This window comes from Canis lupus, chromosome 2 (genome assembly GCF_048164855.1).
Source record: "Canis lupus baileyi chromosome 2, mCanLup2.hap1, whole genome shotgun sequence".
In the NCBI taxonomy this organism is placed as follows: Eukaryota; Metazoa; Chordata; class Mammalia; order Carnivora; family Canidae; genus Canis; species Canis lupus.
The window spans coordinates 56,485,702-56,557,790 of NC_132839.1; the positions used below are offsets into that span (position 1 = coordinate 56,485,702).

Genomic DNA, 72,089 nt, shown 5'->3' on the forward strand with positions numbered 1-72,089 from the left:
GTAGCTTAGATGTCTTATTAAGATACATGTGTGTCAGAAGATAGGAAATTAGAACCACAAGATTTCAGGGGCATATTTAACAGTTTTGGTGAGTTCATGGGTCTAAAACATGTTGGGATATCCCTTCCAAAGGGATTGACACAGTACTCTATCTTAGACTGCCTACCATTATAAAAGAGACAAAATGCTTGATTTACCTCTTGGAGGTCACATTTGCTACAATGTATTCCAGCTCAGCCTCTAACAAGAAAAGGTTCTGTAGCAGGTCTGAGAACTGCCTCTTCAGTCCCAGTTACAGACATGCGGTAGAGTAGCCATGCATACTTTTTCCTTGCTTGATATATGCATATACATCTGCATGTATATTATTCTTTCCTTCCCATTTCTCCTTGTTATTTTATATAAGGCTTTCTGTTAGTCTTCAGGTTCCAAACAGTTCACAACATGGATTCCAACTGAATTAGAAGAGAAATTAGCCTCATTCAGAGATGTGTGTGGGGATGGTTAGAATTTTGTGTCTCATTTTTTTGGGAAAAGGCTGAGGGCTTTGATGTACAGGAAATGGTCACCTCTTGTTAGGTGGAAGCATGGAGCTGTTATTTTTGTCTTGCTCCCCTGTCTTCTGGCTTTGTCCTTTTGGAGATGCTTGCCTATGTACCAACACTGTTCTTCATCTTTAGAGCTGAGAAACTTCTTCAGGATAGGTCTCAGTTTTGATATTACTGTCTTTCCCCTCAGCAACATTTCCATGGCCTGACTTTGATGATAATTCTTTCTTCATTTCAGGAATGTTTTCATCTGTCCTAATTTTGGACAATTTTTTTGCATTCCATTTGTTTATTCTTTATTTAGGGACATCATTTATCTGTGTGTGTCTTCCATATTGTTCATTTTACCTCTAATTGCTTTCATTTGTTTGCCTTTTTCCTTTCTGTGGGATTTGTGTGTGTGTGTGTGTGTGTGTGCACAATTCATTATCTTCCTTGAATTTTATTCTTATTTATGAATTAGTTCTATAGAGACCCTTTTTGGTCCTCAGTTTCTTTCCTTGGCTCTGAAATCTTCCTATTATTCTTCTTAGTCTATTGAATTATGTTTGCATGTTTAACCTTTTCTTTCAGACATTGCATGGTCTCCAACTGTGAGGGCACAACACATTTATTCCTGGTATTTCCTTGTTTCCCTAGAGTACTTCTGTCGCCTATTAGGATTTTTCACTTGTTTAAAGATCTGGAATCATTTCTTGAAGGAGTGGCAGTCCATCCTTTGTGAATGGCCCTATCCATGATTACACTTGTTCATCCTCATAAAGAAGTTACCTAGGTACTTGTACTAGTTGGGGTTCTCCAAAGAAACAGAACTAAACAGCATATGTGTATGTGTATATCTGAGGGGGTAGGATGGCAGGCTGGAGACTCAGGGAAGAGCTGCAGTTTGATGCCAAGGCAGTCTACTAGCAGAATACTCTCTTTCTTAGAAGTCAGTCTTTGCTCTATGAAGGCCTTCAACTGATTGGATGGGGCCCACTCACATTCTGGATGGTAATCTGCCTTACTGAAAGGCAATCAGTTTATTTTCATTTATTTATTTTTAAAAGATTTTATTTATTTATTCATGAGAGACAAACAGAGAGAGGCAGAGACATAGGGAGAGGGAGCAGCAGGCTCCCTGTGAGGAGCCTGATGTGGGACTTGATCCCAGGACCCCGGTATCACAACCTGAGCCAAAGGCAGACATTCAACCACTAAGCCATGTAGGTGCCCAAAAGGCGATCAATTTAAATTTAACCTCACCTCTTTCTCACACCAGACAGAAAAATAAACTCAAAGTGGATTGAAGGCTTAAACCGGAGACTTAAACCTCAAAACTCCTAAAAGAAAACAGAAATCTTTTTTTTTAAAGATTTTATTTATTTATTCATGAGAGACACACACAGAGAGGCAGAGACACAGGCAGAGGGAGAAGCAGGCTCCATGCAAGGAGCCCAATGTGGTATCACGCCCTGAGCCAAAGGCAGACGCTCAACCGCTGAGACACCCAGGCATCCTGAGAAAACATAAATCTAAAAAGAAGGCAGAAATTTCTTGGACATCAGTCTTAGCAACATATTTGTGGATATGTCTCCTTAGGCAAGGGAAACAAAAGCAAAAATAAACTACTGGAACTACACTAAAATAAAAAGCTTTTACACAGCACTGGAAATTATCAACAAAACAAAAAGGCAACCTACTGAATGAGAGAATATTTGCAAATGACATGACTGATAAAGGGATTAATATCTAAAATAGATAAAGAACTTATAAAATCAAACATCAAAAAACAACTAATCTGGGCAGCCTGGGTGGCTCAGTGGTTTAGCGCTGGCTTCAGCCCAGTCTGTGATCCTGGAGACCCAGGATCGAGTCCCACGTCAGGCTCCCTGCATGGAGCCTGCTTCTCCCTCTGTCTGTGTCTCTGCTTCTCTCTCTCTCTCTGTGTCTTCTATGAATAAATAAATAAAATCTTTTTAAAAAACCTAATCTGATTGAAATGGGCAGAGGAGGGCCTGAATAAACATTTTTCTAAAGAAGACATCCAGATGGCCAAAAGACACATGAAAAGATGCTTAACATTACTACTCAACAGAGAAATGCAAATCAAAACCACAATGAGAAATCACCTCATATCTGTCAGAATGCCAGGAATTAAAAAGACAAGAAATAAGAAGTGTTGGTGAGGATGTGGAGAAAAAGGAACCCTCTTACACTCTTGGTAGGAATGCAAACTGGTGCAGCCACTCTGGAAAACAGTACAGAGGTTTCTCAAAAAAATAAAAGTAGAAATACCATATCATTCAGTAATTATACTACCAGACATTTACACAAGGAAAATGAAAACACTAATTCAAAAAGATATATGCACCTCTAAGTTTATTATTTGTAATAGCCAAGATATGGAAGCAGCCTAAGTGTCCATTGGTAGATGAATGGATAAAGTAGATGTGGTATGTATGTGTGTATTATATATATATATATATATGTAATATATGTACAATGGAATATTACTCAGCTATAAAAATGAATAAGATCTTGCCATTTGTGACAAATAAATAGACCTAAAGGGTATTATGCTGTGAAAAAAGCCAGAATGAGAAAGATAAATACCATAAAATTTCATTTACAGGTGGAACCTAAAAACAAAACAAACAGAAACAGACTCATAAATACAGAGAACAAACTAGTGTCGCCAGAGGGTAGGGGGTTGGGGAGATGGGTGAAACAGATGAAGGGAATTAACAGGTACAAACTTCCTGGCATAAAATAAGTCACAGAGATGAAAAGGATAGGAAAGGGTATATAGACAATAATACTGTAATAATGTCATCTGGTGACATATGGTGACTATACTTATCTTGGTGGGCATGGTATATATAGAACTATTGAATCAAAGTGCTGTGCACCTGAAGCTCACATAACATATGTCAACTAAAACAATAAACATTTTTTTAAAATGTTAATCTCATCCAGAAAAACCTTCACAGAAGCATCCAGAATAATGGTTGACCAAATATCTGAACACTGTGACCCAGCCAAGTTGACACATAAAATTAACCATCATAGTACTCTGCCAGTATTTTCTGAATGGGTGGTGCTGAGAAAAAATGGGTAACCAGAAATGGGAAATTACCTTCAGACATATAAAATGGATTTCACCAGCCAACTGTACTTTCGAGAAGCACAGAGCTTCTGAGGTGAACATCTATACTCTTCAATACAGGCTGACCCAGTAGGTGGCATTTTATTCATTCAAGAGGATGGCAACAACAATTACTGGTGATGAGTCAGTAACTGTACCCACAGCTTTGGGAAGACCAGAATTTCTTCCAAGCTATCAGAGAAAGAAGGTAACTAGCATTAGCTAGTGATGAAAATAAAGCACCCTTATAGAACACCTGGACCACAGCAGATGTCCTATTTATCACCTTTGTTTATCTTCTCTTCCCTAAGTTCACTTTGGTTGAGGGTTCTCTCCTTTTGGGCCCCAGTTCTGTTCATTTCTCCTGCATTAAACTCCCCTCTATGATTTAGGCCCTCCTGAATTGCTGTAGCATTTGGTATCCATACCAGGCATTTTATTACTGCCTGTTATTTATCCTATATATCCATCCTTCCCCTGATGCACAAGAGTACAAGTTTCTTGAGGACCATGTTTTATCTCTGGAGTCCAGCACACAGGGTGGGCAGTTAATGAGCTATTAACATCTGTTAAGAATGACACTATACTTTTTCTTTTCTTTTCTTTTCTTTTCTTTTTTTTTTTTTTGACACTATACTTTTTCTTAACACTGTATTTAGATGTTGCTGTAAAAGTATAATATCTTTAAGTTTTCAGGGCTAATTGTTGACTTGAGTAAAGGCAATCTACTCTTATCTAAATCCCAATGGAGGGCAGCCCTGGTGGCTCAGCGGTTTAGCGCCGCCTATAGCCCAGGGCCTGATCCTGGAAACCCAGGATCGAATCCCATGTCAGGCTCCCTGCATGGAGCCTGCTTCTCCCTCTGCCTGTGTCTCTGCCTCTCTCCTCTCTCTCCTCCCTGTGTATTCTCATGAATAAATAAATTAAGTATTTTTAAAAAATAAATCCCAATGGAAATAAACAAGTGAATAAAAACAATAGAAATTGTCTCATCCTTTTCTATGGAAGAGACAGAAAATTAATTTCTGGAAGTCACAGATGTCACAGAAGCATCACAGAAACATCTACCTTTGGCTTAGGTCATGATCCTAGGGTCCTGGGATTGAGCTCCCTGGGGTCCTGGGATAGGGCTCCCTGCTCAGTGGGGAGCCTCCTTCTCTCTCTCCCTCTGCAACTCTCCCTGCTTGTGTGCATGTGCTCTCTCTGCCAAATAAATAAATATAATCTTTTAAAAACAAGAATATCAAGAATTAATCTGTAATTCCCTTTCCAAGAGAATAGCCTGGACTTGGGCATTCTTGAATCTGAGAATATGCCCTAGGTTTTCGTCTTTTCTTTTAATATTTACTTATTTTAGAGAGAGAGGTAGAGAGAGAGAGAGAGAGCGCGCACATGTGAGTGACCTGCATGAATAGAGGGGAGAGGCAGAAGAGAGAATCTTCAAGGAGATTGGGTGCAGAGCCCAACCTGGAGCTCAGTCTCATGACCCATGAGATTGTGACCTGAGCTGAAACCAAGAGTCAGATGCTCAACGGACTGAGCCATCCAGCCTCCCCTCTTTTCTTTTCTTTATATATTTTTAATGTAGAAGGAAATGTGGGCTAAAAGACACATTCACAACATTCAACCTAGTAGCTGCTTGCCTATAAATATCGGTACCACTTACAAGTCTTGGTTCATGATGCAGAGTCTCTAATAGACACAGAGAAAATAGAGATGTTGGCCCACAGCTCTGGCCTCCTCCCTGTTCCCTTTGAAGTCTTGATCACAGAACTGTAGCAAGGTCTTGACCATAAGATATGAAAGAAGAATGCAGCAGCACCTGAGTCATGCATGTGATGATCTAAGAACATGGTGGGTAAATACAGGCACAGATGGAACTCTCAGCATCCAAGTCTAAATAAATACATCTGCATATACAGATAAGCAATATTTTATGACTTGAAAGGAGGCTAACAAAATGCTCATGAGCCAGAAAAGCACATGTTTGCAGTAGACACTTTGTTGTTCTGGGTTCTCAAAGTGCAAGAGAATTTCCAGGTATCCCTGCATGATGGTGGGTACCTAAATTTGTATCTCTCCACATTTCCTCCAAAATACTGTACAGAACAATAAGAACAAATAAAATCACTATTAACCCACACATTTAGTATACTAGAAGACAAACAATATTATAAATTCAAATTCATTTAACATATTTAATTGTAGCTCTAAGACTAAAACAAAGGGGAGGGAAGGGGTGGAAGAAAAATATACAAATGGACAGGAAACTAAATTTATGGATTATTGTACAAGTGATTATTGTACAAGGGAGGAGTCAGTGAATGTTTTTCATAACTAACAAACCAAATGAATAAAAAATATAGGACAAACATCATTATAAAAGGTTTAACTATAAAGGTAACTAAATAAATATTCTTTGACCTGGCAAACCTTCCTAAATATCAAAACAAAATTTAAAAATTAGAAGAAAATACATCAAATAGAGAAATATAATAAATACACATATGTCGTAATTATAAACTAATAAGACAGTACTGAGGCCAAACATACAAACTATATCAATAAATGTTAATGGACTTAACTTATCTAATAAAAGAATTTTCAAGTTGGCTTCAACTCAAAATGTATTGAAGATCTAAAGAGACATATCGAAAACAAAGTTTTTCAGAAAAGCTTTTTTAAAAAGGCAAATCAGGTAAATGCAAATGAGAAGAAAGCTAGAGTTGTGATCCTGATATCAGATAAAATAGTGTTCAATGGATACATTCCTAGAATCATACAATCTTCCAAAGCAACCAGGAAGAAATAGAAAATCTGAATAGACCAATTTACTAGCAAAGAAATTGAATTGGTAATCAAAAAACTGCCAAAAAATAGAAATCCAAGATCAGATGCATTCATAAATGATGAGTACCAGACACTCAAAGAAGGGTTAATACCTGTTATTTTCAAAATATTCCAAAAAATAGAAGAGGAAGGAAAGCTTCCAAATTTATTCTATGAGGCCAGCATTACCCTATTACCAAAATCAGGCAAAGATACCACAAAAAAAAAAAAAAAAAAAAAAAAAAAAAAACAACTGCAGGCCAATATTCCTGATGGACATATATGCAAAAATCCTCAACAAAATACTAGCAAAATGCATACAGCAATACATTAAAAAGATCATTTACCATGATTAGGTGGCATTTATTCCTGGGATGCAAGGAATGATTCAATACTTGCAAATCAATCATTGTCATATACCACATCAGCAAAATGAAGAATAAAAATCATATGATCATCTCAACAGATGCGGAAAGAGCATGTGACAAGATTCAAATCCATTCATGATAAGAACTCTCAACAAAATGGGGTTAAAGGAAACATCCTTCAACATAATAAAGGCCATATATAAAAAACCCACAGTTAACATTATCCTCAATGGTGAAAAACAGAGCTTTCCCTCTAACGTCAGGAATAAAACAAGGATATCCACTTTTACCACTTTGATTCAATAGAGTACTAGAAGTCCTAGCCATGGCAGTCAGTCAGAAAAGAAAAAGAAAAAAGAGGCATCCAAATTGGTAAATAAGAAGTTTAAACTGTCCCTATTTGCTAATGACATGATATTATACATAGGAAATCCTAAAGATTCCACTGAAAAACTGCTGGATAATAAATAAATTCAGTAAAGTGGCAGGATACAAAACTAATACCCAGAAATCAGTAGCATTTCTATATACTAACAGTGAAGTCACAGAAAGAGAAAAAACAAACAAACCACGGCACCATTTACAACTGTACCAATAATAATAATATACCTAGGAATAAACCTAACTTAAAGAAGTACAAGACATGTACTCTGAAAACTACAAGACATTGATGAAAGAAATTGAAGAAGATACAAACAATTGGAAAGATATACTATGCTCATGGATTGAAAGAATTAATATTGTCAAAATGTCCATTCTACTCAAAGCAATCTACAGATTCAATGCAATCCCTATCAAAATACAAAACACCAACAGCATTTTTCACAAAGGTAGGACAAACAATACTAACATTTTTGTGGAACCACAGAAGACCCCAAACAGCCAAAGCAATCTTGATAAAGAAGAACAAAGCCAGGGGTATCACAATTTCAGGTTTCAAAATACCCTACAAATCTGTAATAATCAAAACAGTATGGTGCTGGTACAAAAATAGACACACAGATCAATAGAACAGAATAGAGACCCACACATATATGGTCAATTAATCTATGGCAAAGGAGGCAAAAATATACATAGAGGAAAAGACAGTCCTTTCAATAAATAGTGTTGGGAAAACCAGACAGCCACATGCAAAAGAATGAAATTAAACTCATACACAACATACAATTAATGGGCTAAATACTTAAATTAAAGGCCTGAAACTATTAAACTCCTAGAACAAAGCACAGGATAAAACGTCCTTAACGTCGGTTTTGGCAAGGATTTTTTTGGAATAGATGTCAAAAGCACAGGAAACAAAAGCAAAAATGAATAAGCAGGGTTACATCAAACTTAATAGATTCTGTACCTCAAAAGAAACAATCAACAAAATTAAAAGGCCACCTATGTGAGAAAATATTTGCAACCTATCTATTTGATAAGGGGTTAATATCCAAGAAATATAAGGAACTCCCAATTCAATGGCAACAAATAAATAAAAGACCTGATTAAAAAATGGGCCTGAACAGACATTTTTTTCAAAGAAGACATACAAATGGCTGGTGGGAATATGAAAAGATGCTCAATATTATTCATCATCAGGACAATGCAAATCAAAACCACAGTGAGACGGCACCTCACATCTGTTAGGATGGTTATTATCAACGACTCCCAAGACAATAAGGATTGGTGAGGATGTGGAGAAAGGGGAACCCTCGTGTACAGTTGATGGGAATGCAAACTGGTGCAGCCACTATGGAAAATAGTATGGAGGTTCCTCAAAAAGTTAAGAATAGAATTACCATGGGATCCAGCCATCTTTCTTCTGGGTATAGATCTGGGGGGAAATAGAATCACTATCTCAGAGAGGCATCTTAACTCCCATGTTCATTGCAACATCATTCACAGTAGCCAAGACATGGAAACAAGAGTCCATGGATGGATGGATGAATGGCTAAAGATGTGGTGTACCTACACACGATGGAATATCACTCAGCCTCAAAAAAGCAGTAAATCTTGCCATTTGCAACAACAGGATGAACCTGAAGGACAAAGTGAAATAAGCCACACACAGAAAGCAAATGCTTTATGAGCTCACTTATCTGGGGAATCTAAAAAAACAAAAAAGAAAAAAAGTGGAATTCACAGTAACAAAGAATGGTGGTTACCAGAGGGTTGGAGTTGGAGAAAGGGGAGACTTTGAACAAAGAGTAGAGACTTCCAGTTTTCAGGTATAAATTCTGGGATTCTGATGTGAAGCATGGTGACTGTAGTTAGTAATAATGTATGATACATTTGAAATTCACTAAGAGGGTAGATATCAAGCGTTCTTACCACATACACACAAAAAAGTAATATGGAAGGTCATGGATATGTTAATTAGTTTGGTTGTGGAAATCATTTAACAGGATATACGCACATCAAAACATTACAGTGTACACCTTAAATAAACTTTTATTTGCCAAAAAGTAAACATATTAAAAAACCATAGAGATAAAGGTATAAATACCTATAAATACCTTTATAGCATCTAAATCAAACTTCACAGGCTCTGGTCTTTAGTGTCTACCATTTCATTAGGCTTACATTTTATTTTTTATTTTTATTTATTTAATTAATTAATTTATATATTTTTAATATTTTTTAAATATTTTATTTATTTATTCATGAGAGACACAGAGAGAGGCAGAGACACAGGCAGAGGGAGAAGCAGGCTCCTTGTAGGGAGCCTGACACGGGACTCCATCCCGGGACTCCAGGATCATACCCTGGGCTGAAGGCGGCGTTAAACCGCTGAGCCATCCAGGGATCCCACATTTTATTTTTTAAAGATTTATTTATTTGAAGGAGAAAGAGAGAGAGCAGGGGGAGGGTCAAAGGGGGGGAGAGAGAGAGAGAGAGAGAGAGAGAGAGAGAGAGAGAGAGAGAATCCCAAGAGGACTCTCAGCTGAGCAGGGAGCCCAACATGGGGCTCGATCCCCGGACCCTGAGATCATGATCTGAGCTGAAATCAAGAGTCAGACACTCAACTGACTGAGCCACCCAGGCACCCCAGGCTTACATTTTAAAGGTAAAACTTTGGAAAATGTACAATGGAGCAGGCCAAGGAGGCTCGAGGCACCAAACATTACTGACCAATTTCAGTGACCTAACTTGTTTTCATTGACATAAAATGAACATAATTTCATTTTAGAGGATAATTAAGATAACTCTGAAATCTGATGAGGTATAGAACTTGTTGCCACAAAGCTGGTTTCAGAGGGAGTTGTGATCACACAGATGCAGTACTTCCTTTGGGCTGGGTGTGTTCAGGGTGAAGAAAGAGGTGGCCCTCAGCCTGACAGGTGGGGCAGGTCATGCAGGATGCAGTGACCTGACCCTGGCACACATCTCGCACACCTATGCAGGGCAGCTGGAGTCACAGGAAGCCCTGGAGGGAGTTCAGAGATCAGCTGCTGCATGATTTTCAAAAAAGAAAGTCTTTTTAGCAGAACACAAAACAAAATACTAAACCCTAATGTCTAAAACCAGATAGAAGTGAGATGGGCTCAGGTCCCCTGTGAGGCTTCTGTGAGGTTCCCCAGGACACCCTAAAGCACAGCCTAAAACCATCATCTTACAGATGGAGAAAGAGAGGTGGAGGTGTTTAAGGCCCGCACAGCTGGGGATGTGCAGCGGTGCAAGAGGAGCCAGGAGCCTGGGGCCCCACGTGTCCCTCCCACCACATCACTCCATGTGCAGGCTGGTTGCAAGGGGGTCACAGGGGTCCTGATCTCAGCTTCTGTTCCACATGCACCAAGCTGAGGAGCGTCAGGGGGCCTGTGTGAATCCCACCTTAACCAGCGTCCTAGGCCGAGGCACTCAACTCCTTCTCTTTTCAGCTAGCCTTTCAGCTGGAGGACATGGATGGGTCACCAGGGGAATTTCCAAACACACTTGCCTGGTCCTGCAGGACTCAGAGTAGCTCAGCGGCAAGCGCAATGACCAGAAAGTTCCAGCAGAGGGCACTGTTCCCCAACAATACGAAATGGGACTCACCTGTCAAGGAAGATGCGAGAGCCAGAAGCTTCTTTTAAAAATGTCTTTTTCCCTCCTTCGATATTCTCAGCTCTCTGCAAGGAACATATAGGAAGTATAACATTCAGACTCATTCAAACTTACCCATAACACGGATGCCTAGGGTGCAGCTTTAAAAGCATCAAGTGACCAATAGACATTTGGTTCTTTATATAGTTTACCTGTAGCCACGTTTTTTTTTTATTTTTTATTTTTTATTTTTCTGTAGCCACTTTAAAAATTTCTTGGAAGGGGCACCTGGGTGGCTCCATGGTGAAACATCTGCCTCTGGCTCAGGTCGTGATCCCAGGGTCCTGGGATCAAGTTACATGTGGGGGGACTTGCTTCTCCCTCTGCCTGTGTCTCTGCCTCTCTTTCTGTGTCTCTTATGAATAAATAAATAAAGCTTTAAAAAAATTCTTAGAAAGTCTGCTTTTTATGACTAGACAAAGCATACCTCCCAAAAAAGGATCTCTGGATGAGGAAAGGAGGGTGACAGAGACTGGGCTATCTGCTTGGGACTTCACATCTGGTGTTCAGAGAGATGCTTCTCTTGCAGCCTCATCATTGCCAGCAAGGGAGGAAAACGGTATCATTTCCCCAGATGAGGAAATCCTGGTTCAAGGCTGTTGCTTCCCCTGCCTACTGAGCCTCAGGCTCCTCTGTACATGCTCCAGGATCTGAGAGGAGAGGCTGTTGCCCAAGTTAGGAATCAAGTCTACTCTCCCCATGAGTGGGATGAGTGGCAGGACCCCTCCCTTTTAGGAATGTTCTAGACCAGTGATTCTCAACTGGGGGCTGCTCGGCCACCCACTCCACTGGGGTGAGGTATTTGGCAATGTATGAAGACATAATTAGCTGCCACAATTTTGGGGGTGCTACTGGAATCTAGTGGGTGGGGGTCAGAGAAGCAGCTGAATAACCTACCACGCACAGGGCAGCCCCCACCCTCAAGAAAGAATTATCTGGCTTAAAACAATAGTGCCAAATTTGAGAAACCTTAGTCTAGATTCTAGATCTGGGATTCTCAGAGTGTGGTTCCCAGACCAAGTGCATTGGCATCACCTGGGAATTTGCGACAGGAATCCTGCATCAGGCCTACAAAATCAGAAGCTCCAAGATCAGCCCGCGCTTTTTTTTTTTTTAATTTTTATTTATTTATGATAGTCACACACAGAGAGAGAGAAAGAGAGGCAGAGACATAGGCAGAGGGAGAAGCAGGCTCCATGTACCGGGAGCCCGACGTGGGATTCGATCCCGGGTCTCCAGGATCGCGCCCCGGGCCAAAGGCAGGCGCTAAACCGCTGTGCCACTCAGGGATCCCAGCCCGCGCTTTTATGAGCCTTTCAGATGACCTAATGCATGCTCAGATTTGAGAACCACTTATTTGCAGGCTATACTGCTTATGATAAGTAGTGTAACACTGTTCTTCTAAGATATCAGTGTGCTTACAATCACCGTAGGAATGGTGGAAAAGCAGATTCTGATTTAGTAGTTCTTAGAATTTGCATTTCTTACAAGTTTTAGCAGCTGCTGCTGCTGCAAGAGGCCACATTTTGAGAAGAATCTAAGATGCTGGTCACAAAACTTGCCAGATCATAAGATAGACCTGAAGTGCCTGCTGAAACTTGAGATTCCCAGGCTTCCCCTGCCCTGAGGCCCACTAAGGACATTTCCAGAGGAGGGGTCTGGGAATCTGAATTTTAAGAGTGTCCCCATAAGATTCTCATGATCAAGCAGGTCTCAAAATATTGACTTCAGAGGGCAAGTTCAGGAGCTATTAATGTCATCTGTGAGTCCCCATTGTCTTTTTTTTTTAATTTTTATTTATTTATGATAGTCACACAGAGAGAGAGAGAGGCAGAGACACAGGCAGAGGGAGAAGCAGGCTCCATGCACCGGGAGCCCGACGTGGGATTCGATCCCAGGTCTCCAGGATCACGCCCTGGGCCAAAGGCAGGCGCCAAACCGCTGCGCCACCCAGGGATCCCTCCATTGTCTATAGCAGAAATTCTCCACCTGGGCTGTGAGAAATCCCTGGGGAGCTTCAAAACTCTCCGTGCGCAGGCCACAGAGCAGAGGGATTATATCAGACCCTCTAAGGGTAGGAGTAGGAAGCAGTACTTTATTTTTTTTTTAAAGATTTTATTTATTTATTCACAAGAGACGCAGAGACAGAGAGACAGAGACATAGGCAGAGGGAGAAGCAGGCTCCATGCAGGAAGCCCGACGTGGGACTCGATCCCGGGTCTCCAGGATCACACCCCGGGCTGAAGGCAGGTGCTCAGCCACTGAGCCACCCAGGTGTTCCCAGGAAGCAGTACTTTAAAAAGATGCCTGTGGGGGTGCCTGGGTAGTTCAGTCGGTTTGGTGCCTTTGGCTCAAGTCATGGTCTCAGGGTCCTGGGATGAGCCCCACTCAAGCTCCCTGCTCAGTGGGGAGCCTGCTTCTCTCTCTTCCTCTTCTGTTCCCCCTGCTTTGCTCTCTGGCTCTCTGTTAAATAAATCAATAAAATCTTAAAAAAAAAAAAGATTTCTAGGGACCCCCAACATGCAACTGTGCTTTAGAATCAGTGACCTTAGGAAAGTCTGGCATCAAACATAGAGTTACTGTATGACCCGGCAATTCCACTCTTAGATATATACCTGCGTGAATAGAAAACACATGTCCAAACCAAACCCGTACACCAATGTCCACAGCAGCATTATTCATTATGGCCCTAAAGTGGAGACAACCTGCATGACCATCAACTGATGAGAAGAGAGACAAATTAAAGTGGATGTGGTATCTCCACACCGTGGATTATTATGGAGCCCTAAGAAGGAGTGGTGTATGCTACATGGTGGATAAACCTTGAGAACATCATGGTGAGTGAAAGAAGCCAGATACAAAAGACCACCTAGTGTACCATTCCATTTACATGACATGTCCACTAAAAGCAAATCCACAGAGGCAGAAAGTGGATTAGTTAGCAGACTAACAGGGAGTGATGTTACCGGGGATGGGGTTTTATTTTGGGGTGATCAAAACATTCTGAACCGGGCAGAGGTGCACAGCATAGTGAGTGTACAAAATGCCACTGAACTGCATGCTTTTTTTTTTTTTTTTTTAAAGATTTTATTTAGGGGATCCCTGGGTGGCGCAGCGGTTTGGTGCCTGCCTTTGGCCCCGGGCGCGATCCTGGAGACCCGGGATCGAATCCCACGTCGGGCTCCCGGTGCATGGAGCCTGCTTCTCCCTCTGCCTATGTCTCTGCCTCTCTCTCTCTCTCTGTGACTATCATAAATAAATAAAAATTTAAAAAAAATAAAGATTTTATTTATTTGTTCATAGACACAGAGAGAGAGAGGCAGACACAGGCAGAGGGAGAAGCAGGCTCCACAGGGAGCCCGATGAGGGACTCGATCCAGGGTCTCCAGGAGCACACCCCAGGCTGCAGGCGGCGCCAAAATGCTGTGCCACCAGGGCTGCCCTAAACTGTATGCTTTAAATGAACTTTATGCTGTATGAATTTTATCTCAATAAAAAAAGGAAAGAAAGACATAGAATCAGTGACATATGAACTTTCCCAGGAGAGGTGGATTTTGAGAAATCAGACAAAATCTGGGCGGAAGTCAATTAGCTGTTTGGAGGAAACCACCCTGTGCTAGACCAAAAGGCCATAGATGTGCCCCCTCCGTGGTCTTTGACTCTCTGCTGGGTGGGGGAGTAAATGGTTTGAGAGCTTAGTTGGGGGAGGAGGTATTGTCAGATCCCTGTGATTAGGGCGAAACCGCCAGGTTTAAGCTGTCAGCTGAAGTTGTGTTGATTTGAAAGTATGTGCCCAGAACCCGAGAGGCTTGTGTCTCTCTTCTGTTCAAAGGTTGAGGGAGAAAGTGGTGGCCAAGGTCAGTCTTCTTAAAAGGGGGGGTGGTGAAGGAGAAAGTTCAGGTTATTTAATTTGAATATAAACATAAAGATGACCCCACAAGGCTGAAGGTTTAGGGACGTGCTGGCAATTGACAGTTACATTACATTTCTGTAGCTGCAGGCCTGGAAGGGAGGTCCAGAGTGCTCAACCTAGGAGGGGGAGAGGTGTGGGGGGGGGGCGGGTCACGACCCTGTGCCCTCAGGCCTGGCTGGCGGAGGCGGGGATGCTATCCAGAGAAATCAGAGATAGAGACCTCTCCTCTTAAGCTTAATTAAGCTTCTATAATGTATTTTTATTTACTTTTTTTTTTTTAACTTATTTTGGTTTCATATCTGTCCCACAGGAGAAGGCACCATGTCTAGTGCATGCTGAGGAGTGCCTGGTGCATCCAATCTGTTGGTTGACAGCTGGAGGCCCCTTGGTGAAGGGTGAATGCTGAGAGTAGATCTGCCAAGTGAAGGCTGGGGGTGAGCAAGCCCTGATAACACATGGCTGCCCGTAAGGACTTGCTGTACTCCCCACCCAGGAGGAAGGACAGAGAAGTCATGGAGGGCTTCCTGGAAGCAACGGCACCTGACCTGAGTCTCAACAGGATGGAGGGTTAGGGCTCAGAGAGTGGAGAGGTGATTCCTGGAGAGAAGGCGACAGATGCGGGGCCTTGGGAACCGGGCCGATGGTGTTCCCCAACGGCAGGTGTCAGCCTGGCTGAGGTGGGAAAGCGGGGGTCCCATCCTCACAGGGGCAGCGGGGAGCACCTGGAGGAGCAGGGACAGTCTGTCCTGTGCTGTGGTGGAGCTCCCCAGGGCTGCTATAGGGAGGGTGGTTGGAGAGATTGGTAACAGCAGGAGGCTGTTCCCTCCTTGGGGAAGGAGGATTCAGAAGCAGAGCACCTGCCTTGTTGGATGGGCTCTGACAACCAGCATGAAAAGGGGAACATCTTCTGGTATGCAGATCTGTCGTGGAATTTGGTGGCTGGTGGCTGCTGCTGGGAGTGAGATCAAGGAAAAGTCAGGGTAGTGGTGGTGATGATGATGACAAGGTGATGGTGATGCTTACAGCTAGTGTTTGTTGACTGCTTACGGCTCGTGCCAGGCACTGGGCTGCACACTTTTCATGCACGGTGTCCTTTGAGCCTCATCAGGATCCACCAAGGTAGAGACTATTTCTATCCTCATCATATGGATGAGAAAACGGAGACCCTGAGAAGCTGTTATGTGGACAAATCCACCCGGTTGGTGTGTAGAGCAGCCAAGGAAGGTTGGACTTGAAGAGCCATGCTCTTGACCATACCTAGTACTGCCCCTGGGGTTTCAGTTTGGGTCGCCCAGGTGATGGCATCCCTCCCTCAATCCACGAAGCCAAGGAAATGAAAGGAGGAAAATGTTTGCTGGAGAGATGACAAATCGAGTTTAGCACAGTGGAGCTGGAAAGGAGTGCTATGGATAATTCTGTGACATCCAGTGGGCATCTGCTAGTCAAGAGGGCAGCTCTAGAGGTGTAGACTCAGGAGGCATCAGCCTGGATAGTTGAAGCCTAGAAATGGGGATGAATGAGACATCCTAAAGAGCATGAGTGTGAGGAGAGAAAAAGCCAGGGGGGACCAGTGTCCACCACAGAGCCACATGTATCCTTTGGAGAAGGCCTGTCTGGGGGGTCACTGGAAGCTTGGTGAGGGTGGAACCCTCATTAGGTAAGGGAAGAAATGCAGTGATTTAGGGGAGAGGTAAAACCCACTGTTTGAAGGTCTTCAGCTACGCAAAGAAAAGGGAAGAAGAGTCACCAGGAGGAACCAGGGGTCTGGAGAGCTATTTTTTCTTTTAATCATTAAGATGAGAGAGGCTTGCAGGAGTCATAGGCTAGAGAGATGGAAGTGGTAGAGAGGATGAGTTTGACAAAGATGGGAGAGGGGAGAAGTGATGGGATGCCATCCCTTGAGGCAGCTGTGGGGTGGAGGGTGAGTGAGGGTATTGGCCTGCAGAAAGAACTGGAACACTACTTTGAGTCCAGAAAAAAATACAGGTTTGAATCCACCTTGAATAAAACCCAGGGACTTCAGAATGGTAGGATTTGGCCAAGGGCTCCAGGGACCATGTCCCAAACCCACTGTTGCGTTGGCACAGAGGCCATGCTTCCAGCAGGCTGCTCACAGCCACATGGGGTGTGGCAAGGGTCTGATTCCTAGGGAACCCATCCTGGGGGATGAAGGGCTGCTCCGATGGCCGGCTTGGGCCAGAGACTCCACAAGGTCCTGGCTGAACCCTCCACAGACTATGTGGCAGTCCTGGACTCCCTCACCCAACCAACCTTCTATCCTTCTGTCTTCCCTCGGGGCTCCGACCTGCCCTGTGTCTGGCTCCCCCAGCTCCCTACCTGTTTCCGATAGCATTTTCCATCTTAATAAAACCCTTGCACATTTAGTCCTTCTGGCATCCACTTCCTGGAGGACCCAGACGAACGTAGCTGCCCAGAGGCACAAGTGGATGAAATCCGAAAGTCTGAGTGATGAGACTCCCGATACCTCAGGGAGAAGTGTGGAGCCTAAGGAGACCATGGTGGGTGTGAGTGTGACAGCCCAGGGGTACAGGTGTCCATATAGACAAATGACAGGGTGGTGGCCAAGGGGGGAAGACACTGAATTCTCTGAGAGCAGGAGGTGAGTCGGCTACTGTAGCTACGGCGAGTTGTGTGGTGGGATCATGCCAAGTGGAGGTTCGGAGGAGCTGCCACACGGAGACAGCCCACAGAGGTCGTGATGAAAGGCGAGCAGGAAAGAGGATGGAGAAGTCACAGGGGTGGGAGGATGTTTTAGGACCTTGTTGACCTTGAGAGAGTCTCTGGATTTTATCCTAACAGCTAACGGCAGCTGCTGCAGGGTACTGAGCTGGGGCACCACGTGATGTCGTTTACATCTTAGAAGGACCACTCTTGCTGTTCTAGGAGGTGAGCATGACACGATGGACCAGTTAGGAGGCCACCTGGTCTAGAGCAGGTGCTGGTGGATGAGCACGCCCCCCGTCTGGTGGCCTCTTCCTCTCAATCCACCATGAGGCAGGGACATGGACCTCCTCTGGCCGGGGCGCTGGAGGGTAGAGGGGATCTTTTTTTCTTTTTAAAATTAAATTAAAAATTTTAAATCCACTTTAATTAACATGTACTGTATTAGTTTCAGAGGTAGAATTCAGTGATTCATCGGTTGCAGATAACACTCAGTGCTCCTTCCATTACCTGCCTTTTTTTTTTTTTTTTTTTTAAGATTTTATTTATTCATGAGGCACAGAGAGAGGCAAAGACACAGGCAGAGGGAGAAGCAGGCTCCCTGCTGGGGGCCTGATGCAGGACTTGGTCCTGGGATGACCCTGGGATCATGACCTCGCCAAAGGCAGATGCTCAGCCACTGAGCCACCCAGGCATCCCATGTGCCCTCCTTAATGCCCATCCCCCAGGCACCCCATCCTCTTGGCACCCCATCTCCCCACTGCCCTCCCTTCCGGCAATCCTCAGTTTGTTTACTAGAATTAAGTTCTCTTCTGGTTTGTCTCCCTATTTTCCTCTTATTTTATTTTTCCTTTGCGGGGATCATGCTTTTTATCTGTCCATTGGAAGGGCAGATAAAAGAGGTGAGGAAATTAAAAGATTATGAAAAATGACTTAAAAAAAAAAACCTGCATGTTTAACAAAGAAGCGGAAATCGCTCACTGCATTTGACTTCCAGCACTGCCTGAAAGACTTATCTCTGACCTTATAGTTTTTAAACAATCACTTTATTTTGTATTTTTCTTAATAATGAATTGATACCCAGCACCTGCTCCCCGTGAAGTAGCCACTCCACTTATTATAAGCTGCATTCCCCGGGGCACCCCGGTGGCTCAGAGGTTGAGTGTCTGCCTTCGCTCAGGTCATGATCCTGGAGTCCAGGGGCGAGTCCCACATCAGGCTCCCTCCTTCTCCCTCTGCCCATGTCTCTGCTTCTATCCCTGTGTCTCTCTCATAAATAAATAAATAAAATCTTAAAAAAAAAAAGGGACTCCTGGGTGGCTCAGCGGTTTAGGGTTTACTTTCAGCCCAGGGCATGGTCCTGGAGACCGGGATCGAGAACCACGTGGGGCTCCCTGCATGGAGCCTGCTTCTCCCTCTGCCTGTGTCTCTGCCTCTCTCTCTCTGTGTCTCTCATGAATACATAAAAAATCTTTTTTTTTTTTTATAAATTTTTATTTATTTATGATAGTCACACAGAGAGAGAGAGGCAGAGACACAGGCAGAGGGAGAAGCAGGCTCCATGCACCGGGAGCCTGACGTGGGATTCGATCCTGGGTCTTCAGGATCGTGCCCTGGGCCAAAGGCAGGCGCCAAACCGCTGCGCCACCCAGGGATCCCTTTTTTTTTTTTTTTTATAAATTTTTATTTATTTATGATAGTCACACAGAGAGAGAGAGGCAGAGACACAGGCAGAGGGAGAAGCAGGCATTAAAAATCTTAAAAAAAAGCCGCACTCCCTGTTTTGATGAGGCCATAGTTACGGCCATTCTTCCCTGCCCACCTGGCCTCCCGGGTTTTCAGCTCTGTAAAATCTGTAACATGTGTGTGCACCTGCGTGCACGAGTGAGCGCGTACATTGTGTTTGTGAAAGACTGCAGTGTGCGTGCACCATGAACTCCATGTAACAAAACCAGTCTTACAAATGTTTGCCTTTTTAAACAAAAACGTGTGGCATACATTTTTATTAAGTCATAGAAAACTCATTTGTATACAAATTGTGCTACTTTGGGGGAAACTGGAATAATAAACAGCTGAGTAACAAAACAGTGGAAAGATACATCTCACTTTAAGCAGAGACCAAGGGTTGTCACATTTATTTTTTAAAAAATGTTGAAACAATCCACAACAGGTTGTCAGCATTTGCGGAGGATAATCTCTCTCATATAACCTCCGATTCTCTTTGAGGGTGTTTTTCATTACTTTAACTGTAAGTTTAAAAGAAGGTGAACCTGAAGTCTTAATACAAAGCCAATTTCTCTCTCCCTGCCACAGGCTTTCCGAGTACCATAAATGCCAAATTTCAAGAGATGGTCTCTTTTTACAGGACCGATGAAACTTCCTTTCTACAAACAGCAAATGTGTACAATGGTGTGGGGTACATTTCAGAATAAGTTAAATATTAAGACGTACAGTATAGCAGTAACGCCCTATTATTCTTCTATCGTGTAACTTGGAAAGTTTATCCTAACCTTACACGTGTATAAAAGGATGAGGACTGAGGGACCCAGTGATTCTGAAGATACCCAACGGTCAGAGCCACATTCTCTAGATGCTTCAGCCGAGTATTTACAAATGTCCTGCCACGATCACGCCTGCACTCCAACCACAGGGGACTGAAATGACCAGACTCTGAGGTTCACTGAATGGACACAGACAGCGTTCTGAAGTTCAGGCTGACCCTTGATCTGCTCTCCAGCAGAGACCCAGAGGTCATACTGTGACACATCTGCACTCACCCCAACTACTCATGTAACAAACACAAATTAAATATTATCAAAACTATTTTAAATTAAATTGAAGACTGCTATGTTTAAGTGCATGAAATCTCTCCCGCTACCCAGCGGGAACAGACAGCATTGGTAACATCCTGGTTCCTATGTGCTGGAAGCCCACCTGCTTCTTCTGGGAACTCCTAGAGGTCCACCAGACCTCTGAAGGGGGAAAAAAAAAATAAAAGCAATTCTCCACTCCACAGAGGCAAAACAGTCTCAAAAAGTCACTTTCCCAAACCCGAGTCTGGATTTCAGACTCATTAAAAGCAGGAATTGAAAAATGTGATATTTGGGACTGGCTCCTCACCCGTGCTGGCAGTCTGCTTCTCCAGGGCGCTCCCCTGACCCTTCACACTGCAGGCCTACGTCAAGCTGCCCCAAGGTCCTGGGCCCCATCGTCCATCTGCAGCCCCGGAACAATTCCAGGGAATGTGTAAACAAATGTGGGAAAAACCGTGTTTCTGTGAGTTTTTGTTATGTCAGGGGAAAAAACCCCTTAGACTAAGAAAAATAATAGGAAGGACTGCCCCAAAGTTGACTTCCAACAAGGCTTGTCTTCTGCTCAACCTTGCCACACGAGACTATCAAGTTAACCCAAAGATGTTTTGCCTGGCTTGCCTCAAGGGTGCTAATGAACAAAATTAGAGACCTTTCTTTGGACTATTCCTGAACTGTGGTGAACACTTATCCTAGTGTGCTTGGGCCACCATCATATTACTGTAGATGACTGGGAGAGGAGGCCAGGCTTTTGTGCAGGTTGGGATTCTGGCTGTGTCTGTTTCGACTGCGAACGGATGAGAACATGGTGTTGCAGCCCGGAACTTTGCATTTGTGAAGCTGGCGGAGATGCACAGTTTTGTAGTGAGCCCTGAAGGTCCCTTTATTACTGTACGTCTTTTGGCAGAGGTGACACGTTATGGGTAATCCAGAAGGCAAGCTGGCAAGGCTCTGGTCAGCCTTCTCCATGAGGACACAGATGGGGTACTCATCTTCCCCGGGGACAAAGCTCTGCCCATCACAGTTCCCATCACTGTCCTCCATGAGCACGGTGCCCTCCTCACTCGCCCCATCTGAGTCCCAAGAGGAGTGGCTGCTGCTCTCTGACTTCACACTTGAGGTAGTGCTCAGATCCAAGATGGTGCCCTCACTTGGCGGACCAGAGTTGTAGTTCTCCAGGCCGGCGCTGTGGACCTGGGCGATTGGGTAAACCAGACTGCCCATCCGACTCGTTCCCTTGAAGATGACAGATGTCTGGGAGGCTTGCTGAGTGAAAGCCACATCCGGGTAGGTCTCCTTTGCCACATCTTTCAGAAGGTAAGCTGCACGGAAATGGTCTTCGGTGCTCTCCAGTGCTTCTTGGGTCAACACTTTTTGGTGGAGGTTTAGGTTTGAACTGTGTCTACAAGAGTGAAAAGATGGTTAGCAATGGGTTGGGCAGTTGTAAAAACAGTCATCATTCAACGGGGAGACGCTAGGGAGATACCAGAAAAATCTTGTGGCGTGGAAGAAGCGACCCTAGAGAGAGTGGGATGGAATGCATGTCGGTGGACACTGATCCAGTGCTGTTCAGTCCCTGTCAAAAGGTAGCACTGGTCAGGAAAGCCTATAGTCTAGAAGACGGGAATATGTATTCTTAATTTCTACCATGTGACAGACATATAATTTCCCATACCTCATCTACAGAGAATGGCCAGCTTACTTCAGTTAGCTCAATTCCCCTGGGATACTGGAACCAGGGGATCTCACAGAGAAATGGTCACAATAAGGAATTAAGCAAAGGACTTTTTACAATGAAACCAAGAATTATATTCCAGTGTGGCAGTAGGAGAGCTACCCCTATGTGTCTAGTGAGCACCTGACGCATGGATATGTCATAGACAGAAATGATAATATTGGGATCCCTGGGTGGCGCAGCGGTTTGGCGCCTGCCTTTGGCCCAGGGCGCGATCCTGGAGACCCGGGATCGAATCCCACATCGGGCTCCTGGTGCGTGGAGCCTGCTTCTCCCTCTGCCTGTGTCTCTGCCTCTCTCTCTTTCTCTCTGTGTGACTATCATAAATAAATAAAAATTTAAAAAAAAAAAAAAAAAAAAAAAAAAGAAATGATAATATTTTGGATACGCTGAATGGAACAAAATACATAATTAATCCTTACTTCACCTGTGTCTCTTTATATTTTAACGTGGCTACTGGGAAATTTAGTTTTCTATATGGCTTGTGTCATGGTTTACAGCATTTGCTCTCACATCACCACAGAAGTGCTATAGGTGAGAAAATCTGACTGGCTACAAATTGTGTGTGAGAGAGAGAGCGAGCGAGAGAGAGCGAGTGAGAATTTAGGTTCAGTTCATATTTGCAACGTTTCACTAGAAACCAGACGGGAGTTTTGCAAATGCAGCACTGAACACACCACCAATCTTCTACCCAATGATTACTCCTCAAGGGCAGATAATGAGTATCCATTATGACATATGCTTCTTGCTCACACAATATCATTTGGATGTAACTTGTAAATCAATTTCGGCCTTGCTCAGAGATCCCCTGCCGACTTCTGACCGGCAAAAATAGCCCTTCCTATAGGAGTACAAGCTTAAAGACAATATAAGAAAATGATTCCCAACAGCGAAGAAACCTCTCGCTATCGGTACAGATGAGATGCATGCTAGGACCACATGGGGGGGTGGTTGGTGGTGGGTGGTGGGGAATGGACCTCCACCAAAATAACTAGAATTGAGTGTTCTCTTCGCAACCTCAAAGACACAGTAGGAGGTAGGGCGGGTGGAAATTTAATCTTATTTCATAAAACGTCTAACATTTGCTATTCGACGTGTCTCTTCTAGGCCTTACATTCTTTTTCTGGACATAATCAGAACTGTTCTCCCAGATCACCCACTCTGCAAACAACTCTTATCAACAGCAGCTCTGCCCTGTGATTATGTCAGCGTTCTGGGTGGAAGCGGCAGGTATATGTCGGCAGAAAACCAGACACTAGATTGACACGCAGGTCCCAGCACATAAGAGTGGTTGAAAAAAAAAAAAAAGTCAGACAGACAGGTTTCCTGGAACCTTGCAAAGGAAAGTCCCTGTTGCAACAAAGCAAAGCTCTGGGCCCGGGTATACCATGAACACTGACAGCGAGCCCTTGGCGTCCTCCAGCCTTCTCCTTAAGCCTTGGAGGGTTAGGTGCATTTCCTGGGTGCCACATCCCCTAAAACCAGGGACGACCACAGCTGCAAAACCCTCTGGACCACATCCCAGGCTTCCTGTGTCCAGGACTGCTAATGCCGTGCCTGTTGCCCGTGTTTGTGTGTGTGTGTGTGAGCCCTGAGTCTTCCATCCCTAACCCCACACCCTCTTGCTCCCCTGTTTCTGCCTCGTTAAGACCAGTGGTTCTCAAAGTGTGGTTTGGCCACCCCTCAAGGTCCCTGAGACGCTTTCAGGGGTGCCCTGAAGTCAAAGCTCATCTCATAACGATACTAAGACATTATTTGCCTTTTTCACCATCATTCCTTCATGAGCATACCGTGGTTTTCCAGAGGCTACGTGACATGTGGTATTGGAACAGGTCGAATGCAGAAGCCCATGTGAGAAGCCAGCTGTTTTCTGCTAAGCCAGACGTTACAGGGATTTGCAAAAAATGTAAAACAAAGCCACTCTTCTCACTGACTTTTTGTTTTGGAACACGGAGTTATTTTTCATTAAATGTTCCGTATGTTAACATATAATAGGTTTATTATTTTATTTTATTTTATTTATTTTTTAGGTTTATTATTTTAAATGATGAGATGAATACTAATCTTTTTTCCCAGTTTTGATTCCTAATGCGGTAAACATCAATACTTATAAACCCAAACAGACAAAAGTTCTTGAGGGTCCTGGGGTTTTAAGAATTTGTAAAGGGGTTCTGAGACCAAAATGTCTGAGAGCTGCTGGTTTAGTCATGCCCCTTCCTCCAGGAAGCCCTCCCTAACTTCTCAAAGAGTCTAGTCAGGGGCTGCCAGTATGTGCCCACAGCAACCTGTCAGAGTCTCTCTCATTACAGCAGCCACTACATTCAGTCTCTGCTCTTTACTGCTCTGTCTCCCCCACTGGCCTTTGCGAGCAGGGTCTACAGCAACTAACAGAAAGTTCTTAAGTATTTTTTGGCTAACTAAGCATCCAGGGTGCTATCCCAGCCCCTTTCTGAGTGGTCCTAGTGACTGCTGTTGAGAGTCCAGAGGGGAGGATAGCTATCCCAACAACACAGTTCTTATCGCTGACCCAGAGACAGGATGGTGGCCCCCAGTCTGTCGACAAAGCTCTTTTAAAAATGGTGCCATATTAATCCGATTCTAGTTAAAAATGCATTCCAAGTTCCAGACCACCAGAATTTGTAGTTTAGATTCAGAATTCAAGATGCTTTCCTGTAGTGGGGGGAGGAGGCTGGTGTCCACAATATATTATGTCCAGAATATAGGAAAATATTAATTACGTGAAAAAATAAATAGAAAATGAAGGTATAATATGTTAAATTCAATACGCCTTCTAATTTAGTGCAACATTGTAGGCCACAACACTATCTTAACTGTCAAGGATAATGTGCTTGATAGGACTATCTCTTTTTCAACATCACAGCTTGTCCATGAACAAACCCTCCTTTTGGAAGGATGAAGGAGAAGGATGAGTTTGCAAATCAGGGGATCCTGGTGGTTTGGTTCAATATGCCAGCAACAGAAGCTGGAGTTTTAACCAATATCACTCATGCTCTATCCTCTTTGCTCAATGCGAATATGTTCTTATGAGCCCTATGCAGAAATGTGTATGGCAGTCTGTTCATCTCCACCTTCTTAATGAATTTCATCTTAGAGGTTGGACTAAGGTCATGGGGATGCTGAATTGTTTCAAGTCAAGCTTGTTTGAGCAAATGGAACATTTTACTATTCCGTGAACCAGTGCATTTCGTCAGAAAGCTAGTCCTTCCATTAAGCCTTCTGGGGTCACCTCTGAGTTATGTGTGTGCTTCCGTTCACAGGCTGGGGTTGTGACTAAGTTCATGAAGAGAGGCACAAGCAAGACAGTAATGCCAATGTTGTGTCCCCAGAGTGATGAGATACACTGTCTGCCTGGGCACTGGGCAAACAGGTTGACGCTGTGTGAGGCTCACCAACAGCTGGCACCCAAACAGTTCTCATCTTTCAACCAACATCACAAACCCTTGAAGCAACATGCTAATAATAAGTGCCTTTGCTCTTATATCTTAATTATTAAAAATTCCCCAACCACGCAGTCATTCTTCCTTTTGAGTATAGCTGGTTAACCAGACATAAGAGAAAAGGTTTCATTTGATGGGCTTCGTATCACAAAATGAAATGTTAGGCAAGTGTTGGGAAGCTATGGTGATGATTTAACCTCTCCTTCACGTGAGCCTAGTTCACAATTCCTTATTCCAAACCATCTGTGCCAGATGTGTTTCTGAATTCAGAGTGTCTCAGACTTTAGGAAGGCAAATAATGCATAAACTGTAATATTTTGTTCCTGTCCTTGTAATAAATCCATTAGTAGTTCTGCAATGAATATATAATAAAAAACTCACACAAAGGGAGATTTAAGAAAAAAGACAACCCATAGCTTCATGTAATTTTGGGTCGGGTTTTGTGGCCAAATGAGTTTATATTTGGAATGGAAAATTTGAATATTCTACAGAACGGTGTTTCTCAAACCATGGATGGCAAGGGCAAGATCACCTGGGAACTCAGAAATGCAAACTCTCAGGCCTCTTCCCAAACCTGATGAAGCAGAAATACTCTGGGCCGGGCTCAGAAGTATGTGTTTTAACAAACTCCAGGTGACGCAGATGCATATTAAAGTTTAAGCATCCCTGCTTTAGAAGCAATGCTTGCCAATAGATGTCTTACCTGTCTCTGCTCCTGCGAGAAGGGAAGGTGGCTTTACAGCCCTCCACCGTGCACACGTGCGTTTCTTTGGCATGCATGTTCTTGTGGTGCATTTTCACACCGCAAGCGTTCTTAAATGTCTTCTTACAGATGTCACACTGGAAGCGATTCTCTTCCTTCTGCCTTCCCAACGTGTGCTGACCCATGTGGTCCAGCCCTTGAGAATCATCGAAACAAGGAAAAGCCATCCCTCTGTTGGACAGAGCACTGAGGAGCCCACCGGCCAGCAGGCGCTGCTGAAGTTTGATGTAGTCAGGAAAGGGGACACATGGCTCTGGCCCAGGTGTGAGCTGAAGCTCACGGCCACCACTCTCGATCTCCCTGGGCACTGCGGTCACTGCTGCCTTCTGCTCAGCCTCCCTCTCTGAGTGCTGCGTGGCCTGCTCAGGGGTCCTGCAGATGGCTCTGCTCAACTCGATCCCTGATTCTAGGCGGCAGACCCTGTCCCCTGCCGGGAGGGGTCTCCCGGGGCCTCCTGCCTGTGCGTGCCGCTCCTCGGGTGGCCTGTCTGACCGAGGACTGCAGGCCTCCGGCTCGTCTTCGCTGGCCACCTGCAGGGGCACATCCTCATCTGAGCTGAGAGCATGCCTCTTGTCGTTAATTATTCCCACGGTCTCCTTCTCGATTTTGATGGGCATGCTGGACTTGCGGGATTTCTTCTTGGGAAGGGCCTCAAATGGCCCTTCGCTGGAAACCAGCTGTTCTGGGATTGAAGAGGACAAGAGAGGGAGAGAAGGCAGCCCCCCGGGGGTGTTGGCTAGCTCGGCCGGAGTGGCTGGACTGCGGTAGAAAGGAAGGACCGGCTGCACGGTCTTCAGGTTGGGGAACAGTACTCCATTTTGGCCGATGCTCGGGAAGGCTGGCTGGCCCCCGGTGGCACCGTCCCCCGGAGCAGCGTAGCCTGGCAGAGGCCTGCAGTCCGGAGAGGTCACCGCGAAGCCGGGGCGCTCGTAGCTGTCCGAGGCAGCCAGGGTCAGGCTGTTCCTGAGATCCTTGTCCCTGCTGTTTCTGTTCATGGGCATGTGCAGCCGCGGGTTGGGGTTGGCGCTGTGGCGGTTCCGGCTCCGCAGAGAGCTGAACACCATGTTGCACCCCTCGATGGTGCACTTGTGCTTGATCTTCAGGTGGACAGCGTTGTAGTGGATCTTGAGCGTGCCCTTGTCATAGAAGGTCTTCTCACACGCCGTGCAGAATACTCGGCCCTTCTTTGGACCCAGGCTGTTCCTCTCTGACTTCACCTTGGCCTCGGGGGACAACTGTGTCCTCTCAAGCTTGGTGACGATGTTGTATGAGCTGGAGTCACTTAAGTGGGAGCTGTCTTCCTTTTTAGTAATCGTGTCTGGACAGTTTAGACATGGCTCCTTTTCAGTCTGAAATGAGGTGGAGCTGGAAGTTAAGAAGCTGCTGCTGGGGAAAGGGCCATGGATTTCCTGTTTGGGGTCCTGACTTTGGTCCTGCGCCTGCTCCAGCACATATTGCTCAGGCAGCGATCCTATCAGCGTGGGAGGCATGGGATTGAAGAACTGGAAAGGCAGCATGAAAGTCATGTTGTTTATGAGGTTCTCAAAGGGGTGCAGGCTGCCGGGGGTGCCCTTGTCCACAGGAGTAGGGAGGCTGGCACTCCTGTGGCTGCAGCTCTCGATGAAAGACCTGATGTCCACGTTCGCTGTGGCCGGTGGGATGATGATGGACTGCTCCTCTTTCTCTTGGATTGCCATGAGCTCAACTATGGACTTGGTCTCTCCAAAACGAAGGAACTGCTGCAGGGTGGCCACCTCTTCCTCACTGGTCATGATGCTCCAGTGATCTAGCACCTTTCCCGATGCATCCTAAAACCCAAACCAGAATCAAAAAGTGCAATTAATTTACTACTCCTGACCCTCTTCGCTAGAAAGAGTCACATGGTCAGGGCCTTCACTAGCCCCACAGGGCACCTCTGTGCAAAACACCCCCTCTGGACACGCACAGGGCTTGTAGAGTTTAGCCCCCACTCACGCTAATCTCCTAGGCCAGAAACCCTGTGCAGGAAATAAACCATACAAATGTAAGTGGTGCTCTAAAAGAGAGAAATAAAATATTACTCAAGCCTGAAGGAAATTTGGTGATTATTTTCCATCTTATTTCAAAGCAATTGGTTGTTTTGCATTAGGTGTAATAATTTTCCCCACTAAAATGAAAATATGTATCATCTGTACAATAGTAACTTCTTTATCTAGGAAGTAGAGACGGAGCAGTCAGACCCAGGCAGAGCTCAAGTATTTATTTGCTGCAAGTTTAATAATCTTCCCCAGCAACTAACATCAGAAAACAAATGAACCTGTATTGATCTACTGCCCGTGTTCACAAAGCAGAGCTGTAATTACACTGGAGCGTTGGAGATCTTTCAAACTCTAGCAAGGCCTAACTTTTCCCAAAACTACAATAAATATTTTATCACAGAACATGTATTTGATGGCCTACTGAGATTTTTCACAATGCATGGAAGAGTTTTGAAGATGATGAGGGATGTAACATCATAAATTTTTGATGCACTAGAGGTTCAAGGTAATTGATTCCATATTTTTAATCCTAACACTAGAAAGCAAGATTATTAGGATCATTAAATATTGATCTATGTCATAATGTAAGATCATAATGCTACTCTACATAAAAGGTTGCTTCTAGCTTGCTGGGGGTCCTGCGCCTGAGGTGAGCAAATAGGCCTCCACAGAATGATTGTGGGGTTTAGAGTTAGAAAGAAATGGGTTCAAATCCTGGGTCTGACTTTGGCCAGGATTTAGAAGCACTCTGTGCCTCTGGCTTTTTGAGTGGAAAATGAAGAGAATTTACCTGCCCTGTGAGACAAAAGATTAAGTGTTTGTGTTGGTGACATGGCCAACCTGAGTCAAAATGAAGTGTATATTATCAGTCTTAGAAGTAGATTCATCCCGCGTCATTGAAACTTTAACATTTTCAAGTGTAGTGTGAAGGGTGAAAAAAAAAAAGTTGTAGCTGCTTCCTACGTCAGAGAAATGATAGAATTCATACCAGGAAACAAGTTCTTTGCCTGTGGCTGTGACCCCATGACATGGACTAGAAGGAGGTAAGACTACTCTGCAAAATAACAAGAAGGACAAGGGGTGAAAGGCACAAAGGAGGGATGCAGAGAACACACGGAGAGGCCAAAGGGGATGCAAGGAAAGAAAATGAGCAGGAACCGGAACACAGACATATCCCAGGATGATGGAGCCTGGGAAGGAAGGCCAGCAACAGGGTGGCATGAACTGCAGCTGTCTGTGTGGTTCTGGAACGCTCCTTTCTCACCCCACACCCTCATGAAAACCTGGCACAGACGGTGTCTTGTGTCAGGCGGTGGCCTGCGGATAGTAACACGGGGCAAAGGCTTTCCTGTGGGTGAGCTGGCTTAGTGATGCCCAAATCGGAGAATATGTAAATAAACAGCACATGTCTGGAGGTTTCACAGGTATCTTGAGGAAAACACTGGATTTTCCCCAGAATGTAAGGTGGGGGTTTTTCAGCCGCTAGAAAAGGATGCCCACCAACGGCTACAGCAATGGGGTTATAGCAGTCCTACGCACACGCATTTGAGAAGACATTCCAGGACAACGGTGGCCACGCTTCCTGTACCTGCAGCACATATCCCCGGATATAATCCTGCAGGGTCCAGTCCAAGGCATGGAGGATCTGGAGGACCTCATCTTGCTTCAATACACTGAAGAGCCGGTCCAATAGGATTTTCAGGCGAACAGGGATGGCCTGGGTCCCGTAGAGCATGAGGCTGCTGATATCAAACACCACGTTGGACTGGACAATCTCCACCTGGCTTGTGGGATACACGGCGGGGATCCTCAGCTTGCTCAGGGCTGAAAGATCAAATTGAAGAAATACTCTTCTATTTCTATTTATTTTATTTTTAAAGATCTTATTCACCCATTCATGAGAAACACAAAGAGAGACACAGAGAACAGGCAGAGGGAGAAGCAGGCTCCCTGCAGGAAGCCCGATGTGGGACTCAATTCCAGGACCCCGAGATCATGACCTGAGCCAAAGGCAGACGCTCAAGCACTGAGCCACCCAGGCGTCCCCAAAAATACTATTTATTTATTTATGATAAACACACACAGAGAGAGAGAGAGAGAGAGAGGGAGAGAGGGAGAAGCAGGCCCCATGCAGGGAGCCCGAGGCAGGACTCGATCCCAGGACTCCACTATCACGTCCTGGGCGGAAGGCAGGTGATAAACTGCTGAGCCACTCAGGGATCCCCAAGAAATACCCTTTTTTTTAAATATATTTTTAAAATTTATTTATTTATGATAGTCACAGAGAGAGAGAGAGAGAGAGAGAGGCAGAGACACAGGCAGAGGGAGAAGCAGGCTCCATGCACCGGGAGCCCGACATGGGATTCGATCCCGGGTCTCCAGGATCGCGCCCTGGGCCAAAGGCAGGCGCTAAACCGCTGCGCCACCCAGGGATCCCAAGAAATACCCTTTTAAAGGATTTTTACTTCTCAAAGAAATGCTACCTAGGCAGCAGGCGAGCACAAGCTCTCAATCATGTGTTCAAACAGAAAAAAAAAAAAACCCAGGAATATGCAAATAATTAACAATCAGGCTATCAGGCTCTACGTTACTCACAGGAACTTCTAAAAATAAGATGGACTGGCCTGAGACCCTTCTTTTCTTCCTTCCCCGGCCCTATGGAGTAAAAAATAGCCCCGCATAGGACAGGTGCAAGGAAAAGGCATAAACACAAAGGTGGCAGCTACATAACCAAAAGGCTTAAATCGGAAAGAACGGGGTCTGTTGGTGAAGAACGCAGTCTTGGGGATCTGATGCATCTGGGTTTGTGCCTCTTCCTACACCGCGTCCGGTGGTTAACCACCAAAACCCATACCATCCAATGCGACAGTCTTCAGCCACACATGGCTAGGTAAATTGATTACATTTTAAATTTTGGATTATTTTTACCTTATTAAATTATTTTCTTTCTTAAATTACTAAAATCAGAAATTCAGTTCTTCAGAGTCACATTTCAAGTACATGGCAGCCACAAGGGCTCGTGTGGGATTACTGGGTTCAGCCAATAAAAATACAGGATGCCCAGGTAAGTGTGAGCATAAATTTCATGTAAACAGTGAATAAATGGGATATATTTATACTAAAAATAATCACTGGGACATACTTGGGCTAAAAAGTTATTTCTTGTTTATCTGAAATTTAAATTTAATTGAGCATTCTGAATTTTGCCTAGCAATCCTGCAGGCTAGTGCACTGACCACACCACATTTTAAAGATTTTATTTATTTATTCATGAGAGACACAGAGAGAGGGGTAGGGACACAGGCAGTGGGAGAAGCAGGCTCCCCATGGGGAATCCAACATGGGACTCGATCCCAGGACCCCAGGATCATGCCCTGAGCCTGAGCCGAGGGCAGATGCTCAACCGCTGAGTCACCCAGACATCTCAACCACAGGACATTTCTATCACCACAGAAGACAGGATCGAAGTACCAGTTTCTTTTTCTTTTTTTTTTTTAAAGATTTATTTATTTATTTATGAGAGAGAGAGAGAGAGAGAGAGAGAGAGAGAGAGAGAGAGAGGCAGAGACACAGGAGGAGGGAGAAGCAGGCTCCAAGCCGGGAGCCCGACGCGGGACTCGATCCCGGGACTCCAGGATCCCGCCCTGGGCCAAAGGCAGGCGCTAAACTGCTGAGCCACCCGGGGATACCTGAAGTACCAGTTTCTACCATCTGCTGAATTGAGCTAAGACCTCACCTGTCCCATGGAATTGTTACAATTCAAAATGGGAACGTATATAAAGCTCTTAGCCTGTTAGCTGGCAAGGGCAGGAACACATAAGTGTCATCTGTCATTCTCAGATCATTAAATCCATTCCCCAATTACTCTAAGTTATTCAGAGGGCACAGGAGAGGCTGAGGGAGGAGGAAAAACAAAGTTACCGTGGGCCACCCATCCATGTCTGCACTGCTCACACTGACGGTGGTTTATCTTTCCCGGTTTGAAGCTTTGGCAACTGCAGTTCAGACTGCAGCTGATAGCCTGCAAAAGAGAACAAGGTCATTCATAGGATGTGAGTGATGTACAGAACCTGGGCGGGGCTTACAAAACAAGATGTGGGCCTCCATGCAGGAACACTCGTGGAACACCGTGAGCCCACACTGGGCCATCCTCGGGAGGGGGGACCCTATTCCCTGGGAAGAAGAGCAGCTGGCCCAGGGCCCTGGGGGGGCAAACACCTCCCACTGCTGCTCAGGGGGTGCGAGCAGGCTGGGGAGCATCACAATGTTCTCTAAGAAAAGAATATGAGTTAGATGGAAATATCTTGTTATTTTTTAAAAATGATTTTATTTATTAAAGAGAGAGCGAGCGAGCGTGTATGCACGAGCACGGTTGGGGAATGGAGAGAGGCAGAGGGAGAAGCAGACTCCCTGCTAAGCAGGGAGCCTGACCTGAGGCTCTATCACAGGACCCCAGAACCGTGACCTGAGCTGAAGGCAGATGCATCACCCACGGAGCCACCCAGGTGCCCCTTTGCTTGTTATTAAGAGTACAGACAGGATGAGCAGTCACATTTTCACTGACCTCTAAGCTGACCGAAGCAGTCACCCCTGAAAGTTATACAGGGGCCATCCTGAAACAAGTGAACAAGAGTGATATGAATGGAGAATTATCCAAATGTGGACGTGGTTATCCCCCAATACATGGTCAAGGCTCAAAGTCCACACAGACGGAGGACATGCCGTGGCCGATCCCCCCCGGTTCTACCCACTGGACGCGGTGGCTGCTGAGGCCCAGCCAGGCTGGCAGCCCACACGCTCACCCAGCTGCATGTTCAAGTTCACACGGCTGAAAGAGAATCCAGAGAGGTACGTGTCAGCTAAGTTCTGGTATTAAGAACAAAGCTTCCCATATATTTTTGAGATGAATTCCTCCAAAGGGAGTAGAGAGGTCTGAAGAATGGTATGTATTATTAAAGAGAAAGAGCTCTCACAGGGCTGCATCCACGAGGCTCCTGGGAAGAGCCACTGGGTGGAATCTACACAGTTCAGAAGAGCCCTGAAACTGGTGTGTGTGTGTGTGTGTGTGCGTGTGTGTGTGTGTGTGTGTGTGTGGTTTGGGGTGGGGAACCTCCACCTATCAATTAAAGGATTCTGTGGCCTTGTGTGGGGACAGGGAAGGGGAGATTCTGTCCTGGGACTTGGCAAACTCACTTTAAGAAGTATATAACTAGTCTTCACTTAAAAATCAGTTGCCAATGGGAATGTAAAATGGTGCAGCCACTTTGGAAAACAGTCTGGCAGTTCCTCAAAAAGTTAAACAGGGGTTGTCACATGACCCAGCAAATCTGCCCCTAGGTATGTGCCCAAGAGAAATGAAAACATAGGCCCACATAGAAGCTTGTACCTCAAAGTTCATAGCAGCATTATTTATAATTGCCAAAAAATGCAAACAACCCCAATGTCCATCAACTGAAGAGTGGATCAACAAAATGAGGCATACCCATGCAATGGAATATTATTTAGCTGTAAAAAAAAATGAAGTACTGACACATTGCTACAGCATGCATGAATCTTGAAAACATGCTTAGTGAAATAAACCAAGGACAAAAAGTCACAGGTGGTAGGACTCCATTTACATGAAACGTCAAGAAGAGGCCAATCTACTGAGGCTGGAAGCCAGCTGGCAGTTACCAGTGCTGTGCAGAGTGGGCAGGGATGAGGAAGGATGTTAATGGGTGGCTGTGGGAGCAGAATATTAGTTTTTTTTGTTTTCATCTTTTTTTAAAAAGATTTATTTATTCATGAGAGACACAGAGAGGGAGGCAGAGACACAGGCAGAGGGAGAAGCAGGCTCCCTGTGGGGAGCCCGATGCGGGACTCGATCCCAGTCCTCGATCACACCCTGAGCCAAAGGCAGGTGCTCCACCACTGAGCCACCCAGTGCCCCTGTTTTCATCTTTTTAAAAATAGCTTTAAATTGATACACAATTCAGATATCATGCAATTCACTCAAAGTATCCAACTCAATGATTTTTAGTATATTCACAGAGTTGTACAAATATTATGATCTGGTTTTAGAACATTTCTATCACCTGCAGAAGGAGCCCTGTGTGTAAGTCTATGGTGGACATACGTATTCATTTCTATGTCTTCCTCAGAATGGCATTGCTGGATCGTATAGTAATTTTGTTTAACCTGAGAATCTGTCAGTTTTTCAAAGTGGCCACACCATTTTGTATCCACTCCAGCAATGTAGGAAGGTTCCACCTTCTCCAAATCCCTCCCAACACTTTTGTTCCTGTCTTGAAATAGACATCCTACTGGGTATGGGGTGGTGTCTTACTGTGGTTTTGATGTGCGTTTCCTCAATGGCTAATGGTGATCAGCATCTTTTCATGAGCTCATTGGCCATTTACTTGTAGGTCTTCCCTGGGGACATGTCTATGTGGATGCTTTGCTCATTTTTTAATTGGGGTGTTTGTCTCTTAGCATTGAGTTCTAAGAGTTCTTTATATATTCTTAGTACAAGTCCCTTAACAGATGATGATTTGCAAATGTTTTCTCCCGCCCTTGGATTATCTTTTCACTTTCTTCATGTGTCCTTTGAAGCACAGATGTTTTAAATTTTGACCAGAGTTACTTTTTCAGGTGAAAATGTTCTAAAATTACATAGTAGTGATGGTTGCACAACTGTGAATATAGCGAAACCACTCAGTTATATACTTTATAAGGGTAAATTTTATAGTAAGTAAATTATATCTCAATAGAAATATTACTGAAAAATACCGGTCCACTACACACCTATTAGAATGGCCAAAGTCCAGAACACTGACGACACCAAATGCTCATGAGGAGAGCATTAGAGACTCTCACTCACTACTGGTGGGGAGGCAAAATGGTGCAGCCACTCTGGAAGACACTTTGGTGGTTTCTTACAAAACTAAACATACTCTTACCGTATGACCCAGCAATCATGTTCCTTGGTATTTACCCAAAGGAGCTGAAAATGCCTGTCCACACGAAAACCTGCACATTTATACATGACTGCCAAAACTTGGAAGCAACCAAGATGCCCTTTAGTGGGTGCATGGATAAATACACCGTGGTCTATCCAGACACTGGACTACTACCCAGCACTAAAGACATGAGCTATTGAGGCATGAAGAGACCTGGAGGAAACTTACACGCATATTACTAAGTGAAAGAAGCCAATCTGAAAAGGCTACACACTGTATGATTACAACTATATGACCCTCTGGAAAAGGCAAAACTATGGCGGCAGTAAAAAGATCAGTGCTTGCCAGAGATGACATAGAACACGGAGAATTTTTAGGGCAGTGAAAATACTCTGTATGATGCTATAATGATGGATACATGTCATTATACATTCCAAACCCATCGGATAGATGACATCAAGAGTGATTTCTAACGTAAACCATGGACTTTAGGTGATGATGACACGTCCATGTGGGCTCATCAGCTATCACAGATGTACCCTCTAGTGGGGGATGTGGATAATGGGGTGGCTATGCATGTGTCAAGGCAGGATGTATATGGGAAATCTCTGCTTTCGATTTTGTTGTGAATCCGAAAGTGTTCTAAAAAATAAAGTCTTAAAAAAATCAATGACCTTGCTTCAATAGAGGTTAAAATCTACCTGAATTGATTGCTGTGACTCCTTCTGGATCACAATGGGCCTGAATGGAGCAGCTGGGCAAGATTTTCAGGTAAAGGAACAGGGCTCCTCATAAATGAGGTATGCAGCAGATAGTAACAGTGTTACCAGATCCCTTCAGGAAGGATCACAAAACAGAAAAGAGCAAACGTGTATCAGAAAGCAGAAGGTGTGTTTGCTCAGCCATAGGATATCCTACAAAGAGCTCCCTGTGATTACAACATCTTCTTACTGTAATAATGCGTGCACTCTCATTCGGGGTGATATCATCCCAATGGGGTGAAAACTAGTTCTTGGGGGAGGTGAAAAAATATTCTTTTTATGTATAAAATGCAGATACACACACGTGAACAGAAACACAGTATATGGTACCATACTAAAAATCTCACTGTGGGAGGCACAACTGAGGGAAAATTTCTAGTCTCCTAATGAGGAAAAGATTGAGAAATACTGCGCCAGAAATTATAGAGACTTTGGTTATAAAGGTTCTACTTCTATATACATATACAAATGTATTAAATACATGAAAATACACATCTATATTTCTACACACATAATGATATAGTTCTCTTGATTGGAAGGACAAAAATGAGTTTAATTTCTATTACACCTGGTCCCAATGAGAATGTTAAAGGCAGCCTTCGCCTTGTTTGTAGCACACCTAACATGCTGTCCAGATTCCCAAACATCCCTGAGACTCTCCACGCCAGCTGACCGAGGGACCAGCCACCTGCATTCTCAACAGCTACCAGCATACTCCATACTCCATACTCAGCCTCTGCAATATTTCACAACCTACATTCTTATAAATACGACTGTTTTAAAGGAAATTTTTAAAAGAGAAAAAAATTCTTTGGATCATGTTCTCCAAGATGCTGTTCGTTGTTTGGGAGCAAGACGTTGGAATCATTCAGAGTAAATTCACATTCATTTATTCAGAAAATAGGACCTGCTTCAATCAGAGAGAGATGTCCTTGAGCACATACTTCCTCTTTTCCTGAAGATTTTGCTTAAAAGGCTCTTGCTTGGGCAAAGCCCCAGGAAGCTCTGGGTGATTCCATCTCAGGCCCAGCAAAATGAAACCACACAGGGTACAGTCAGTCCCAAGCACATTTCATAGCCTAGGATTGAAACTTGCTTTTTCTGTATCTCTTGATACCTGACTCAGGCTTCTTCAACTCCAGGATTATTGACATTTTGAGTCACATAATTCTTTGTGGTGGCTGTCCTGTGCATTGTAGGATGACTAACAGCATCCCTGGTCTCTACCCACCAGATACCACAGAAACACCTCTCTCTCTTCCAGTTTTGAAAACCAAAAATCTCCCCAGACGTTCCAAGTGCCTGTGGGGCAAGACCGTCTCAAGTTGAGACCACTGACTGAAACAGACTATGCAGCTTTAGCAGCTTCTAGTTTGGGGACAGAATTTTAAGCAGCTTTATCTATAAATTCAATGTATGAATGCTGTTTTAAAAGAAATATTCATGTGGCTCTATATGAACCTATTTGAATAAGGCTTAATAAAGCTCATTAAACATCCATGGAAATAAATCTCAGAGGAATTATTTATGAGCTAAAAAAGCTAATTACAGTGCCTTAGAAAACTTCCAATATTAAGGCCCTTGAGTTTTTCCACCCATATCAGAATTCCACGATGTGGTAAAAATTATAGCACCATTATCTAAAGACAAATTAAAACTTCTAAAATGAAATCAAACCAAAAAATTCTAATTACAGGACGAAAAGTACTCATGCAAATCAATATGGAAAACTCTTAAAACTTACATCCTTTCCTCTGGAATCCTAATACTTCTTCCATTCTTTAGAAACATAAAGCAGATGTTTACAACATTCTGAACTCATCAAGACATGATTATTGCTTTTTACGCACTCATTTTAATCAGACTATTTCCGAATTGTTATTAGTCACTTTGATGTGCTACGAATCAACATTCAAAATTCTGGTTTGATCATCTGTTCCTTCATCCATCCAGAAATTACTGACACACCTAGTATGTGCCAGAGGAGTCTGTTATTTGCAGTCTTCAGCTGGAAAGTTATGACCTCGTTTTTAGGTAGGTTTGAGGGTCCAATCTCCGGTACACGCAGGTATTTTCCTACCACTGAGGATAATAAATTCAGGGGGGTAGGCTTAGGGATTGAATGGAAGGTGAGGGAGAAAAGTTATAGAAGACCTCTGGGGTTTTCCAGGTTCACGGCGTTGATGCTTTGAGAGGAGCAGTTTGTGAACTGGCTCAGATACAAAACTGACGTGCGTGTTCGCTGGACCGCTCTGTACTCTCAGGTGACTTAGTCTGTCCTGCCCCACACGGCAGCCACCAGCCACATGTGGCTAAATTTAAATTAGTAAGAATAAAACATTTAAAAGTTCAATTCTGGGGCTCCTGAGTGGCTCAGTTGGTGAAGCATCTGCCTTCAGCTCAGGTCATGATCCCAGGGTCCTGGGATCAAATCCTGCATCGGGCTCCCTGCTCAGCAGGGGGATCTGCTTCTCTCTCTCTCCCTCACCCCATTCACACACTCTCTCTCTCCAATAAATAAATAAATAAATAGTTCAATTCTTTGGTCACAGCAGCTACCTTTCAAGTGCTCAGCAGGTATGTGTGGTTTTGTGGCTACAGTACCAGATGGCTGGAGATACAGAACACTCTCACCATCCCAGAAAGTTCTACTGGACACTTCAGAGCCCAATGGTGAGACCAGATATTCTTCCAGAATCTGCCCTGCCACATGGTGGCGAGACTTCACAGGTGTTCTTGTCTCACGCTTACCACGTGGCTGGGAGGAGGGCATTCTTTTCAGGAAACAGACTTATGGAAGATTAGTAATGTTCCCAAAGTCACACGGTTGGTGTGCTTTCCTGAGCACTTAATTGGGTGTGAGCTACTGCAGGGAGCATGCCCCTACATGGTCTCATTTCTTCATCACCGCCTCCCTGGGAGGGAGGGCATTACCGTCCCCATTTTATGGATGAGGAAACTAAGGAACTCACGGCTGTCAGGGCAGTCTCCAATTTGGGTACTAGAGAGAGGTTATATCTTGAAATATCAGTATTTGGTGCTAACACTTAAGGTTTCATTTAATTCCTGCAAACTCTGAGTCAGGCATCATCATCCATGTTCTGCAGATCAGGGCATTAAAGTTTCACACTGTAAAGAAACTTCATTTATAATAAATGAATAAATGTTACTGAACTTTAATGAGCCAGGCACTGTTCTACACTCTGGGGGTTAAGGTGTTGAACACCACCAATGAGGTCCCTCATTGGTCCAGGTGCTTACAATCTAGAGGAGACAGAGAATAAACAATAAGCAGTATCAGGGCAGCCTGGGTGGCTCAGCGGTTTAGCTCTGCCTTCGGCTCAGGGTGTGATTCTGGAGTCCCGGGATCGAGTCCCATGCCGGGCTCCCTGCATGGGGCCTGCTTCTCCCTCTGCCTGCATCTCTGCCTCTCTATCTCTGTGTCTCTCGTGAATAAATAAAATCTTTAAAAAAAATAGGCAGTATCAGTTCAGAGTTAGTGGTGCTATGGATACACTAAACAGAAAGCTAAGCTAGCAATTTTACTTGGTGGCATGGAGGGGTAGGGGCATAAGTGAGTACCTCTTAGATGAGATCATCACTCAAGATTTTTGAAGAGGTGACATTTGAACTGAATCCAAGGGACACCAAGGAGCCAGTGAAAAACTGGAGAGGGAGGAAGTGTCTTAGGGTAGAGGGCACAGTCAGTGCAAAGGCCCTTAGGCACAAGAGAGGCTGAGTGCTCAGGGAAGAAAGAGCCAGTCTAGATAGTGACTCAATGAGGTTAAAGGCAGAAAATGTGAGTCTGAGAGGCAGCAGAGAGCATTCTGCGTGGGATCTTGGGGGGCAGACCAAGGAGTCTGGATTTTGTTCTAAGTAATTCTTTATAAAAAGATATGAAATGCATTTGATTTGCCTGTGTTAAAAATATTACCTCTGGATGCAGAAGTGGGGAGCCTGTGCTTGCTTCCCCTTACCACAGGGAACATCTTTCTCTGGGATGCAGTAAAACCTACAACTGGCTTCAGGTGACTTAGCTCTGACTTCCCATTAAACCTTCAGATCCATGCCTTGGAACCTTTGCCTAACAAGGCTGATTCTGCAACCGTTTCTGCCGACCTCAGAGGCCTATTAGCCATATTAACGAGGATACACAGGAGCCGAAAAGACCACTCGGTACGATAGGAGTGTTGTGACAAGGCTCAACAAGGCCCACAACAAGGCTCACAGGTGGTCTGATTCTACAGAGACAGAGCTACTAAAAATACCTATCACAGAAACTCCACAAACGTTGCCACACAAGGAATCAGTCCTAAAAGAGCCCACTGAACCCCCAACCAGCACACAGCAGCTAGCAGGGGGCCTGATACTCTGTAGGCCCTCTGCTAGGATGAACTGGAGAAGACTGAATGAATGAATGAGGCAGCAGCACCGTGCTCACTAATTATAGATGCCCACCCAACAGTCTTTCACCTGATCTTCCTTTCTGAGTCTCTGTGGGTGACCAGGTGACTAAGTACTGGCCAGTGGTATACAAGTGGAAGTTGCTAGGTGGAGCTTTACAGAAAGCTCCTTGTAAATGGGAGTTGACTCAGCTGAGAGATTTCTTTGCTTGTCCTCCTCCTTCCTTCTTGGAACAAGAACGTGATGGCTGGACTTGAGATTCCATTTTGTGACCACAAGGCAACTCTGAGGTCACGCCTTAAGGAAGGCTGCACAAAAAGGATGATGACTGTTAGTTAGGAGCTTTGCTAGCAGCCAAATGTATTTCTTAATTTACATACTGATTGTCCTGCTGGCTGTGGAGAGGGCCATGTGAAGATCATGTGAAAAGTGGCTAGCAGAAATCCATCAAGGCCATGTTTAGAGTCTGAAGTCATCTCTTCAGTCAGAGTCTATGGCGGTGCCAGATTCTCAGTGGTAAGAATTCTAATTCCCTAACAAAATCAAAGGACCCAATCTGCTAAATCACTTTTTAAGTCACCAACTATAGCATAAAATGGCTTCAAGTGTTTCTAAGTTATATTTTTAAGTGTGGATACAGACAATCCTTAGTATGTTCAAGTCTTGGGAGGCTGTAGTGCAAATTGATAACTGCCACTCAGGATCTATAATACGCAATGTCTTCTAAGGCACCAGACCATCCTCAACTTGTGGGGTGAGGACCTGGTTTCTCCCGCAGTGAAGCTGTCACCCCATTCTCACTGCGGGGCCAGCCTTCATGGTTCAGGACACCACATCTTTCAAGGGTAGGAGGGCTCTACCAAACTGCTCTTCAGGCCGCTCAGTATCTACCTCTTACACACTTTTTCTAACTTCTTACTTCTTTTGTGAGACTTAGTTTTTTTTTTTTTTTCTCCCTACCTTCTGTTCTCTCATTTTTCCATGACTTCTTTCAATTTTTAAGTTTTCCTTACATATATGAATCCACAGAGGTACAGCAACTAGGATTCTGGAAATAGTATCCCCCTTTGCCAGACAGGCAACAAGGCCAGTGGGGAAAGAGAGAAGGGAAAGACCATGAGGGCCTCCTAGGGGAGGCAGCAGGTGGCACTGCAGTGAAGGCTGCCTAGAGAGAGACACACAACCAGACGACCAGACATTTGTCTCCTGCCATCCTCCTCTGCGAGCCGTTCAACAAAAACGATACCAATTTCTTTAACAAATCGCTTTTGTTGTTGTTGGTTTTCATTTGTTTTTAAAGCATCTACTATGTTCTGGTAATTGTAGGGTGCCTCCTGGGGATACAAAGACCAGGAACTCCTGGTGTCTGCCCTAGGGAAGCATGCGTGTCTTCACTGGGGGAAGAAAGCCATACAGCTCGACTGGTCAAGAAAAGCAGAGCAGAGAATATGGCTCGTCAAAAATCAGTGTGAGTCATTCACTATAATAAAATCTAGCAATTCAAAGGATACTAAAAACAAATGAAAGGCTCACTGGCCACCTTTAAGGAATGCTAGGGAGACAATGAACTGTTCCCCAAACTCGCTAGCAGAGGGAAGGAATCAAGTATATATCTTTTTTTTTATACAAACTGGACTTCAGGGTAACCAAACCATGGATGAGACAGAGATTCCCTTTACAGGAGTGTCCAGTGAATAAATGAAGAATTAGAATACCACCACTCCACAAGCCCTAACGTGAAAGTTGACGGTCAGGTCATCTGCCTCTGGATGGAAAGGTATGTACTACTACGGATGCCGTGTTCTTGTGGAAAACATTAAAATCTGAAATAGATCAAGCCCCTCAGTCAACTCCTAGGGACCAAGGCATAGCCACAATGTCAACAATACCAGAGGGAAGCGATCATTGATCCAGGCTGGGGGGCATTCTACAGAACAAATGGCCCAGATTTTTTCATAAAAAACTGCAAGGATAAAAGTGTAAACCAATAGATTAAGAGGCATGCTGTAGGGACATTACGTGGATCTTGATTTGGACACATCAATGGTTAAAAAAGGCTTACCAGATAATCAAGGGTATTGAGGAACTCGGGGTAAGATGGGCGTGGGCTGTCCAGATGTGCAGCCAGAAGTCTTTCTGCTGGCTTCATGGAACCATCAGGATTCCCAACAACAGGCAGACACCCTTTACCACGAGCACAGTTGAAAAAAGGGACCCGGAAAGCCTCCCAAACCAGGTAGGCATAATTTGTGATACAAAAACAACACTAGAGAATGAACAGAATCTGCTTTCTCACTGCACGCATGGGGATGAAAAGAGAGACCAAAAAAGAATGAAAGCATGGAGAAGGGTCTGGCAGAGGAGGGGCAGGTGGGAGGTAGAACTCAGGGCACAGATGTTGGGCCAAGTCTACCTGTGAGTAGAAAGTACGCGTGACACCCTTGCCTCGTTCTCTTGTTGCTCAGTTCAAAGAGGATGGTGGAGAAAATACTTGTTCTTTTGATCTCTATAAATCAAAGTAGAAACTCTGTGCCAAAATAATTTAACAGCTGTGCCTTTTTTTTCTTAAAACGATTAGTTCTGAAAATGGAAAACACAAAAAGTAAAAAATATCCAAATGGTACCTTACGAACCAAACCAAATACTTCTTCACTAAAAAAAAAAAAAAAAAAAAGCAACCTAAAAGCAACAAAAAACTATATGAAAGTATAAATGATATGGACACATGTTTTTTTTCTCCTTTTATAACTTAAATTTGGGAGGATCTCAGAGGCAATCTTCAGAAACTTTTGATAACAAAAAACGGAGGGACGTTTGAATGCAACAAAGTCAGCTCTGGGGCCGTGGTGGGGGTGGGGGCACCAAAAACCAACCCACAAAAAAGACATTTATACTTTAGGATAATTTTAACTACGGTGGCCAGTTACACGAGCAGTGCAACTTTGCCTCTGCTGCTGCTGCTGCAAGATAATGATGAAACTGTGAACACTTCTAAGTAAAATTTTGCAGATATTTTTTAAAGGACTTAATGAGAGCAAAGTTTCAAGAACTAAGGGTAAAGAAAAAAAAAAGCAACCCTAGATTTTCAAAATGAAGTTTTTAAAAAGACCAGAGTTAGCAAATTACGCCATCCTGATCACTGTCTCGAAATCCAGCATAGTGTAGTGTATCACGAAACGTTCGAGTTGTCCGTATAAAAATTTTACCTTTGTCATGAATAATGCAACTAACAGTCAGAGGGCTACAGAACAGAGACGATGCTTCTGGAAGCTGGTATGTAGGGCTGGGAAATAATTCTGATGTTTGTCTGAGTGGAAAGATCATACAAGTAATCTGTAAGAGGAGACAAATGAATGTAACCATATGCAAGAAAAAGCTAGCAGCCTGAATTAAAGTTGTCCTTAACTAAGACAACTATTCCCCGCCACATTAGCTGAGTGAAATTATCATTCCCCCAAGGCAAACTTCTATGATTCGTTTAGCTGGTTTATAACAACGAGCCCAAGCGTGGCCGAGAATGAGAGAGCCCTTCTGCCTACTACAACCTACGAAGTTTGAGAAGTCTCTAAATCAGACCATGGCAAAGCAAGGTCTGCTCTTTGTTTTGATCTACTCTTTTCTGGATAAAATAGGCAAGTGGCCACGCAGAGAAAGGGGGCTATCCTGGAAATGTAGAATTTCCAGAATCAGGGAAGAGGGCTTCAAAGGATGACAAGATAAGAGGAAATAACATTCTCAGGTGGAAACCAATTTAAAAGAAAAAAAAAAAAACCCACAAAACTTTCCAGATGTATCTTCTGTGCCGAACCCAGTTATCTTTAACATCTCTCAGATAAGGCATCAAAAATAAAATATGTAAATAAATAAATATAATAAAAAAATCTGTAGTAGGATATTCAGAAAAAAGGTAACTAAAAAAATCATTGGATCTCTAAATCTTGATCCAAAAAAAAAAAAAAAAAAAAAAAGTGGCTCAGCAGTGAGATTTCAACTCACCTGGGGTATTTCTAGTTCTTTTTAAACAGGGCTGTTCCTGACAAAAGTAACTCCCTCTAAATGACATCTGTAGAGGTGAAAATTCACCCTGGAATAAAGCATGCTCCTCCTGCAAGTAATTTACCTTGTGGAACCTTCGGGGCAACTCTTTTAATGACCACTGTCAAAATAACTTCTAAAGCCATACACAGAGGCTAAAAGACACTACTGCTCCTCACCCCGTATGCTGTGCTTTAATTTTACCGACAAACTAAACTTTTAAAATGTTTATATTTATCCTTAGGCATCCATAAATGATAATGGTATGTGTAAAAGACGATGATTATTTGTTCCATAGGGAAACCTGCACAGCTTTTCTCAACCAATGGTGTGGATCAACCTTCTTTCCACACGGATGGTTCTGAGATACAGAATAAGAGCCTGGGACGGAGGCCTCACTGCTTCAGGAGAGAGATGTAAAAAATGAACAAATAAATAAAAACAACACTCCACGCAAACTGTGCACTTTCACAGGAATTATTCTCATGCTGGTTAATATTTCTAATGTGAATTATAACCAGAGCAAACAGATGTTCGTTCCTCATCCTAGTGAACACCAAGGACCAAATAACCCTTCCCAGCTCATCACTTTCTGACCCGAGGACGGGCGTGTGGCTAAATCCTGACGGTTCTTGATGGAATAGCATGTACAGGGACACATGATTTTCCAAATTAAGTTATGTAGATGTCTGAACATAATTATGAGTTCCCAGAGCACGAGCAGCACTTTTGCCCAGAGAAGAGCTTACCCGCCAACCTTCCTCGGCATTGAGCTACAACACGAACACGGTCAAACCAACAGTTGAGTTGAAATCCTAATGCTTTCCTGGTGAAATTAAATTTAGCAAACCTATCAGATGAGAAATTAAACAATGACTCACGTCTTATTCTTCTAGGTCTGCCAGAAAGGATAAAGCTATTTATCAAGATTTATCAGAGCAAACATGATGGTGATCTTTTCACACTCATTGAAAACAAAAATCAAATCCTGGACAACCAGGCACGTCTGAGGTCATGTCGTTCCACATGACACACGGAAATTTTATTTTGACCTATTCCATTTTTAATGAGGTCTTTATAATATATAGCAATGGATTTGGGAAGGGACAATTGAGAAACCAGTATATTTATCATGGAGCAAAACTTTTAGCGCATAAACATATAGTTGTGAGCTAAGAGTCTAAGGGATCTTATGAAAAGGTTCCGTGAACTTGGATAGCAAATTAAAACGATAAACGAGGAACGAAAAGGCGCCAGAAAGAAAGGGAAAAGGTGATCTGCCAAATGCTGGTTTTCAATTTGCTTACTGTCAAGCCAAAATCTTTGTCACTTTGATGAGAATGGATTAAAAAAAAATTGTTGCTAGGTCGGCCGTGCGGCTCAAAGCTGCAGGAACACATGTCTTCTTCCCCTGCACGCACGCCCGCGCGCACACACACACACTCACTCACACTCACTCTCGCACTGACAGGGATTCCCAGGACACCAGTGGGGCCTCTTTCAGGCCCGTTAAGTGTTAACAGCAGAGGCCTGGCTGCGACCAGGCGTCTGGCCCGATTTAAATGCCTTGTCTTCAGAGAACTGCGGTGAACATGGCCATAAAACGAGGGGACATGACTGAACCTTAGTGTCTGACCCCCCCCTCCCCAACACACACAATTTTACTCCTACAATTAAGGCTGCTAGTTGGCATTCCATTGAACTGTCAAACTGCGACCGGTGGCAGCCCCACAGCCACAAAGAAATGCCTTAAATGAGAAGAGCATGTTTCTACACCGCATTTGAGAAAGTTTGGCTCCGAGCTATGCGCTGATTAATATCAGATCTCCTCCTCCCCTCGCCTCTCCACAATCTTGTCACATCTGGCTGACAACTCCGGAGCGGCTGATGCCAAGCCAGGCGGCCGGCGGGGCTGGGGTCTGGCGGGCGCGCCCCCCTTCACCTTCCCCTAAACCCCCGGGAGCCGACCCCGCGCGGCCCCCGCCCGTCCCGCCCGAGGCCCGCCCGCCCCCTGGGGGCGCCGCGCACGGGCGGGTCAAGGAGCCCCGCGGAAGGGCTGGCGGCGGCGCGGAGTCGGCTTCCGCCCGCAGGTCCGCAGCCCCGGCCGGTCCGCGCGCTCGCCCCTCGCGTCCCTGGGCCCTCGCGTCCCTGGGCTCTCGCGGCCGGCCGTGCGCACCGCGCTCCGCAGCGCTTCCCCGGGCCCGGCGTGCGCCCGTCTCCAAGCCTCTCGGGTGCCTGGAGGTGACCGCGCGCCCAGAACTCTCCAGAGACAGAATCCGGGGAGAGACCGTGCGGAGCACCTCGGACGAGCCCCGGAGGCGCTGCGGGGGAGCGCGCCTGTCCCTAGTGCCGCCCGGACCCCGCGCCTCCGACGCGCCCAGGCCGCCCCGGGGGCGCCGGGAACCCGCCTCGTCCGCGCGCGCGTCCGCAGCTCGGGCCGTCGGGCGGCCACGGGGCCCGGCGCCCCGAGACGCTCCCGCGGGCCGGGCCCGGGGAAGGGCCGCCCCGCCGCGCAGGTGGCCCCGCGAGGTGGCCCCGGGCGCGCACCCGGTGCCCACGGAGCCCGGCCGAGGGGCGCCCCGGGCCAGCACCCCGCGCCCCGCCCCGCGCGCAGAGGGGGCCGCCCGTCCCGGGGAGTTGGGGGTGGGGAGAGCCGCGCTTACCTCGGCCATCCTGCGGCCGCTGCGGCGCCCGGGCTACCGGCGCGTGTCCCCGGCCCGGGCCGCCCCGCGTCCGCCCCGGCTCGGCGGGCGCCGCCGCATCCAAGCTTCGACCGTCGGGGCCGCGGCGGCCAAGTGGGCGGCTCCCCGGGCGCCCGGGCCGCGCGGCGCGGTGGCCGCCCCCGCCCCCGCCCGCCCGCCGCGCACCGCGTGTGCCCGCACGCCCGCCCCCTGGCGCCCCGGGGGGTGCCCCGCCGCCCCGCCCCTCCCCGCCCGGCCGCCGCGTCGCCGGGAAGCGCCTCCCGCTCCCGCGGCCCGCGGCCGCCCTAAGTCGGCGCAGCTGATGCGAGGCCGTGCCCCCGCAGACAGCGGAGACCTCGCCCGCGGCCGCAGCGGAGGTGTCTGCCCCCGCCGGGCTTGAAGGCACTTGTCGGCGGAGACACAGACGTGTCGGTGTTTGCCTCTCCCGGGAAGGGCGAAACACTCTGAAGTTCCCTGGCTCCGGTCTTGGGGGATGATTCTGCCGCCCTGCCTGCCCCGGGGCGCCCTGGGGGTGCCCCCGCGGCCAGGGCGAGCGCTGCGCCATCCTCGCCCCCAGAAAATTGATTTCCAGGGGAAGTGTGGGCACGTGTCCCAGGAGAGGGAGGATGGGGGTCCCCAGGAGGCTCTCAGAACTCAGAAGGCAGCCCCTCTTGCCTTTGGCTCCCAGTTCCCGTCCAGCTGTACCACTGTCCCAGGACCAGTGACTTTGCTCTCTGGCCTCAGGGCTTACGTGGTAAAATGGGATGATATTTTTACCTGTCCCATAGGGCGCTAAGGATAAAGGGAGAGTCAGTGTTCTGGAAAACCGGGCAGGAGCTTGGCCCCCAGGTGCAGAGGGGGAGGAGCCTTTGGGAGCACCAGCTTCCTGGGCCTGAGAGCCCAGGAGGCTTCACCCCGAGGGGCTGGCAGAGATCACCTGCAGCTGCTGCAGCAGGACGCGCTCTTCTACCGCCCCTGGGCAGGCAGACACACCACCCGCGGAGAACCGGGCCTCCTGTCCCCTCCCTCCTCAGTTCCCTAAAAAGATTCTCTAAATGCTGGACTGGGGTTGGGGAGAGGGTCCTGTTTCCTCCTGCTGGAGTTTATTCGACCTACCTTGCTGCCCGTGTAGATCCTGGGGCAGGAACAAAACCTGTCATTAATCTCAGGTTGGGAGAGAGGACGTGAATTGAAAGGAGAAAAGGAAAAAGCACGATGCAGTCAGGCAGGCAGAGGGTGCCTGGTTCTGGCGCTGAAAGGTTCAGGCCCCTGAGGGCAAGAGGAGGGGTCCTTGGGGTTCAGAAGGGCCTGCTGCCTCTCTGCAGGCTGGACGCACATTCTGGGCCCTCTGGCCACCCAAGTGTCCTGGTTTGCAGTGGGGTGCCCTTCCGTGTAGGTGTGAAGCTGCCCACCTGCCTTACAGGTGTTGGCAGGATTCATGTTTTACTTTTTCTTTTTTTTTAATTTTTATTTATTTATGATAGTCACACAGAGAGAGAGAGAGAGAGGCAGAGACACAGGCAGAGGGAGAAGCAGGCTCCATGCTGGGAGCCCGACGAGGGACTCGATCCTGGGTCTCCAGGATCGCGCTCTGGGCCAAAGGCAGGCGCCAAACCGCTGCGCCACCCAGGGATCCCTTCATGTTTTTTCACATGGGATAACTTTCTTATGAAGCTTTGCTTTGTGAATACCAGACCTCAACGTCTCATCTGTTCTCCTGTGCACCTCCCCACTCCCCGCCAGGGCTCAGCACTTAGTCCTTCTTGCCCTTCTCTCCCCTGTCGGACCAGACACAGTGAGTGCATCCTTCGAGGTCTTTGTCTCAAATGTCACTGCTTCCCAGAAGTCTCCCCCTACCCAACCAACCCTTCCCTCCATGTGCATTTGTTCTCTTTGGACCCCCAGGCACTGGTCCCTGCCTTTCTCACCGAGCTCATTGCGTTCTCTAGCCCTCTTGTGATACATCCTTGTCTTAACTTCTTCGGCCATTGCTCATCATAGTAGCTTCTGTGCTGTGAGTTGCTGACGAGGTTCAGGGTTTGGAGTTAGAAGGAGCCAGGTGTAGCCAGTTCCCAGCAATTGAAGACTGGCCGAAGGAAGTCAGCTTTCTTGGCTCTCTGTCCTCATTCTATAAAAGTGGGTTTGGGGATGCCTGGGTAGCTCAGTGGTTGAGTGTCTGCCTTTGGCTCAGGTCGTGATCCCAGGGTCCTGGGATCGAGTCCTGCATTGGGCTCCCTGCAGGGAGCCTGCTTCTCCCTCTGCCTATGTCTCTGCCTCTCTCTGTATCTCTGATGAATGAATAATAATAATAATAATAAAAACTTTTTAAAAAGTATGTATGAAATCGTGTTCCTGGCCTGATTCGTGGGGCTAAAGAGAATTGTCTCTGTCCTACAAATGCTGCTTGCTTCCCTTCCTTTCTGCGGCACAAAAAGCTGGTTACAGAGGAGTCCTTGTTTGTAGTATCATTGAATGGCCATATATGCTTATTATACAATACCAAAATGTCTAAGTCCCAGGCAGTGGCCCGCCCACTTCTAGTACCTTTAATCTGTCCAATGGAAGAGTTTTGGTCAGCAGCTTCATGTTGGTTGCAAGTGAATTATATTTGTTTTAGTAACATTTTCCACTGGCAACAAATATTAGGATCAACCTGTTTATTTCTGGTTAAAAACACAAGGAGGATTTTGGCAATACATAATTTGAAAACATCAAAACAGGCTGCCTCTCCCAACACACACCATCAGGATCAACAGACACATTTCTTTCACATAGATTTTTGACCCACATCTAGAGAACCGGTAAGGTCTAGATGAAAATTGCTAATTATTAATTTTCTGCAGGTTCATTTAGAATCGTGTATCTGATATTACTGAGCGGCTTCTGAAATCAGTCCTCACATTTATTTCCAGACCTGATGGGCGGCAACGTCACCTTCTTCTTCTTCTTCTTCTTCTTCTTCTTCTTCTTCTTCTTCTTCTTCTTCTTCTTCTTCTTTTTCTTATTTTAAGATTTTTATTTATTTATGGATGAGAAATACAGAGAGAGAGGCAGAGACATAGGCAGGCTCCCTTTGGGGAGCCTGATGCAGGACTTGATCCCTGGACTCTAGGATCACGACCTGAGCCAAAGGCAGATGCTCAACCACTGGGCCACCCAGGTGGCCAACCTGATGGGCTTCTCTGTCATTCCTTGGAAGCAGGGGAGCAGAGGCTGGGACAGAGTAATCACTCCTTCGTATAAAAAGAATATGTCGTTAGCTGGGTGAAGACTGTTCAGATCACGCTTCTGTTCTCCTACTGCTCAGTTGTGGACCTGGGCATGACCTTGGCCTTCTCTAGACCTCGGCCTCTTCATCTGGCCAATGGGGGGCATCCCTGTGAGCCTGCCCTGCTCTCAAAGTCCCCTTGTTGCTTTTTCTCTTGTCATTGTCCTTTTGTGTTCACTTCCTTGTCTTAGGGAGCACTCAACACAGAATGTCTCCCCTCTCTTGACATTACCGAGGATTTTCAAAAGAATCTTTATTGAAAAGAGGAAATGTTGAGAAGACAAAAAATAAGAAAAATCCTTATGACCTGTTCTTATGGAAGCGTGAAGCTGCTCTTCTTAAGTGAGAGACCAGGTTGGGTTGCTCTGAGTGAGGCCTTTGGCAGGGCGGGATGTGCGTGCTGTGACTGCCCATCGTGATGAACGCTGGCATCTGCTGAGGCGCCGGGCAGGTTAAATCTGAGGGGAGCAGGGCAGGTGGGGGCTGTGTGAACCGAGTGCCAGTGCCTGTCTGAAGTGGGCAGTTGTTATTCTGCTTGTCATCGGCCAGGAATGTGAGCTCAGTTTTGCCAGATTTCCTGAGTTTTCAAGAGAAGCTGGAAATATTCTGATATTTAAAAGTTGGCAACTAATTCAAATTTTTGATAGATATGGTGTGAGTCAAACAAAATATGCATGCAGGCTGGATTTGGCCAATGTGGTGTTCATTTGTACCTTCTGCTATGTACAGTGGTGTCTTCTTAAGGCCTGGGCTTAGTACCTAGTAGGTGTGCAATTAACTTCTGTAGAGTGCATATCAGTCTCAATGGCAAGTGGCTCACAGCTTGCCTGAGCTTAAGATGAATTCCCAGAGGCCACACAGAGATTAGTAACAACCGTTTTATGTTGCATTGAAAGTCCACTAACGAATAGGCTGGTAAGCTTTCCAATATTTACACTCTGGGAAGCCTTGCTCTAGTCGTTAATAATTCTGTTAAATATAGAGTAGCTTCTCCTTGGGAAGCGTAAGATCTTTCCCCAGGGAGACAAATGAATTAGAAAAAAGGATTTTTTTTAAATTAAAAAAGGCATTTTTAATCATTGGGTCATTGTAGTGAAAAGAAAAACACCTTTAGTGATGGAGGTTTGGGCACTGATGATGGAAGGCACCTATTTCAGCAGGGCAGGGGTAGCTGACTGCCACCTGCGCCTGCCCAGGGCTCTGGGGGAAGAGCCCGCCCTGGAGCTATCGGCAGCACTGTGTGAAGAAGGTCAAAGGGACAGGCTGGGCAAAGGCTTTTGACGTGGAGGGTGGCCAGGCAGCTGTGGCTCTGTCAGAAGCCTTCCAAGATGGCCTTGCCCGAGTCCTCCACATTCTTCTGAGGACAGTGTTGGGAAACAGCAGGAGGCAAGAGTCACATTTGTGCCGTCACCTCCCAGCCCAGACACAGACACCTGGTGGCGGCAGGTCTGGGCACATCTGCAGCTCAGCTCGGCATGGGAGCCTGACTAAGCAGCATTTGGGCCAAGCTGCCCCCGCCCCCCCTCCAGCCCCAGCTCCCTGCTGGGGGGCAAGGCCGGCCTGCCACAGGCCTGGCTCAGGTGTTGCAAGTCCTTCCCTCCAGCCCCAGGGCTGCTCCCTAGTGAGAGAGAGAAAAGAAGCCATTGCAAGGGTGGCACAGGATTTTGGTGGCAGAGAAAACTCTTTCCTGTCCTTCATTTTTCACACGGGGTGAGGGGTTGAAAGGACCAAAATGGCCTGCGGGTCCTGCCACATGGAGGGGGATGCACTATGCCCTTTGGCTCATGGTAGCCCAGACTGCCACAGCTCAAGGAGGGCATGTCAGTGAGGCAGAGTGATAAATACAGTCATAAACTCCAAACCGAGAACAAACCCAGGCCTGATTCTACTCAGCAGCTCCCCTCAATGCATGTGCCCAGGATGCAGGTTGGAAGCATCAGTGGCACCCTGTGTAATCAGAAAAGAAGACTCCTTTCCCACATGGACAAGTTGAAAGCTATGACACTTCGTCCATTGTTTTGATATGTCCCCCCGGCGGGGGGGGAGGGGGGGAATGGGGTGTGACGTAAAGCTGTCGTCGGTGGCATTTCAACAGTCAAGGCTGTGATCTGGCCTCTAAACTCATTTTTTCTTCACCAAGGCAGTCAGAGGAAAGTATCACAGGCGAACTCCTCCCTGGACACTTTATTCACTACTCTGGTTACATCTCTGAACTTGCGGAGCTCTATTTCTGACTAGGGTATTAAAGAAATACTCAGTTGTTGAAAATCCCTGCTACTGGCATTTTGCATGTGGAGTTGATGAGTTTGGGGTGAATATTATGAGCTCAGGACAGGGACTGCTTTGGTAAGTTTTGAGAAGCTGGTGATCATGCATCAGAAGAAAAGTTTCAAGGTTCATCATACCTTGGAACTTGGCATCTTCTGCACATTTAATGACCCATTATCCAAACTGAAGGAGAAACTATTTGAGTTACTGTAACAGAATCCTAACTTGGTTTCATATTGCTTTTGGAAATCGGGAAGAAAGGATTAGGGAAGACAGTCTGTAGGACAGATTTTAAATCATTCTCAATTACTAATGTACATCAAACTTTAAAAACATTTCTTTGGGGTTTTCAATGTATTCAGGGAAAAGAGAGCTATGAATAAACAAACTTAGAGTTAACCCATTTTGTTATGTGTTTGAAAAACCAATGCCATCTTTCAATATCTGACTTAGCAAGTTTATAGAGGAAGTAGATTTCTCTTTATAGAGCTTATATCTGATATTGAATAAAAATCAACTATTGATCCCGAGGCTATGTATGAAAAAGGATTGTAGCAGACCCTATGCTAGAATTGCCTCCTCAAACCTCTGCTTTATTCCTTTCCTAGCAGGTGGCAGCCACATCCTCTGGGAAGGGACCCAACATCAATCCCACAGGCTACTGGTGTAGGTAACCCATGTGTAAACCAGTCAGCACCCAGGTATTTTTCTGGCCACAGAGATTGGTTCCAGAATGGCCCAATAAGCTCAAAGCTCAGGGCTTTTGGTTTGATGGTCAATGAGAAGCCAACTTCTTCTTTCCCTATAGTTGTAAAGAAAAAAGCCGTATGATCCCTGTCATTGCTTACAGGATCTTGTGATAATAAAGGAGAATCAGAAGGAGAACAGAACTGACACATGGAGTTGAGTAGAATGAGACCATTGTGGATAAAGTCAGCTGAAGCCCTGATCAAACCAAGCCTGAAGCTTTGGCCTTTTAAATTTGTGAATAATTAAATCATTTTTATCATTTAATCCAATTCGAGATTTTTTGTTGTTGTTGTTCATTTCTTTTTCAGTAGAAGGATTCTCAACTGATGTAGAAACTTACATTCAATTTTACTGGAAGATTATTTTGAGATGAAGGGTAAATGAAATACCAAGTGCTCTCTGGCATAATAGTCTTTGTTCTTTCACTTTTATTTTTAAATTTATTTTATTATTTTTGAAAGATTTTCTTTGTTTATTTGACAGAGAGAGAACTTGAGAGAGCACAGGCAAGGGGAGCGGCAAAGGGAGGGGGAGAAGCAGGCTCCCCACTGAGCAGGGAGCTTGGGGCTCCATCCCAGGACTCCAGGATCATGATGTGAGCTGAAGGCAGATGCTTAACTGACTGAGCCACCCAGGAACTCCTGTTCTTTCACTTTAGATGACATTGGTGATAAGAGGGTCAGGAGAGACTCACCCTCAATCCACAAACCCAGGCCAAATGAGTTTTTTTTTTCCCCCAGAGCATGTCAATGTTGTAGCCATGGATTTTATCCTTGACCTGAGTGTTTTCCGGAAATGCACTGACGACTGACTTATTTAATTTTTTTTTTTTTTTTTTTTTTACTTATTTGATTTTTGAAGAGACTTTTCTTCATTGGCTTTTGAGATCTTGGAGAGTAGGGTCTACTGATTTTCACTGTAGCTAGCTAGCACAGTGTTCTTCACCAGGAGATGCTTCATAAACATGGGCTTTCCCTATAAATGTATAAATGAAGAGATTTAAAAACACATTCCTGACTTGTACCTTCTTAAAAGTACCTTCATGTAAATGGCATAATTGAGGACTTCTACAAATGTAATTGCTAACTGCACTTGGAAATCCACTTTGTCAAACTGTGGCTTCTAACACCTTGTCTTCGACACAGAATCAGCTTTGATACTGATGTTTCCCAGAGGTGTGGCTTTTAATCCTCAAATTACAACGCAAGTTTCAACAGGCCAGGGTTTTTTTTTTTCTCCCCCCCTGTCACCAGGAGTTTAGTAATTAACAAAAGGCCCCAGCACTAATGGTTTATCAAAAAGCCAGTAAGCAAGTAAGAGCCATTACACAGGAAACAGACCTGGTACACTCAGCGAAGGAATTTATTTAAGGAACCCCCTGGTTACATGTTACACTCAGCTCAGGCCTGGTTACTGAAGTTCAACATGAGGCCAAAAGTGAGCCTTGGGCATAGATCCTATAACGTGCACAAAATCTAGTGACCTTCGTAACGACCATCCTGGAGTGACACACCTTCGCATTATTTCCACAGCCATGGGTATTTTGCAATAGGCTTTGCTACACACACTTTAATAAAAGCTAGTGGTTTTCTTGGGAGTCTGAACAGGGTGCATAACAGCCAGTGAGTAACCCGCAAGTAATGCCCGTGGTGACAATTTTGCTTTGTTCTGTTGGAGCGTAAGGAGCCGAGTCAGGCCATGGGTCGTTTTTCTTGAGTGTTGGGAAAGAAGAGTCCGTGCACTCAAAGAGGGGAATGTTCTCTTTATCTGAGGTGGCTGCCAAGTCTTAAACACTAAAACGTGTAGGTGTATTTGAGTACAGAGGAGGCTCTGACATTTCAAAGATAGGAGGAGAGAAAAAAGAGGAACTGGGGTATTTGGCAGAGATGTGCGTTTACCCCCAGAAAGGTAACTTTTTCTTTTTTTGAAGATTTTATTTATTTATTTATGAGAAACACACACACACACACACACATACAGAGGCAGAGACACAGGCAGAGGGAGAAGCAGGTTCCATGTAGGGAGCCTGATGTGGGACTTGATCCCAGGACCCCAGGATCACGACCTGAGCCAAAGGCAGATGCTTAACCACTGAGCCATACAGGTGCCCTGGTAATTTTATATATATATATATAGCATATAAATTACATATGTATTACATATATATTACATATATTATATATATATAGCATATATATATATAACATATATATATATATTACATATATATATGCCTGGGGTCCTTGGATCCTGATGGGGAGGTCTACACACAGCCTCACATTTGTACTTCTCCAGAACAGACTTTCTGCTCGAACCTCTCCTCTCACTTTCTCTCTCTTCGGGACACCTTTAATGGATTGCAGATGTCCCATTTGGTCAGAAGCACGTTCCAGATACATCTGCGCTTCTTGCTTTTATGCAAAAAACACCTGCAAATCTTTATCTTTGGTTAGATTTACCACACATTTGTAGCTTTGAAATTTTGGTCCGGTGGGAAAGAGGAGCATGTCACCACGCTCCTTCTTAAGTTGGATTCCAGAATGGACAATAGCCTTTGGGGAGATGTTTTCATCTTTCTTTAAGGAAAATAGGAAGGCTTTAACAGCCTCAGACCTGCTCAGCTGAGGGCTAGTTAATTTCTTTAATCATATAGAGTCTGTGGAAGAATCTATGGTGACTATGGATAGACAGCTCTCGTGTGTGTGTATTTCTTCCTGATTTTCTGAGTCGTAACAAAGATAAGACCACAACAGGGACACCTGAGTGCCTCAGCAGTTAAGCATCTGCCTTTGGCTCAGGGCAAGATTCCGGGGTCCTGGGACCAAGTCTCTCATTAGGTTCCTCACAGGGAGCCTGCTTCTCCCTCTGCCTATGTCTCTGCCTCTCTCTCTGTGCCTCTTGTGAGTAAATAAAATCTTAAAAAAAAAAAAAAAGATAAGACCATAACAGCAGAAGAAGAGACAACAATGAAATGTTGGCAAACTGGCAAGGATATGGTTACAGGACCAGCTTCCTTACATGTGTCTTGAAAATACATGTGATGTATTTCCAATAAGTGAGTAAATCCCTCTAGGCCTCAAGGAAGATTTTTTTTTTCCAAACCACTCCCTTTATTCATTCAACTTCAGGATATTCCATCCTAGCACCCAGGGAATGACAAATGCCATTTAAATAGTTTTGAGATAATAAAATCATGAGCTGCCTCTGGGAAGGTTGAGAAGGAAACCCACATCCAGTGCGGTTTTGTAAGGAGGTGGGATGCTCTGGCTTGCTGAACACTAGCTGTGTAATTTTGAGCAACACATTCGACCTTTGGGAGCCTTGGGGTTCTTATCTGTAAATTGAGGATTCAAGTCATTTGTTTATTCCACAAATAACTATTAATACCGAGTGCCTTCTCCGTGCCAGGTGCTATACTGGTGCCTGAGGACACAACAGACCCAGTGTCCACTCTCATGAACAGCCTTCAGCAGGGCTGTCGCTTCCTGCTCACTTCCCTTCATTCACTGCAGACACTGGAGACTGGCCTAGAGCTTTGCACCCTACCTGGATTTCCACATTCACTTGGTCTGCCCATCCCATAATGCAAGCCTATAATTCTTGGCCCTGCTCAGGCTTCACCTTCTCTTCTCTTTCTCACATCTTCCCTCACACTTGAGTGTATTTTAACTCAGAGAGATCTCCAGTTTCGTGACTTGATCATCTATCACTCATCTCCTGGTCTCTCTTACGTACAGACTCAGAACCCTGTTTCTTAGATTCAAATAATTCTCTCCAGTAACCCCAATTCCCTGGCACCATTATTTTCCTGCAGCATTCAACAACCAAATTTGTTCTTTTTTAAGAGATTTCATTTATTTATTTATGAGATACACACAGAGAGATGCAGAGACATAAGCCGAGGGAGAAGCAGGCTCCCTGCGAGGAGCCAGATGAGGGACTTGATCCCAGAACCCCAGGACAGACATTTAACCACTAAGCCACCCAGGCCCCCAACAACCAAATTCTAAACCTGGGTCAGAACAATAATCAGCTTCCTTGGCTTCCCTGCCGACTGAGTGTTGATGGGGAGGCAAGATGGCAGTGGAGTTGGTGATACCACAAATGCCAAGTCTCTACCCTAATGCCACATTTCCATGGACAACTCCCCCTTTTACTGCCTCAGTACTTTAACCAAAACACACCCATAAACCCTTTTTAATCTCTCTTTTTCCAGTCTCAGAGGATGATGTTCCTCTCTGTCCTCCCACCAAGCACACCCTCTGGGACCCTGTTAACAATCTCTCTTTTTGTTGTATCTTCAGTGTCTCCTTTTCAATTAGTTTGGGCTCCCCCTTTAAACATTTTTAACTCTCTCCCATAGTAAAGGGAAAAAATATCCTGATAGTGGACTATTATAGCAATAGATTCCCTCCTCCCAGATGGACTCTAGGCTTGACCATGTGATTTATTTTGGCTAAAAGGTCATTAGCAGGTGTGGGGCAAGCAGAGCCTTGGTAAATGTGTGCGTACTGAGCTTATCTCTCCTGGATTATTCCCTTTTGAAGCCAAGCCACCATGTCCTAAGAAAGTCCAGACTGTCCTGCTGGAGAGAATGGCCATGTGGAAGAGGCCCTGTAGCAGGAGTGACCACTCTGGGAGAGAGGATCTGAGACCATGTGGAGAGAAAAGCCTAGTGTCACAATAAGGTGACACTTATTCCAAGCAGGTGACCCACCAGCCATATCCAGCCCTGAAAGTGACCAAAGGGAAGACCAGTGGGGAAGCTGCTGCATTCATTCACAGAATCCTGAGAAGTAACAAATCCTTGTTTTAAGTCATAAGTTTTAGAACGGTTTGGTATGCAGGAGCAAATATTTGAAACAACCTTGAAAGCAAAACCCAGAACATTCCCTTGATCTCACTCCTCCACTTTCTCTTCTTCTTGCCCAAACTTTTCTTTTTTCTTCCTTCCTTTCTTCCTTCCTTCCTTCCCTCCTTTCTTTCTTTCTTTCTTTCTCTTTCTTTCTTTCTTTCTTTCTTCCTTTCTTCCTTTCTTTCTTTCTTTTTTTTATGATTTTGTTTATTTGAGAGAGAGAGAGAGAGAGAGAGAGAGAATGAGCATGGATTGGGGAGTGGCAGAGGGAGAGGGAGAAGCAGACTCCCCTGCTGAGCAAGGAGCCCCATATGTGGCTCCATCCCAAGACCCTGGGATCATGACCTGAGCCGAAGGTAGACGTTTCACCAACTGAACCACCCAGGCACTCCATCGCCCAAGCTTTTCAAACTTGTCTGCACTTCCCATCTTGATCCTTGATTTCTAATCGAAGGGACGTTACTAAGTTGCTCACATTACCCCTCTTCCTGGTACTGGTCTCTGCCAACCGCTGCAACATGCATTGCTATGTCCTTTTGACCTCCTGGTCTCTCACTATTATTCCATGTCCTTTGTGGGCTCCTCTTCCTCCACCTGCCCTTTTCATGTTCCTCAGATTCTGTCCACAGCCATCTGCTTTTTTTATGCTTCACACTGCCTCTTTTGGTTTAGACCTAGTGACTAAAACATGAAAACTAGGAGCACTGTTGTGGGCCTGTAGACCATGGAGGCACATAGATTGTGTTCTAAGCATGCCGGCCTCCATGCCTCCACTTCTTTCCCCTTTTCCTGGGAAAGCCTCACACACTGAGGTGGAGCATTGCTCCCCACACCTCCCTTTTGGCTAATTTCTACTCTTCCTTGAGACTTAGCTCAAGCACACTGTCCTCTGGGGAGTCTTTGCTGGGAGCTCCCTGTTCAACCTTTCCTTGCTGGGCTAGATGTCTCCAACTCCATGCTACACTCCAAGAATATTTTCATTTGCACGTAACACAGTTTAATTGTTTTCTTTCTTTCTTTTTTCTTTCTTTCTTTCTTTCTTTCTTTCTTTCTTTCTTTCTTTCTTTCTTTCTTCCTTCCTTCCTTCCTTCCTTCCTTCCTTCCTTCCTTCCTTCCTTCCCTCCTTCCCTCCTTTCTTTCTTTCTCTTTCTTTCTTTCTTTCTTTCTTTCTTTCTTTCTTTCTTTTCTTCTTTCTTTTCCTTCCTTCCTTCCTTCCTTCCTTCCTTCCTTCCTTCCTTCCTTCCTTCCTTCCTTCCTTCCTTCCTTCTTTCTCTTTCTTTCTTTCTTTCTTTCTTTCTTTCTTTCTTTCTTTCTTTCTTTCTTTCTTTCTTTCTTTCTTTCTTTCTTTTCTTTCCTTCTCTTTCTTTCTCTCCTTTCCATCAGGTCCTGAGCTCCTTGATGGCAAAGACCATATCTTACTAATACAAGATTTCCCAAGGTGTAACACAGTGCTTGGAGTACCACCTGTGCCCAGTAATACCTGCTCAATAAATGATTGTTGGAGTACTGAACTGGAGAGTCCAGTCCCATGGCATTCCATCTATTTTAGGTTTTCATATCTATATTTAGAAAGGAAATTGGCCTGTAGGAGGTATATATAAGACATAGAAGTCTGGACTCCATAGACATGTTTAGTTTGTACAGTTAGTTGGTAGCTTGTCATTTTCCTCAGTGCCATGGAAAAGGTTTTCTAACATGAAAATTAACTGCTTCTGTAAGACTTGATCCACACATAGACTCACTTATTTCTGATACCTGGTCACAGGGGTATAGGTTTTGTTTTTATAATTTAAAAAAATTGTTTTCTTCTTTCTGAGTTACCTGTTTCTTCTACTTCCATAATTTATTTACTTTTAGAGAGCAATGTCCACCTAATTGCTATTTTAAAGTTCAATGGCACATAGTTATGGGCAATTACATAATAACTTAAAAATATGTTATCACTCTTGTTATGTCAATTGTCTCAATTCTAGTTGTGCTTTTTTCCCTCTCAAGTGGATTTGCCACTGTCTTGTCTATGTTATTTGTTTCTTCAAAGAGTTATAGCTCCTTTCATCTTTATTATTTCCTTCCTCTTATTTTCCTCAGCATTTCTTTTTTCGCTTTATTTCTAGAAGCTTACATTGAATGCTAAATTCTTTTAAAAAAATTTCATTCTGTAAATTTAATGCTGGGTATATCATTAGTCACATTTCCTGTGTCTTTTTGTGTAACATTTCCATAATTGTTTTTTTCTAAACCCTCTCTTCTTTTATTATTTTTTCTTTGAGCCAGATATCACATAAGGCTTTCCAGTTGATTGATGGCTTTTTTTTTGTCTTTAACTTACAATGTCTTACTTTACAACACTTATAACCAGAGATTATGGCCAAAGTAATTTCTACTTCTTTGGATTTATTGACAGGGCTTTGTTAAAAGTAATTTGTGTTTCTGCTTATAAAAATATCATCTACTAATTCAACCTTAAATTTGTATTATCTGTATTCCCCATTCCCTAATTCTTCTTTGGTACAAGCTCTATTTAGTCTGTCACAACCTAATAACAGTGAATTAAAAGTTTTTAGAGCAGTCCTATGTATGTGTCTGTGTTAGGATTAGAGCTTGGGAACCTTGGAAGGCTACTTGGAGGAGGGTGCTGAGCTATGGATAGTCCCAAGCAGAAAGGGTTAACAATACTAAGGTTGAAAGAGTTGTGTCAATCAACTTTCTCACTGCCCCTACTTTCCTGGTTGTTGCACTTAGTATTCCTTGTTGCAGTTGCTTATTTGTATTCACCATTAGATGGAATCTGCTCAGCTCACTAGGGATCCCAGGAGGCACTCAATAGATGGTTGTTTATGGAATAAGTCAACATTGTTGGATTCTCTTTTTTAAACCAACTTGAGACTCCTGGCTCTCTAAAATAGCACCTGATCTAAGTGCAACCCTTGTTCTGACTTAGACATTTCATTATGTGCTTCCTTAGTGTTTCTCTCTGTTTTTGTGCTGACCTATGGAAGGAGCTCTACTCACTTTCGGCTACCTGCAAGCCCATTACCATATTGTGCACCCTAGTAACAATTTTCTAGAAACATCTCATAACCCCTCTGTTCTTTACTTGACCAAAGTTGGTGTCTTCTGACTCCCCTTCATGGAAAAAAAGAAATATTATGCCTCCTCTGAGCCACTTTCTTCTTTCCTTACCTTTCCTATTCTTCTAAAATTGAAAATCTAATCAGCTTATTGGTATATGTTGCCCTGTAACAAATTATCCTAAAATGTAGTGGCTTCAGACAATGAACTCTTTAGTCTCAGGACATGGATTAACTGGGGGTCCTCTGGCTCAGTCTCTAGTGAGATTGCAGTCAACTTAACTGGGGGAGCATTTGCTTCCAAGCTCACCCATGTGGCTATTGGCAGGCCTCAAAAGATCCACTTCCAAGCTCGCTCATGCAGCTGTCGGCAGGCGTCAGATCCTAGCTGGCTGTTGGCCAGAGTTATCAGTTTCTTGCCACATGGGTCGATCCATAGGGCAGCCCATCATGATGGTGCTTCTCTCAGAGCCAGTAAGGGAGAAAGCAAGAGAGAACAAGAGATGGTGAGCAAGATGGAAGCCAGAGACTTTCTGTAACCTAATCTCAGAAGTGACATTCCCTCACTTCTGCTATACTCTGTTAGAAGAGTGTCACTGGGTCCTGCTCACACTATAGGGCAGGAGGTTTCACAGTGACCAGATCACCCAGAGGAGGGGCTCTACGGGAGTCCTCTTAGAAGCTGCATAGTGCAATATAAAACATCATGTTTGTATTCTTTTAAAATGTTTTTCCTTTTGTTCCAATATCTGTATCAGTTACTTAGATAACAGTAACACATCCCCCTGTTAATTGTAAAAATCTAATGTAGATTTTTATACTTAACTCCATAACTTAATTTCAATATCAATCACTTTTTTTTTTCAATCGTAACTTCCCAACTAATTAGTTCCTTCACTAATTCTGACCAAGGGTTTGAATACTCTTGAAGACTATCTGCATAAACAGCACTAAGCTTATTAATGTTTTTGAGTCTCTGCAAATCTTAAAATGTCTTTCGATTTCTCTTACATATGAACAACTCGTGGCTAGAAATGAAATTCTCGTGGGTCACATCTACCTCTTAGTGTACTGTAGGTGTTTCTTTTCTCTTTTAACATCGCTATTTCAGAAGAGACATATAAAGCAAACTTGATTTTAACCCCTTTGAATATGGCCTTTCCCCTCCACAGCTGATGATCTGATTAAATGTACATATTTTCCCCCTTGAGGTTTAAGAATACATGAGGACATGTGTTAATATTGTTTCCTTTGTATTTATCTTATCTGGGATAGGCAAGTTCTCCTGATTTCCAAGGTCAATATTTTCCCCGCCAAGTTCTGGGAACTTTTATAACCACTTATTTTAATTTTATTTTTTTTAAAGTAAGTTTCATGCCCAACATAGGGCTTGAGCTTACAACCCTGATATCAAAAGTAGCAAGCTCTATGGACTGAGCCAGCCAGGTGCCCCTAACCTATTCTTAATCAGCTGTTCCTTCTTTATCAAGAAAGTTTTTTTTTCATAGTTTGGCAGTCAGGTCAGTGTTCTGTTCTTCATATCTATTGTCTTCTTTTGCATCACTTAAAGTATTTTATATTGATTTATGTAGCTTTTGGTATATAATTCTTGGCATTATCATCTATTTGGATAAATGACTTCTCTGCAGTTCTCATTCTGCTCTTACTGCTTTTAATGAAGACCCAGTTTTAGCTATTATGAGTATAATTTTGTCGCATTCTACTTTTTATGCTGACCTGTTTATTGGCATAATGAATTCCTTTATCTCATTGGAAATAGAGAAGAGCTTTATCTTCAAGTTAACTTATGTGAAGAGGAAGATTTTCCTTTGGGGTCTTACATATTCTTTAGTCCTGTAATTTTTTCAGAGGTCCCATGTTCCTTTGAATTTTTCTAAAAGTCTTTAGTGTGTTTGTCCGGAAGACTAGAGGGACTGGATTTCTAAAAAATCCACATCCCAAGATTCATTTGAACATGGAGTGCTCTCCCTGGGACTAGTGCCAAAGGTTCAATCAAAAGGCTGCCAACAACTCCCTTAGGAAGTTCCTGAATCTGAAAATGAAGGATAGACCAGGAATAGCAGCAGGTTAGCTAACCTAAATCTTTCTTGGAATAAGACTGGAGTATAAATCAATCAATAGGTACAGGTCATTCATCCTGCTTCTGCTGGATGGCTGAACAAAGAAAATCTAGAGCAGACCAAGTGTTTTCTTATTCATGCTGGTGAATTATTTCTTTGTTTTGGATCATGTTGCAACATTTCCTTCTCATCTTAAGCATCTTCAGGTAACTTCTGACCCAAGTTTATAGTCCACAGTTAATCTAGATTTTCTTCCTCATTTGGCTTACTTTGTTCACACTCCAGCCCATCCCTTTGGGTTCACTTTTCTTCTTATTGAAATAGATCCTTTGGTAGTCTTTTCAGTGAGGATCTGTGAATGACAAATGCCCTTCGACTCTGCAAATCTGAAAAAGCTTTTTATTTTGTTCTTGCTTGTGAATGATGCTTTAGCTGTATGGAAGATTCTGAATGGATTATTTTTTCCTTCAGCACAGTGGCTTCTAATACTGCTCACGGTGGTCCACTGTTGGTCTAATACTCTGTTGCACAATTTGTCTTGCCTCTTACATAGCTCTGATTTTTTGGGGGGTTATCCTTGATTTCCTGCAGCTTCATAATGATGTGTCTAGGAATGACTTATTTTCAGTTGTCCAGCTCAGTATTGGGTGTGTTTATTCTTTCACTATGAGGAAAAATTCTCAGCAAATATTTTTCAGCTTTTGTTCTCCTTCATCTTCACTATCCTTTTACTCCAGACTGCTATTAGACCTATGCTGGAAACTCTCTATCCATCACCTGTTCAGAGTTCCAGAACTCTCTCTGTTACCTATCCTTATTGTGCTGGGTAAATTCCTGGTACTCTCAATTTGGTACTTTTCTTTTTTGTGTCCAATACAGAGGATTTTTTTTACCTTAGTGAATATATTTTTCAGTTCTAAGATTTATTATAAGTTCTTTATACACCCCTATTTTTGTTTCATTTATGCCTATTTTGTTTTATAGCTTTTTTATTCTTTTATGGATGTTATTCATTCATTTATTCCTTTGAAGACCCTAAAATTGTCATTTTATAGTCATTTTCAGGCAGCTATATTATTCTCACGTCAGCTAGAATGAGTTCATCTACTCACTGTTGATTTAAAAATTAATGCAAGAGTTGTAACCAGATGTAGGATCACTGTATAAAATCGAGATTGAAGTAGGACTCCATGACCCATTAAAGGAGCCTGAAAAAAATATGGTCTTTTTGGTGGTAAAGATCTGCCCATGAGAACATGCCCCTAGTAACGGCTTCCTCCACCCCTCTCTGGAAGAGAGAGGAAGCACAAGAAGAAACTCCTGGTGCAGAGCCCCATTTCCTACCTCATGGATGTGAAGTGCTCAGGATGCTATAAAATCAACACCGTCCTTAGCCATGCACAAACAGTAGTTTTGTGTGTTGGCTGCTCCACTGTCCTTTGCCAGCCTGCTGGAGGAAAAAACAAGGCCTACAGAAGGATGTTCCTTCAGATGGGAGCAGCACTGAAAGCATCCTGAATCAAAGTGAGTGGGAAATCATTCCAATAAACACATTCTGGGTAAAAAAATATGCTGAGACTGTCCCCTGGACCTCTTAAAAAGCCACCTACTTGTGGAGGTGGGAGAAGTTCCACCTGGCATCCAGGGCTGGAGAGAAGCCATCTCATTGCTCAGTGTTTGAATCTGTGCTATTTTGCAGTGCTCCTGGCTCTCATGGGGTACTTTTAAATCCATCAACTTTGCTTACCACTTGTCAGCTAGTATTTCTCATAAACTTAGAGTCCATGGAAGTATTTGTTTTCTTTTTGAGCTTGGCTATGTATTTGTAGTGTTCTGTTTTTACATTTTATCTATCATTGTTACCTGTAGAGGTAAAGAAGAACTCAAAGTGTGAGCTTAACCCAATTTTGATGGAGTCCTGCATCTAAATGTATAATTTATATTGGAAGTTCAGTATCAATTCATGTCTTCAGTGTCTCTAAGTCTCAGTGAAGTATTCTGAGGTCCAGGAACAATTTTAAACTTCACTTACAACAAGCAAGTGTCAGAGACAGTTCTTTAATTTTGAATTTCTATTTTATTACCTATATTGAAAATTAGCATAGTCATGTTATATATTATTATCCCAACCACAGCTTTTCTCTAAATTTAAATGCCTTGTGAATCTTTAAATTGTCGATAGATCTCAAGGGATATGGCCATTATGTTAACCAACTACCAGTATAAGTTACTTCCAGCTCACAGTTCTTGTTTATACAGATTTGGTTGATGGAGGTATTTATTGATGACTTTGCTCCTGGTCCAGCGCAGTACTGGCCCAGGCGCAAGCAAGCGTACCAGACATAGGTCAGCAGAGGACCTCTCTGCATCCATGGAGGCTCTGGACCTCAGTGCATACTTACATTATTAAACATCTGTGTAATAGCCAGAACAAAGGGATCACATGGTGGAGGTGGTGGTGATGTTCCTGCCGACAGCTAGAGAAAAGATTTGAGGTCATGGTTACCTCCACATCCTCTCCTTCCCATCCCACAGTCACCATGGTGTTATTGCAACCTCTACCCTTTGCTTGCTTGGCCCCAGGGTGTGCATGCATGAGCGTGTGTATGTGTGTGTGTGTGTGTGTGTGTATACATACACATGTGTGTTCCCCCTCACACCTTGTGGCTGCAAGGTATAAGTCTTAACTCCCCTTGTCCTGCTCTGAAGGAAGAACTCCTATCCAGAGTTTAATATGTAGTGCTCGGAGCACAAAATGGAAGGACATTGAGAGACAAAGGGTTCGTGGCTCCTATCAGGAGCTAAATCCAGTGGCCAGGGAAGCTGAGTAAGTAGCAGAGGATTACATTCTGATTTTGTGAGAGCCTCTACGATCACACAGCTAGGAGGACTATGCATATTCTGACACAGAGTGTGCCACAGAGTGGAGAATGCCTGCAAAAATGTGACTAGGAAAAAAATAGCACTTATCACTCTTCATTCACTCATTCTGTCAGTTTAAGGTGAGAAAAGTCAAATGCATAAAGTCATCAGTACCCACCTGGATGCTTGCAGTGTTACATGCAATATAGAGGAGGGAGTATTTCATGTCTCTAACTTTTGTTTCCCATCTTGCTAATCTTGTTATACAGGAATTCTGACAAGTGACACTCATCACAATACATACCTTTATTGGAAGAATGCACCCTCATATTTTTATTCTGTTCTGTTTTATTCTATCAGAGTCCATTTTATTTAAAAACAAAAAGTCTGCAAATTTTCAAGAATGGATGAATGGGTAAACAAAATATGAACTTTCTCTATTTCCATGATGGATATTTATGTAATGGAATATTATTTCACCTGACAAAGGATAGAAATCCTGTCACATGCTATCACATGGATAAAACCTGAGGACATTACACTAAGTGAAATAGCCAAATACTGGCTATTGTACTAAAAGACAAATACTGTCTTTTATGATTCCACTTGTTATATTAGATACCTAAGGGTAGTTAAATTCATAGGGATAGAAAGCAGAAGGGTGATGGCCAGGGGCTGGGCAAAAGGGAAGAGAGAGCTGAGGATGCGTATGGAGTTTCCATTTTGCAAGATCTGGAGATGGATGGTGGCGCTGGTTGCACAAAATGATGAATATACTTCACATCATTGAGCTGTGTATTTAAATAGTGAAGATGGTCAATTTTACATTATGAGGTGTTTGTCATTTTAACCACACACAAAACACAAGGAGGTAATTGTGACAAAGCAAGTGGTCTTTGAGGGACCCTGCCTAACGTGGGGTCAGCCAGGCAGATCTCCCCAGAAGAGGTGGCACTTAAGCCAAGACCTAAGAAGTTAACAAAGAAGGCTCTAGACCATGAACACGTTTAGCAAGCGTTATCAAGTCATGTGTGGGTTACTTTTGTCAACCAGCTTTCTGCTCGCTGTTTCTTTCTTCCTACACACTGATGCCAGATGAATTTTCTAGAACACCACTTGGATCATGCCACACTCCCACCTTCCTGGCTCATTCTTCCAGAACGTTTTTCTTTCTGCCTCCTGAATAACCCCTCTGCCTGGCACTCAGGGCCCTCTTCTCCAGGGCCCACCCTGGCTGGTCAGCATCCCTGCGTGTGGGCCCAGGTATCGGCCCTGTCCCTCTGCCAGGGCTCCCTGAACACCCCTCTGCTTATGGCATTTCTCCCATCAGGAATACACTCCTTTCTGCACCGTGTCCTGGTCCCCTGTGTGCCTTCGAACACCCTCTTGAGTGCCTCTCTAGATTCTATAACATGTTATTCAATGCTTGCTTTCTTATCTTTTGACTCTGCCCCTCATGTCCGCACACACACTGCCCAGGGATGGGTATGGAGCCTTACTCCCATTTGAGTCCCTAACGCTCAGCTCCATGTCCAGAGCCTCCCGCCACCTGACAGTCGGTGTGCTCACTAGGCTGGGAAGTCAGCAGCCACCACCAGGCGAAGGGAGCTGCTGATGTGCACCAGGGAGCAGCCTGCTTACCCTCAGCCCAGAGCCAGGAGCTGGTCTCTGGCACCCTTCCGTCTCCTCCTGACACACATTCTTGAGCTCGACATCTCCTGAGCAGGCCCTCCAGATGCTTAACTGGATTATCTGCCTAACAGCACAGCCCTCCCAGGCGAGTGATTTTATCCAGGGAGAAGCCAGGGCAGTGACAAGCACAAAGGCACATTTTCCCAGAGGCCAGAGGACACACTCTGGGGCTGGGGAGGTGGTGGTGGTGGTGGTGGAGGAGTCAGGGGGCAGTCCCGCATCAGGCCTGCTCTCTGGAGAGGCTGAGCCAGTGCTCTGACTCCGGAGAGATGCGGCTTCCAGAAAGTGCGGTTCTGCACAGCTAAGGGAGTTGAGCAGTGGGGGCGGAGAGAGGAGGCGCGGGGGTTGGGAAATCCACCTGGATGCCATCAGTCTTGCCAGAGTAAACAGAGCTGACAGGAGTGCTTGCCGGCAGCCTGGTACAGGTTAGGGGGGGTCACCGAAGCGGCCTGGTGACCCGCCTGCCTTAAGGTAGAGACGCTCTGGAATCTGTCACAAAGGACAGAGCTGAAAGCTCATTCCTCGTGGAATGAACCCGTTTCCTGGCATTCCACACAACGGGGAGTGTGCGGACGCTTTTAAAATGTCTTAAATGTAAATCTGAGCTGGGATCAAATACACACATTTGAAGCAAAACAAACAAAAAGATCCACCCTCGCCAACCTCAAAGTAGGATCCATATTCCAGACGTCACTAGCAATAAAAAAATATATCTCTTAAAAAGCTCTTTCTCGCTTTTCTTGAAGCTTGAGGGTTTAGAAAGAATGGCTGGACTTATAAGGAGAACCCATCACTTAATTATCTAGAACTCTCCAACACAACGGCAGAGCCTAACCTGAGCAAAGGTCTTTTATTAATATCCTACGATAGGGAAGATGGAAAGCTCTCGGTGTCTCTTCCTAAGAACAAAACCCCGCAAACACTTCTTCGCAGCGTGAATGTGAAAGTGACAGCAGTGGCATATTTAGCATACTTCCCAGGACTCTTCCACAAGCCAGACCAAGTGGGAGAGAAATTGTGAACAAAAGAGTTTGGGTAACTCACAAGGAATTTTGAATCGGAAGCACCAGCAGGATGATTGCTAATCCCCCCTTTCAGCAGGCACCCAGGGTCTGTTAAGTGCCTTGAACATGCCAGGGTATTGGATGGGGGGCCACCCGGACGTTGACAGTCACGGCCATGGTCCTTCAGCCCAAAAGACACACAGATGGTTTTTTCCGGAGAAAACCAGTCACCACCTAAACCTGCCTGTGCCCTGCAATGTGTCTGGCTGATTTGTTTTGTGACCTTGGGCAAGTCACTTCACCAGCCCGGGTCTTGTTTCTTCACCTATAAAACAAATATAGCAAAACCGTGGTGCCTTCAGGGTATTCCTGGCACTAATGAAGGCTTGTAAAGCGCTTTGAGATTCCTAGGATGAAAGTCTCTTCAGAACAGTAAAGCCTGATGATTACGCTTCGAACATGACATTCCCATGAAAACCCTGGTCAGGCTCTTACCCCATCTCTCAGTGAAGATTTAATAGCAGAGAGTTGTAATAAGTTCGTAAAGGACAGAGACCTCCATTACTGATACAAAATATGCTGCAGCGAACTAGTATATTAAGGGCTATTATCATGAATAATTAAGGCCAGGTTCTACTACTTCCAGATTAATGAACCCAGTGTATGTTGTGATGTAGTGGATTTTCATTGTGGCTTCCTCAACCAGCTAATGTCATGAAATTTATTTATCCTCTGTGGATCTTCCAGGTTGCACGAATTAGCAGGTTTACCCCACAAAATAGGTTGGCAAAGTAAACTTCTGAAGGACATGCCTACTGTAAGAAATAAACCCAATTAGAGGTTTCTTAGCACAGATGAAGAAGGTTCATTAATGATAATGAAGGGCTGACCTACCCTAGGCTCCTAAGTTTGTAATTAATCTTGTACAGACCTTCCAGCCTGAATATATTGAAAAATATCAAAGTCATGTACATCGCTCCGGGCGAACAGACATGCACGTGAAAAGGAGAATGCAGGCTCATGCACAGACATTTTGGCTGATCTCGGACAAGGCAATGCTACTTCTGATGATGCATTCACTTTAGAAGGTGGAGCCATAATTGGATCAAATAAAAACCTTTAGATAACTCACGAAGTTTGAATATAAAAATCCGTAATTTCTGAATTTGACAGCATTAAAGAAAAAAGATGTCCAGAATAAGGGACAGAGTGTGGATTTTAAAAGATATGGCAAAGAAGAGGAATTATATTAATGTTAGTGTATTGATTAGTGGGATGATGCAGGCTCTGACTGTCCCAAGATGAGTTTAAGCAAATATCCAAAATATTAGTATTTACGTGGTGTGGTTTTTTTGTTTGTTTTTCTGGGATTCCCATCTTTCCCTGTGATTTTTAAAATAATGCTGCCCTTGGAATTAGCCAGTGGAAGGTAATTTAACAACGCCTGTGCGCCTGTGACTGTATCCAGTGAGAGAGAAAAGGAGATTATTTTTTGCTAGAGATAAGGGTCACTTTTAGATTTCTGGAATGCTCTTTGGAAAGGAGAGGTGCTGGATAACTAACTGTGAGCTCGGTCTTTGCAACCACGAAACTCCTCTTCAACTCATCTTGATGGGCCAAATATTGAAAAAACTTATTAAGCCATTCAGAACCATTTAGTTTATAGATAGGCAGAATAAACTAAACTTTCAAGGGAATCTGGAAATCTTTTCCTGACTCCAAGCCAAGTTTTCCAAACACGCTGGGTAGTGGTGCACCTTGATGCCTTTGCTTTGCAAGTATCACTACCCACTCACCCCCTCCTCTGCTGAGAAACTCCTACTCATCTTTCAAGATGCCAGGTCTAAATACCTCTTGCTCTGTGAGTCTTCCTTGGTGTTTGCAAGTAGAAGTATATGCGTCCCTCCTGATGCTCTTGCATCCTCAGCTTATATCCTCTTCTATCATGCAACAGATCCCACTGCAACTATGACAGGGTCTAGCTCCCTCTCAAGGCATGATGAGCCTTGGAGCACGGGGGTGCATCTTAATCGGCTTTGTTGTGGATCTAGCAGCAGCAGTGATAGGACAAAGTGCCTGGTGCCTCATATATTCCCATTAGTTCTAGATGCAAATGTTTGCCAACCAACATGGCACAGGCACTGAGCAATCAGCGTATATTCTGGCCGCAAACAATTGTTAGGGCTGTTCTGGAATATAGCCCTCCGTAGACTGCATCGCAGACATTAAGTGTTTATTAAAATAAATTTAAAAAAAGTAAATTCAACTGTAGCCGGAGTTACAAAGTAGGGCTTTTATGGCCCTAGGGCTAGGTATCACCATATTCCCACCTGTAAAATGGGAGAGTAATACCTTCTTCATGATGTTGTTGTAGATCTAAGATGAGGAGTCAAATGAGAAAGTGCTTCATGCCTGATATAGGTTGATTGATTCTGAATGTGCCTGTGGTTAAGTCACTGACCATTAAAAGCTCTAGAAAAGTGGCCCTAAAGTCATCATTTCAAAAGGGATCATTATCTTCCAAGTCATTAGGGATCCTCTGGGGCCTTTGGCCTGGACCCCTTTCAGAAAAGGTCAGATTCAAGGGTCTGGGTGAGGTGGTGCTTCTATGACCAGGTGGCCCAGCCTTAGGTAAAAAAACCCAAAAAAACAAAAAAAACAAAAAACCACTCAATTTGGAGATAAGTAGTGCCTGGTGGAAAAAGTCCTGGGTCAGAGCTCTCCAGCCATTTTGCTTTCTCAAGGGCAGTGGTTCTCCAATTTTGCTGCACATTGGAGTCACCTGATGAGTTTTTGAAACCACTGTCCAGGCTGTACACCAGGTAGATTAAATCAGAGTTTCTAGGGGTGGGACCCAGGCATAGGTATTTTCTAAAGCTACCTTTGATTATTCCAAAGCACAGCCAAGGTTGAGAGTCCAGGGCATAAGGGGTCACAGACCTCGATGCCCACAGAGGCCTGGCAGGTCACATGACCAGCCTGTCGTAAGACAATTGGGAGTAGTAAGGACTGTGGTCAAGCACATCTCCTATTTGCAGATTTTCAAATTTTTAAAAATGAACATGCCATTCATACAAAATGAAACACAGCTGTGAGCTGGATC

The 72,089-nt window shown here is 44.6% G+C and overlaps 1 protein-coding gene across 1 annotated transcript; it reads right to left on the minus strand.

Moving 5' to 3' along the window:
* Positions 1–19,498: 19,498 nt before the first annotated feature.
* Positions 19,499–47,222, minus strand: BNC1 (basonuclin zinc finger protein 1). The gene is made up of 5 exons (XM_072801525.1): positions 47,118–47,222; positions 32,238–32,337; positions 29,905–30,140; positions 26,239–28,106; positions 19,499–21,744 (listed from the first exon to the last, which is right to left on the minus strand). The coding sequence occupies exons 1-5, from the start codon at positions 47,124–47,126 to the stop codon at positions 21,060–21,062; spliced, it is 2,898 nt and encodes a 965-aa protein (XP_072657626.1). The 5' UTR covers positions 47,127–47,222; the 3' UTR covers positions 19,499–21,059.
* Positions 47,223–72,089: the final 24,867 nt, after the last annotated feature.

Bases quoted from the DNA above. Each gene is read 5' to 3' on its own strand.
- BNC1 (XM_072801525.1), bottom strand. The intron at 30,141-32,237 runs GTAACTTTGTTT...TTGATCTTTCAG, and splicing joins ACATGGATGGGTGGCCCACG to CCCTGAGCAAGCTGAGGATC. The intron at 28,107-29,904 runs GTACAGGAAGCG...TTTGGGTTTTAG, and splicing joins TCCGGGGATATGTGCTGCAG to GATGCATCGGGAAAGGTGCT.